Here is a 72089-nt window from a genome sequence, read left to right as displayed (position 1 = left end):
GGTTCAAATCCCAGCCATTGCATAGTTTCCTTCAGCATGAAATTTATCCACATTATGCTGCACTCAACACAGGTGAGGTGAATGGTTACCTGGCAGGAATTTACTCCTTGAAATGCACTGAGCGCTTGAAGGTTGCTTGAGCTACAGCCAGGGTAATAATATCTAAGTCCTTTGGAAGTGCTTAGAGACGTTATTCAGAATGTGCTATGCGCTATACAAAAACTGACTATTATTATTATTATTATAACTTACGAACAGCTTTCTGAAACACCCACAAGACCAGTGTTCTGAACAAAATGTGTATGCAACATTGATTTTGTTTGTACATGTAAGTTTAGTGATTGATTGCAATCCTTTTGTGTTAAGAAGCCCTTTTCTACCAATGAGCACTGCATCGTCAAATTGTCATTCTCAGTCTTCATTATGGTGAGCCAAGCCAGCCCTCTCTTGAATGTTGCACTTCAGACAGATTTCATATTCCCCTCCAGGGTATGCGATCCATATCATGATATTCTCTACATTATCGGAAATTGCCATGATTCTTCTTACAGATAGTATAACATGTTTTGGGCAGAGTAAGACATCCTTAGTAGGACTTTTAGCCAATGTTTAAGTCTCAAGTTTATTTTCCAGATCTAGATCACCTTGTTTTGATTGAAATACCGATATCTGTTAATATATTGTATATTTTATAAACAAATAAACATTTATTACAGATCAAAATAAAACAGAAAGTAAATCAATTCACACAGAGAGAGTTGGAGAGTGAGAGTGCTTGTTTTAGGATTTGATGGGATGTGATTGCAATGGAGATTTTCCTACATGTAGTTAACACAAACCAAATTGCCCAGATGAATGTAAAAAAAAGATGTTATGAATTTATTGATGCAGTGTATAATTATGAAGCCTTATATCATTCAACATTTTTTTTCTCAAAAATTGAGTAACAAAAACAACATTTGTTTTTACAGCATTTAAGATTACAAGGAAGAAGTGTATTTTTACCATGTTGACTTGAGATATGATAAGAGTTATCACTTGCAAGTTTTCAGTTATGAAGGATTGCTTGGCACTGTTCGCGTGATAGATAATAGTCAGTTCTTGTATAGCGCATAACACATTATGAATAACGTCTCTATACGCTTCCAAAGGACTTGGATATTGTTACCCTGGCTGTAGCTCAAGCAGCTTTTAACGCTCGGCATTTCAAGGAATAAATTCCTGCTAGGTACCCATTCACCTCACCTGGGTTGAGTGCAGCACAATGTGGATTAATTTCTTGCTGAAGGAAACTACGCCATGGCTGGGATTTGAACCCACGAACCTCTGTTTCAAAGTCCGGAGACTAATCCACTGGGCCACAACGCTAAGTCTGCTGCCTTGTGCCTTCAAACTAATCACGTTAAGGAAAGCTATTTTATAGAATTTATTTTAATTTTTAATAAATTTTTTTTTTTTAAATTCAATGGAAATGCGTTATATTGTAAAAGCATGCCGATTGATATTGCTCAAGAAAAAAAAAACCATGCTGCCAAAATCTACAAGGACTTAGATCTGGCCAAGGCCTGTAGTCAGCCTGTTGTTACTATTGCTCGTTCTCCATTTTTCACATGAACTGTAGATTCCATGTTCGCTTTGTGGTTGCGAAAACAGGCCATAATAACAAGTCGAAACTGACCATGTACATGTAGGAAGATGTATTCAAGAGGGTTGCCACACTGCACGCTTTTATGTTGATGAAATATCTTGGGCTTAGCATCGAATTACTATCATTATGAGCTTCGGGAAGATTTACATGCCACTGTAGATGTCTGGGCAGAAAGCGGTCAGACATTAAAGTGCATTGTCCCAGATCATGAATTCATAAGTTACACTACATTGGTGTCCGTACAAAGATGATTTCATCCGATATATCTTAAACATATGTTAGAGAGGTGTGTTGTGAACATCCTCTCAGAGAAATTAATTAGGCACCGGAAGACTAAATTAATGAGGTGTTTTTGCACACTGTGCCTCCCTCCACGGTGTAGAAGCTAATCAGCCATCTCCCAGGGGTAATAGCTGCACAGACTTGATGACTTGGACAATTCAACTAGTCTTATATCCAGGAGAATGTATTGGTTTCTCCCTTTCCTTCCAGTCAAGTAGTTACCTAGCCCGCTGTGCAAACCCTTCACCCAAGGCAAGTGGTCTGAATTTGTGCTGTGCTAGTCTTGTGTCTAGACCCACTTGTTCAAAGTTTCAATCAAGGTCTGCCTGCATACCTAGGGCCAGTAACACAAAGCAATATCAATCATCATAGAAGAATATCTTTACAGTTGATTGCATTGACCATAATTTATATTCAATAGTGAAAATCGTGTACAATAAGTTGCTAACCTTTGTGATATGGGACTCAGGAGTCATCATTACTCCTTGGTCAAGTCGAAGGTACAGTTTGACTGTCCTGCCTTTCAGGTGTTCGTGTGGAGATCTACAGTCGCACCAAAAAAAAAGATAAGATACACCGGCAAGATTTTAACGAAAGTTTTGCATTTGTGCACATTCTTACCAGAGGAGCATTCCATAAACTTTTGTTATCTGACAGGCTGTCACATTTAAAAATTTCCCTTGATTTTAATAGGCCGAGAAGCACAGTTACTGTGGTAACTGTCGCATACAGAACATCCGAACAGTTCTTTTATAAAATGCTCTGCTGGAGTCTTGAATGTAATATGTTTTATTATTATCTATACAGGGTGTGTTTTTAAGGGTAGTGGTTTTTATTATTTTGTATTCTCTCATTTTGTAGCGGGCATTATGATACCATATTCTGTCTCATTGGGGTTTTCCCCCATTGACTTTGTATGAAATTCGGCAGTGGGCAATATTTGTTGAATCTGGTTTGAATTGGTTTGAGAATTAGTGCTATACAATATTGTGTACCATGTCACATTGCACTCTGTGCGCCATGCATTTTGACATTTCATATTGATATAACATAAAACATTGCCTGAACTTTGGAATAACCAAGGCAGTCATCATTAATGTAGAGGGGTATACGTGTAGGAAAGTTGACTGAGTCTTCAAAATTTGAATTCAAATTTGGTTTTATATCCAGCAGAAAGTTTCAAATGAAATAATTACTTATAAAATATAACAGGACATATCAAAAAATATTTGAAAATGTATGCAATAAACATTAATTTCTTTCAATCAATCAGTAGTACATTTGATGCGAAAGTACATAAGATATAATAAAGCATTTTTGTGACTTTTTATGGGAGGGGGGTGTTGCAGTTTTCATTTGTTTAGTGTACAGACAAACAGGTCAGTTTAATAACAGCATTTTAAACCTGTCATCAGTTTCAATCATATTTATCATTTCTGTTTTCATCTGAATTGAGCCTGCAGTGTGGGAGGATGAAAATTGTAATGTAACATGATCTGCTTGAACCCCTGAAAAGGATAACCACACTTACCATAGAAATTGGTTTTGAGGAAAGAGAGATGGTTTGAAAAAGAAGAAGTAAGAAAGGAGAATGATTTGGTTTATTCAGTGCCCACTTCCTATCGGTCTATCATTCTTCCTCTGTTGCCGTGCCAACCAAGCTTCATCTTGTGAATAGGAAGGTCAAGTTTCGAGCATGGCGTTCTGGACTGTCAAGTGAACGAAGCAGTGTTTGGGAAGGGTATAGAGAGTGGACAGCACAGATTGACATTTAGTTTCTTGTCGCAAGGATGTGCCGCTTCATGCTGTACAGCAGATAATACACATTAATAGGTTGTGCTGTACTAAAAAAATACTCTTCTTTTTATGTATCTGTGATCATGGTTATCTTGTTTGAATATCTTTCATACCTTCCCTTCTGTGTCTCTCCCTTTCTCTCCATCTTACCCACTCTCACTCTCTCTCTCTTTTCCTCTGTTAAAGGGAACCAAAATACAAGGGGAAAATCTATCTTATCAGAAAGAATAAAATGAGGGGAGCAATCTAAAACTTGTTTTATCAAAATCGTTTATAGAATAAGCGAGTTATGGAACTTTGAAAACTCTTGATGTACTTTCTAAGGGGATCCTCAAATTGGCAAACGTGCTTCAAAATGGCTGATTTGGTGGACAACTCTCCATTTCTTTTGTACACAAATTTTCAGATTTTCCTCATCTTTCAAATTGCATCTTGCCTCCTTCTGAGCATAACATATGTCATGGGAAAATATAATTCACACCATATATGTCAAGGTCAGGAGGAGATAATGTAAAAAGTGTAAAATAAAGGGGGGAAATCTGAAAATTTGTGTACAAAACAAATGGAGAGTTAAAGCATGTTTGCCAATTTGAGGATCCCCAAAGAAAGTACAACAAGACTTTTTAAATGTCCATAACTTGCTTATTTCATAACCAATTTTGATGAAACTTGTTTTAAATTGTTCCTCTCATTTTACTCTTTCCAATAAGATTGATTTTCTTCTTAAGTTTTGGTTTCCTTTAAGAGTTTATTTAATATGTTATTAAAAGCCATAGCAAAAACAACAGAAGAATTTTACCTATGACTGTACATGCAGGAATAACTTATATCTCTGAATAGCAATCCAGCTACATTTATATTGAATAAAACCTGTTTGAATCTTTGGTTTATATAAGTGGCTCAAAGAATTAATAATATGAATCCTACTTGAGTCAAATATCAATGATGGCCTTTGTTCATTTTTTTAGCCATTTGTTCTTTAAGAGGTTTTATTCTTCAAATATCGGGTGCCGTCTCTTTGAAATGTATTTTTTTAGAGGCCTTTGTAGCACTTATAGCAATTGTATGTCAGATATTCTGAAATTTTCAACCCATTCCATGCTTGCCTTTAGACAAGGTGTCTAACATGACATGTATAATTATCAGAAACCAAAATGATGAGTAGTATTTAACAAAGACTTACGGTATTGCTTAAACCTTGGGTAAACTTGCCTTTTACGGAGCCGTTATGGACCTGACTTGGATATTCTTGTGTTATTTTTAACCATTGTTTCCAGCTTGAATTTTCTCCCTGAGAGGTTGAAGTTGATCTGGGCCCCATAACACAAAGGTTAGCCATTAATTGTTAATTTGAAAGACCAATTCTGTTTGGTTCCTCGTCAGACTACAGAGCAAAATGCACCTTCAATGATGATCATGATAGGCCATTTCATTTAAATAGTGATAAACAACTAAACGATGTGTTACAGGGCCCAGATGTCATTAAAAAAAAAAGATAGTGCTTCCCCCCAAAAAATCATATCATACTTCTTTATTGCTGAAAAATTGAAGTACTGGTTTTCCACACAAAATACGTTTTTTTCATCCCTCAAAACAAGTGCATTGTAATTCATGAGTTAGGTATCCTTGCGACACCCCTACCGTTTTCTCTTGATTGATTATTGGTACATGCCGTATCTAAGGTGAGCATGTGTTTTTTGTTTTTTGCAAATCTAAAATTCATCTTGTAATATTTGTGAAGTGCAAATATATCGAGTGAAACACATGCTTCTTAAATCTGATTGATGTCCTTGGCCACATAAATCAAAGCCTAGAATCGAGGATGTATGCCGGAATCACAAATGAAGCAGAGATAGTGTTTTATTGCCTTGCAAAGGGAAATTCCCTCTCAAACTGATAACCGAATTGCAAGTGTGCATGTGGCAAGATATTGATGTGTGATTTAGTAGAGTCCTTTGCACACCAAATTATTTCTGGGTGATTATAATGATTGTGTTTGTGATACCTAAATATCAATACAGTGTATTTCACCATTGATAATGATATTTAGATGTTACCCGAGAACTTTAGCCATTTATTAGCTTCTCCAATATAAGGTAAGGCAGATAAATAATTATTACGACTGTTGAATTGTTTTGCTCATTCTGTTTGCAGGTTAATGGTACAATATTGCCTATCTGTATAATTAAATTGAACAATCGTAATAATTATTTTTCTCTTTTACAGTTAACTTGACAAGTCTCTGTATGGATTTGTGAAGGATGATTGATCCTTAGATACTTATAGCCTTGTATTCTAAATAAAGACACAGGTAAAAAAAAAACAGAAAAAAACGTTATGTGGAGTGTATACAGTAATGTTCAATGTTTTCTGACAATGAGAATACTACGGAAACTAGTTTTTAATAGAGGATTATAACAGCAATACTTTTCACCAAGTACAAATATGATATGCTCTTGAAGAAGCTTGGATTGTTCAGAATGATAGAGAAAACTGTTTTTCTCCCATTTTTGTGTGGAGTACAACAAATGATAGGCTTTGGAATGGACATTTAAATGTGAAAGTGGTGATCTTCTCTGTGGCACATACCCACCTCCGGTATAGTAGTAGTGCCCCCCCCCCCCTGATTCAAGTGTTTGGCTGATAGTCCCATAAACTGAATCTTGTATTGCCATTTAATTTGGGTAAAATGGGGGAGGTTTGTTTGAAATCATTTATTCCATTTCTATGAACCATCTTAAATGTTGTTTACTTGGAGCGTAAAGATTGCCATCCATTTTAATACTGTATTTTGAAACATAGTATCAATAGTATACAAATAATGAATGTTTATGAGTGCATGGATAGAATACTTCATGAGGTGAAAGATGAAAAGATCCATTCAACAAGGCGTAGCCGAGTTGAATGGATCATTCATTTCATCTTTCACCGAATGAAGTATTCTGTCCATTGCACGAATGAAGGAACATTCATTATTTGGTTAATATGACACTTAAAAACTAGATTATTTTTCATAGGAAATTTATCAATTTCGATGCAAAATATCATCATGCAGTGCGAGCTTGGTCTGTTGATTGTCGGTATGTCGCGTACAATGTGCGCGTGCAATGGAAAAAATAGTATGGATCCAAAATTGCACGATGAATGGATCCTAAATTGCACGGTTGATGACGTCATTGTAAAATGGTCTGAATGATCGATATCAAACAACCAATCAAATGCCAAGGATTTATCTAGGTGTCATATAAATATTAATATTATGCAAATGGCTACCTGGGGTCCATACACAAAGCTTAGCAATGATCGTAGAACATTTTTCTACGATTGATTGCATTGACTACAATGTACAATCACTCATGAAAATCAAGCGTACGATTAATCGCAAACCTTTGTGTTACGGGACCCTGATTGGAGCTTTAGAAATCATGGAAAAGGGTCATTAATGATGTTTTATTATGATGATCCAATTGAAATAAATAGCGGGAATAGTCTTGTTCACCAGTATAAATATAAATCACCGTGACAGGTTATGTATGCCTGTGAGTATTATTAGAAAGTCACCGCATATCTTTTTCAAGGTATTACACCATCTAGAAATCTAAAACTGTATCTGAATAATTCATGATCAGCCCACTCGGCATCTCCTATCCCCCTCTCTTTCTCTCTCTCTCGCAGTCTTCTACTGCTTTTTCTCTCTACATCATTCCCTCTCTTTATCTCTCTCTCTTTCTCTCAATATATGTACGTATTCCTTTAATGCCTTTATTATTGTGCCTTCACTCAGGGGAAGACGCAACTTTAAATAGTAAAGGGCTTAAGTAGATGCACTGGATTATACACAGTAGCCTAGTCCGTGGGTGTTGAGTGGGAATGGTTACCACGCATTTCTTTTTTATTTATTTTGACTTTACAGGCTAATAAGCAAAGGGTGTGTTGTTACATTTTCAAAGAAAGAAAAGCGGGTCAATGCTTTTCGGGTGTGGGTTTTAATAAGGAATCATAAAGAGATAGGCAATCCCATGGTTTTGTTTGAAAAATGTCAGAGTCCATATTTCTGCTTCAGAAATGTCAAAGCTGTACATTTTCTTGTTGTGTTGAGGAAAGTTTGGTTGTTTAACCTTTTGTAGCATTATATTAATTTTGCAGGGTATTAGATGTATAGGTGCTATAATTCCCGGAGACAAGGCACTTTGATAGTTCCAACAAAACAAGTTTATGTAAGGAAATAATGCATTACAGTCAATTTTCCAGTTTGATCATCATTTGAACAGGTGACATATATACCCAATGACTTTAGTAGAAATAATTGCACATCGATAATTGAATTTAAAAATGTGCATAATGACGAAAGGCACTTGCTATCATAAAACGTCAGCAAAAAGTGAAGACATAAGGGCTTTCACTTCTGCCCCCCAAAAAATGTTATGTTGCCCTCATTCTACTGACCATTTCAGGCAAAAACAGTGATACTAATTTTTTTTGAACAGGTCCAAAATATACAAATGCAATTTTTTGTGAGGAAAGGTCAAATTTGGGTGAAGAATCTGCTAAAATTTGTATTTGTATATCTTAAAAAAGCAATTAAATATACATTTGAACTGCATAAATAAATCACCCCATGATTTTCTTTGTGCAGCGCAGCAGCAAAGGTATACCATAAATTATATGAAAAATATCGACCAACTGACCCAAATTTCTGATTTTGGGCTTATAAAAGTACAAATTAAATTAATTTAAGGAATTATAGTTGTAGACAAATATTCTTTCCTTTGATCTGGCAATGAATTCAAACTTAAAAAGGAACAATATTTAGATGACCAAAACTAAATAGAGACTGTATGATCAATAGATTCTTGTACCCACCAGCTATCAGCTTTGTTCTCAATAGGGCAGCACGCCATAGTCATCCAGAACTGAATATCAAATGATATTCATGCACAATTGTGAATTGAGAAATGGTCGATCATATGAATTTGCAGTATTTAAAGGAAAAGTCTACCCCAACAAAATGTTGATTTGAATAAACAGAGAAAAATCCAACAAGCATAACACTGAAAATTTCATCAAAATCGGATATAAAATAAGAAAGTTATGATAATTTAGAGTTTTGCTTAATTACACAAAATAGTTATATATCAACACATCCTGGTCTGTATGCAAATGAGGAGACTGATGACGCCATCCACTCGCTATTTCTTTTGTATTTTATTATATGAAATATTCCAATTTTCTCCCCGTTGTTCCTGTGAAACAAAGTTTTATTCCTCCCTGAACATGTGGTATTACCATTGTTATTACATTTTATGGTTCAGTCAAGTTGGTCCTTATTGTCTAATCTGTACAAAATTAAATATTGCGTAATTCGAACAATAAAAAACAAACAAAAAGTGAGTGATGGACATCATCGACTGTCTCGTTTGCATGTCGCCTAGTTATGCGTAACTGTTTCATAAAAAATAAGCAAAACTTTATCATAACTTCTTATCATACATCAGATTTTGATGAAATTTTCAGCGTTATGCTTGTTTGATTTTTCTCTATGGATTAAAATCATCTCTAATTTAGGGTGGACTTGACCTTTAAGGAGGTACCATCTATCTCAATCAGAGGTATGCTTTTCAGAGATATCACCAGTATTCTGATGATGTATCCACCCACACATAACAGCTCTTTTACAGCGCATATCACGTTATGATACATTGTTTCTATGCACTTTCAAAGGACTTAGATATCATTACCATGGCTTTTAATACCCTGGTGCCTTTTACAGCACACCTGCATTTCGAGGAATCAATTCCTGCCAGGCACCCATTTACCACACGCGGGTTGAGTGCAGCATATTATGGATCATTTTCTTGCTGTATGAAGTTACGCCATCATGGCTGGGATATGAACCCATGACCCTCTGTTTCAAAGTCTGGAGATAATCTACTAACTGTGCGACAAGGCTTCCGTAAAGACATGCAGATCAAATTGTTAGACTTGTGCACAGAACAAAGTGCAAGAATGAACAGAAGTTGATTAGATTTTATTTTATTTCATTTCCACATAAACTAACATATAGAAAATAATCATTTTCAACATTACATAACAATAAACATACATTTTCCATCTTGATTCACATAAATAACATTACTCTAATTCAAATTTGAATCATATTTGGAAAAAAAGCTTTTTTTAAAAACTGTTGGAGCATATATATCATGAGAAGTAGCGTGTATTGATTTAGACGTTGAAATATTAAACTCTCCTTTTGCTGTCTTAACTTTCACATATTAGTTTTAGTATGTTATTAGGTATCAAATTAAAGAAGAAAATCTGAATTTTATGATATTAATAAAATGAGATTAAGTGTTTGCTTTTGCTTGGAAAAGTTTGGCCAAAAATCCTTGTTTCTTCATTTTTTTAATAGAATGTACTGTGTGTGAAATTGTTTAATATCTTCAGTAGATCGATGAAATAAAAATGGAAGATTATTGCAACTTCTTTTAAAAACCATGTTTCAGGGCCCAATCTTACAAGCAGTTGTGATTGATTCAAGATTTTGGCATTCTTGGCTTTCCTTACTTTGTATTTTCTTTATCAATCACAACTATGAAAAGCCAAGGATGCCAAAATCTTGAATGTATATTTTCAGAGTGCTTTTTTCAATTACTGTTTAATCAACAATCAGACAATTTTCATATTTCTTGTATGAGTGATAAGGGATTTGATTGGATTGGATTTCCATACTTAATATTGATTCAATCAATACCAGGGCCCCATCATTCAAAGAGTTACGAATGATCAAATCAATCGTAACTCAATGGAAATCCATCAGTGTCACAATTTTTTCTTTAGGAAATATGCACAATGTCCTTTAAAAACAAAGAGAAGCATACTGAACTGTCAAGGAAACAGTTTATGTATGAATATACTCGATATTCATAAATAGAAAATATTTTGAAGAAACATGTATTTTACATGTTGACCTTGCTGGCTTTCCATAGTTGCGATTGATTGGATCAATTGTAAGTAACTCTTTGTAAGACGGGGCCCAGATCTTTGTCAGATGGGGCACAGAAGTGTGAAAATGATTAAACATAGATGATTATTATTAAAAATGGATTCAAGATTCAACTGGTAAAAGGAAATAAGAAATTAAATCTGTCAAAAGGTTTTTATTTCAAGTTGTTGTCTCCATGAACAAGCCTGCGATAGAAATATATTAGATCTAAATTTGATTCATGTGCATGTGTGTCAGGGTATGCTCTGTTTTTATTGTCACAACGGTTTATTCCACCTCTCTTGGCCTCGTGGGACAGGCCTGATTGAATCATGACATTTTATGAAATCATTTTAAATGGGCATGACTTTGATTTGATGCACTTGTCAGTGGCGATGTTCAATCGGTCTTTATGTTTTATTCTATCAGATGACACTGGCAGTAATTGAGTGACATAGTCTGTACGACTCCATGCATGTTTGGTTTAAAAGCACTGTCAGAAGACTGATTAGATTTGAGTGTGGTGTGTGAGTGTGTGTGCAAGCATGTAGAAGTGAAGGGTTTATTATGATGATGGTGGAGATAGGACTTGTTCCATGCATGCATTTTGGATGGAAGGAAATGATTGAAGGGCTATGGCTTGATCTCACCGTCTCGCTTGCATTCATTCTGCTTGCCAGGCCATTGTTTAAATTGAATGCTGTTTAATGAAGTCCTTGTCATTATACCGGCGACGTGTTCTCCATTCGTTCAACCGACCCGGTGGCACATGCCCTTCTGCGGTACAGAAATGTGTGGGAGTAACAAGCGACTTTATATCAGCGTGATTATTTGACATTTAGAAAAGCACCCCCTGACCTTTTATTCTCCCCCACTCTTAGCTTGATCATACTTTCTCTGCTATTTGTTGTTTCATTCTCCTTTCTTCGTTGCTAGAGAAACAGCATTCGGGGCGGCCACCTTCTCGCAGAGAGGACTTGCCTACACGGAGCTGTTCAGTAAGTCTAATGGTTTGGCTTGATTGGTTACATAGATTAATAGATAGGAAGGTGAAAAGAGGTTACGTTATTGGCTCACATAATACCGCCTGCATTGAGGCTGAGTTGCACCCGCTGATATCGCGTGTGAGTGAGCAGTGCATTGCCGAGGCATTGCTTTTCACAGCATGCAGGCCACCATACTGAAGGAGAGAAAGAAAGAGAATGGGAGAGGGGCAGAGAGATGGAGATATAGAACGAGTGAAAACCATCACTGCATGCATAGGTGCATGCAGCGCACACACATACACACACACATCTCCATTCCATGCTAGGTGGTTCACTTTAATATTGCCTGCCTTCTTTCCACTTGCATATTTTCTCTTGCAAAGTATAAATTGACTAGTATCGAGGAAGCCATTGATAGTCAGTACATGTGCTTCCTCAATCTTGCCATAATTTTAGCACTGTTTGGATCTTATTGCTACCTAGAGAATGGACGCTGCCGTATCGTAAGGTGGCAGAGCATTGATTGGCATCTTGCTTAGGTGAGACTTTCTGGAATGATTTCATCTGCATGTCGTTGCTATGTCAATAATACATTGTTTACCAGTCAACTGGCTTGTTGGCCGGTATAACCAGAAAGGTCTTTTTAGTGATGTCGGTTATGGTTCATTATATTATGCGCTGATTCAGATTTATATTCAGCTTTTATATTTCAATCAAACTTTTTGTTTTAATACCTATCATGTCTCTGATGAACTGAAAAAAATGTTATTGTATGCTCCTATCCAGTAGCAGATGTTTTTTATTGCAGAGGGCTTTCCAGAATATTGTGTTTTTTTATTGATTGGTTTCGATAATTTACATCCACGTCTTGAAACTAGCTTCACCATTCATAGTAAATCTACAATACCCGTTTCTTTAATTGTTTACTCTTATATGGTATAATTATATCTGTTGGATGATTGAGGGTAACAAGGGTAACACCTATTTTTAGTGAGGGGGACAAAAAATCCCAATTATCGGCTCCAGCTTTCAGTTTGTTTATATTGTCAAAATCTTGGAAAATGCAACATTAGCAATCATTCACAAGATTAGTTCTTAAATGCACCTTTGTCTTATTCAAATTAAAGATTGATGAGATATTGCAAGAGAGCTACATGTACATGTTTGTAATTTCGGCTAGAGTGGTATAGATTTTCCCTGTACAAAAACACTATGGGGGAATACAACCCTGCTGACTGTTTTCAGCACACATAATCGACCAAACTTGGGTATTGCTATTTGAATGTGCAAAGTCAAAGCAGGCCAATATTTCGCTGAAAGCAATAAAAAAAAATTAAATGCATGTGGTAATTTCATTGCTTTGCTTTGCTCCCGTACAAGTTTTCCTTGGAAAAAGTGCATTTTGTACAAGATATTTGTCCAGTGATAATATTATAGAATAGGACTTACAGTGTAATATTAGTCCAAACTATAGAAATTGATACCTTGACCCAAAACCAACTGATACAGCAGTTGGGATGAACATCGATGTGTCCTAACTCCAGTGCGTTGTTTTGGACCTAGAACATGCATTTGAAAAAAAAAATCAATTTTTTATCGTTAAAATAGAATCTTAAAATAGAAATACTCAAATTTATTTTTCCCAGTTGATCATGGGCCTAGTTGCCATTGTGCAGCTGTAGATTGACGTTGCTCTCTCCCTTACGTCGCTCAGCGTCAAACAGAGTAGCAGCAACTTCGATCTTTTTATGTCTTTTGGTCTGACGTGCTTGAACTCCCAACCCTCTGGTTGTGAGACGGATGCCCTATCAAATGAGTCAAAACACTGGTTATTATTATTTGACTCAGTAAGTCACACAATTTTGCTGAAATCACAAGATTTTGCTTTACAAATATATATATATATTATTTATGTGTGTGAACAGGGAAAAGAACTGACATTGTTTACAAGTAGTTTGTTACAAAATAAAGCTTGGAAGATTGCAACATACTGGAATCCCACATGGATCAACATTGGGGTCCTTTCTGTTTATTGTTTTGACCTCTGTTCGTTGCCAGACTGTGAAAATTTTAGATTATATCTACATGAGATATGAAATCATTGGACATTTTAAAACAAGCTTACGTTTGACTACACATGTCCTAAAGAATCCTATTAGCAGCTTGTTTAAAGGACAAGTCCACCCCAGCAAAAAGTTGATTTGAATAAGAAAAGAAAAATCCAACAAGCACAACACCGAAAATTTCATCAATATTGGATGTAAAATAAGAAAGTTATGACATTTTAAAGTTTCGCTTAATTTCACAAAACAGTTATATGCACATCCTGGTCGGTATGCAAATGAGGGGACTGATGACATCACTCACTCACTATTTCTTTTGTATTTTATTATATGAAATATGAATTATTCTAATTTTCTCTTCATTGTCCTGTGAGACAAAGTTTTATTCCTCCCTGAACATGTGGTATTACCATTGTTATAACATCTTATGGTTTAGTCAAGTTGGTCCTTAATGTCAAATTGGTAAAAATTGAAATATTGTATAATTCAAACAATAAAAAACAAAAGAAATAGTGAGTGATGGACATCACCGTCTCATTTGTTTGTCACTGAGTTGTGCAAATAACTGTTTTCTGAAAATAAGCGAAACTTTAAAATGTCATATTTTTCTTATTTTACATACTATTTCGATGATATTTTCAGCATTATGCTTGTTAGATTTTTCTCTATTGATTCAAATCAACATTTTTCTGGGGTGGACTTGACCTTTAAGGTTTGTAAAAGGAATGGCCATATCGTGTAATCTGAAGAATTTGTGCTGATTTTGTCTTGCCTGCATAGTAGAGTGAAACTGTAGGAACTGCTTTTTCGCCGGCATTGGCATCGTCAACATTGAAATCTTAACCAAGGTTAAGTATTAAATAAAAAGTATATCGGCCTATTTCATGAAACTTGGACATATGAGTAATCAAGTATCACTTAACATTTTGCTTGACTTTCAGGTGATATGACCAAGGTCAAAAGTCATGGGCCAATTAACTTAGGTCATGTTGAGGGAATCAACATCAGAATCTTAACCAAGGTTATGTTTTTGGAATGTCATCATAACCTTGTAGATCTGGTTCATGAAACTTAGACATATGAGTGATCAAGTATCACTAAATATCTTACACGAGCTTCAGGTCACATGACCAAATCAAAGGTCATTTAGGGTCAATGAACTTAGACCATGTTGGGGAATCAGCATCAAAATCTTAAAAGAGGTTATGTTTTGGAATGTCATTACTCTGAAAGTGTATCTAGTTCATGAAACTTAGACATAATAGTAATCAAGTATCACTGATCATCTTGCATGAGTTTCAGGTCACATTAAGGTCAAATGTCATTTAGGGTCAATGAACTTTGACTATGTTGAGGGTATTTGTTGAAATGCCTTCATAACTTAAAAAGTTTATGGATTTAGTTCATGAAACTTGGACATATGGGTAATCAAGAATCATTGATTGCCTTGCACGAGTCTTAGGTCACATGATGAAGGTCAAAGGTCTTTTTTGGTTTAATGAACTTATTTTATTATCGAGACGAATGGTGTTTTTTGTGAATAATTATTCATAGTTGTTTTCAAAATTCAGGACTTCTGTCATATTGAATCATGCAGGCGAGACTGTCAAAGGTGTTCCACTTGTTTTGATTTTGCAAGCCATTAAGAAATTTGAGAATTGGCATGATACGAGTTTAAAAACAAAATGTCCCACTGAGTAAGTTGATGTAGCCACATCACATATTTAACGTGTGACCTATATTTCATATAATTTTGTGACAGAGCAATGACTACATGGACTACTCTGTGACCGATATGGAATACTCCGGTACAATTTATTGAGCCCCTGAAAGAATTTTACCACCTTATATGACACATTGCGTAATCTTAATTTTATCAAAGATACCATAAAATGCATAATTTTGGATATGGAATTTCCTGCGTGTTACCTATCTTGAGAAATTCTAAAGATGATGACACCTATATACACATATGATGCACATGTGTGAGTGTATTTGTGGCTTTGTAGCACATCTTGTGAATTCCTGAGATACCTGCATTACCACATTTAAAAAAATAAAAACCTGTGTGTTATTTGTTTTATAAAGCATGTTTGCAGTCTGATCTGTAGTGTAAGTTTGTTCAAATCCTTCAAAATTTCCTTGGATCGTATAGACAAAAAGGCCACAACTACTTTCTATTGAGCACTTTTAGAAACGTACGTCGATATAGACGACTGATTCGAGATGACGTCATTTTTTGGCCTGCCATATGCCTCAGGCCCTCACACACGTCCACTGTCAGAATCGAGAACCACGCCACATCCATTTTGCGGTTCTCCTAAATCATAGTCGACGTGCACATGAGTGACTTCATTTCAACCGCTCAAGCTCAAGCATGAAGATCAACCTTTCCTTTTTAAAACACATTTTTCATTGACTTTTCAAAAAATTAATGTAAGTTGTACGATGCATTATGTTTGCATCATATTTGAAATTGCTTTCTGATCTCCAAAACATTCATCGATATATATCCTAACTCGTGTAAAAAGGAATCAAAGCAAGTGAAAGGGCAAGTGTGCACAAGTTGCACCTTCGCATCACCCGACCGGGTCGCCAGGCGATGGTGCGTCAGATCTTCCGGGTCGGGCAGCATGTCATGACCCGCTGGTTATTGCGCTGTTTCACGTGCACGTACGTGCACGTACAAGTCGAGTGAAATCTAAAGTATTCGCATCTGTAGTGAACAAGGGCAGATGACGTTGACTCGAACGATCAGACTGCTATGCCGTTCTCGTTCACTGCTCCTATTGTGACATCACAAATGTACAACTGTGCATGCCTGAGTAATGGCATCATAATCCTTGTCACAGCATTTTGTTTTGAGGGAAATGGAGCTTAGATTATGTCATAGTTTTGATATGATACATCCGAAATGCACCCCCAAAATACTTAACTGATAAGGTTGTGTAGAATTAAATAATGAACATGTGACTTGCTTTTTCACTATTGGCTACATCATTAAACCCGTTTTATGATATTCTACTCCAGAGCATGGAACATGTTTGAATTGTATAATGTACCATATTTCTAATGAAACATGCACTGGCAGTATGGATAGTCTTTGACCTCTTCAAGATAATTCCTTTTCCTCAACATTTCTGTGGCACCTGCTAATTGAAAAGGAAGTATTGAGATAGACATTAGCTGGAAGCAACAAAATATGTTTCTGTGAGTAGTACATGGAGGTAATGTCATTATCATCCTATATCAAAATATATCTTTATAAATTTTGTATCCAGAAAACTCTTGATAAATGATTTAAAGAAGGGTCTCTTCTTCGCCAAAAATAATGACTGGGAATGAATGCATGGCCCAGTTTCCATTAGCATGGTAATTCTATACGGCATCCCATTCATTTGCTAATTGCAAAGTTGAGGATCTCGTCAATAATTTCTAATGGCCATTCCGGATTCATATTGCTTCGGGGGGCATAATGCACATCTTTGTGGCGTGCAAAGCTGTATGTTGGCCATTCACATAGGGTCAAACTCATCAGTGTATGAGCACTACATAAGTGTATGTACCAGCTGATAAGTAATATAATACTGTTCCTTTTTACTTGCTCCTAAGGTGAAATTTCAGTAATGTAAACAATTTCTGGTGTGCGAATATCTCTTGTTGCTCAGTAGTCATCATATTTCATATCAAGTTCGAGGTGTATTAATATACATTACATATCAGTGTCACAGTATACCGGAGCTGAAATATTTGAAACGTTCAAATCAACATTGTGTAAAAACTGGTTTTAAAACTGACACAGTTTGGCCTCCATTGGAGGATCTCCTCCTGGTGGGTGTTTCTTAAAGCTGTTTGTAAGTTAAGACTAAGAGCGACTTTAAGAATGACTGGTGATCCTTTCTTACGTTCTAAATATTCACCAGTGAACATTTAATGGTAAATATCACAAGAAAGGATCACCAGTCATTCTTAAATTCGCTCTTAACTTACAAACAGCTTTGTGAAACGGGCCCCTGAGGTGTTAACATTACACCCTAGAGATTGAACATAAAACCAAAGAGTGTATATTCATAAGTAACAACCAAAAGTGTTGTATTAGCACCTGTAGGTGTTGAACTAACACCAAAATTCAATTGGGAGTTAAGTGACTGGATGGTGCTGTATGTACACCAATCAACACCGGTTTTTGCTATGAATATTTGGGAGGTTTTAAAAAGCACAGGATCTATATCTACATGTATAATATACAGTATACATGTATGCTTACTATCTATCGGTTATTCATGTTAAGACCATTTCTCCCCTTTGATGGTGCAGTATTATTGATTGACAAGTCAAAACACAGATATTTATTTCTGCCGTGCTGACATACATGTAGGTTTATATTAAAACCAAGGCAGCATGCAATTCAAGATATGTCAGGATATATGTATTTTTATGGAAACCTTGAAAGCTTGTTGGCGGAACCATTGCTGTTGTAACCACAATTTTCGCAATTAAACAGTCATTTGATGTTCCAGCCGAAGTGCACTATGAATTTCCAATAGCGGAGCCGTTGAAGGGCAATCAAATGTTCATTAAAATAAAGTTCAATTTGAACACATCTAAACTAAAATTTTGAATTGGTTAGCGTCATCTGGCAACATTGAACTACAAAAAACCAGGCTTGACTGAATGAAATAAAAATATGTTTATTTGATAATTCATCAATTTACTTAATAAAAGAATGAAGAATAATTCTAAAGTGATGTAAATAAACCTACTCACATTCCGCATATTACCATAGGACATTGTAGTATTTTTCACAATGTTATTCTTGGATGAAATTTATTTTTAAATCTTAATTATTTTTACATTTCTCTTATATTTATAAATTCAACATTATTTCAAGGTGAGGTAGAATTCCCCTGTAAGCAAATCTCAAATTAGACTATACTGTATATTTTGAATATGCAGTCCTGAAGAATGTTCAAAATTTTCTTTATGTGGAATTGGCTTATTTGATGATTTATTTTCTATAACATGAAAAGTGTTGAAAGAATGTGTATTTCATAAAATTGGTCATTCATGAGGACTTATCATAATTATATAAGCCTGTATTCAGAGAGAATATGCATGACCCATTGACCCATTAAAAACAAATGACAGTATTGGGTATTGATTTATGTTTGAGAGAGTAAAATGCACAATGTACAGTGCGTCCCATAAAAAAAGGAAACCGGGATTCCCATGTCTTTTCTTCAAAAGCAAATGAATTATGATATATCATTTATGTAATCATATAATTCAATCATTTCTCTTAAATTTGATACATAATATGAGACAAACAATTCACGCATTAATGAGCAAGACGAGTTTGAAATTTTAATGTCAAATCCAGATTGCGCAAAATAATTCGACAAGATTGGTTTGTGATTCGACGACCGTGCTTATTCGACTATTGCCTCATTAGCATCTCTTTTGTATTCTTTGTTAAGATTATCTCACTGATCCCTGAAATGAGAAGTGAATGCATTCAGATTCACACGTGAGTTTCTGCGCAAATCGTTTCTGATATGTGTCGATATTTATTGTTTGTAATCGGCCATGTGTGAACAATTTGCCAAGCTGTTGGTTTCAAATGAGAGATGAGATTCCACTCTTGCCATGAGTATCAACTTTATAGTAAGAACATTCATAATTGTGATATCTATCTCAAAACAGGTTTCTTTTCTTGTGGGATGCACTGCATAATGCTGTGAAATGTATGAATGTCACCCCTACTGTTGTTATCCTCTGCTTCACACTTCATCTAGTCTCATTTACAGTAATAATATTGATGATGGTGATGACGATGAAAATGATGACGATTATGATGGTGATGATGATTGATGATGATGATGATGATGATTGATGATTGATGATGATGGTGATGATGAGAATAGTACAAATAATAATGCTTGGCTCTTAAATAGCGCACTGCACATAGGAGCTTACATATCTGTTTGCACTTAAGATTTAAGAAAAGTATGAAGTAAGAATAAAATAACTGAAAAGCAAGAAGTTACATAAAAAAAAAAAAGTAAAAAATTGGACACTGATTTCAGTGGCATATACTCTAATTGCTGAATAAATATGTCTTGATTGAAATTTTGAACTTGATGTTGCAATATGAAACAAGAAATGTATTCTAAACCATATTTACCTTTAAATCTGTATGTCTTTGTACATCTTGCACATAATATGCACACATTAAAATGGATTATTCATGATGACCCTGACATTCAATTTCTAAAATCTCTGCGATTCATATGTGTAGATGTACCCGTACAACCAAGGAGCATCTAAAAGTATGAAAGAAATAAGAATGCAGCATAATATTTTGCTGTTGCACTTCTGTCAGACTGGTTTGCTGCTCTCTCTCTTTCTCTGAGTAATAAGCAAAACAAGCTTGGGATTCTGTTTGGTTGATTTGTCTTTCCTTATCAATAGCTGTATTGTATGTTCCCACGTATGCTTATCTGAGTTGGTGTTTTTCAGCGTACTCGGGGGTTTCAGCCTAGATTCCTTAATTTCACAGCAATTGGACTGTTTCTGTTGAACTAACTCAAGTAGGAACTTGGCAGTGCAGCTTTCTGTTGCATTAGCCCCAAGCTGATATAACCAATTACATACGAAAATGTTTATGTCTAGTTAAATGTAATAGGCAACAGAAATTACGCTCAGGCCTTCTTGGCTATAATGGAGATAATAATGGAGCAAGAATTTGAACTCAGGACCTCACAATCATGAGTCCATGTTCTAACCACTAGACCTCACATTGTCAGAGCTTGCTAGATCTTTATCTTTGCCCTTGCTTACAATATAATTTTGAAACTGTAACTCATTGCCATTACCTTAATAGTTGAATACCTTTAAATGACATACTTCATGAGGCAATGCTTATTGTATTGAAAATGAATATTGATTTTATCCTGCTTTTGAATATTTAATAAATCATCTGCTGTGCAAGTCCATGAAAAGTAATTTTCTATTAGTAGCAATTAGTAACATAGATAAGAGTTGTAATGAGCTATGTTATTTGGATTTTCACACAATACTGGTCAGGGTCATGTTAAATAGTGTAACCCCCCCCAAAAAAAAAAACAGTAAATACAATAAATTCTGGTAATGTTGACTGATTTTTTTTTATGGATGACCATTCTATTTTTGTTGGGCTTGTCATATTTTTGATGAGGCATATTTCCTCCATAGTCGACCAGTTTTATTTTCGAGGACAAATGTTGACAAAGTGCCCCCCCTTCATATAAACTTGCTAGTACTTAGTTTTGCATGAATTTGATTTGAATCTAGGGAGGGGTATAGTTATAGCATTGAAGCAAGGCAAAAAATATTCTTTCACCATCTCATTGGGCCCCCTCTCTCTCTCACTATCTCCCTCCTTTTCTCTCTCTCTCTCTCTGGAAATTACTTGGCTATTGTTGTTAAGAGCATACTAACCTACCTGCCCAACACACACAGTTTCATTTGTGGTATATGTAGACTTTGAATTCATAAATAGAATGGTGTGCAGTTGAAGCAATCTTTTGAGAACTCAAAGTGACACAGTTTTGCTATTTATTCCAGATGATTTAACATATCTAGACAATGATACGGTTTTTTAATACATTTAGTTATTATTTCTTATTATTTTTTTATTTTAATAGATTGTTTAATGGGAACACATATTGCCCAAGTTCAATTCTTGTAACAATTCAGATCAAATTGTTGAGCTGAAAATTATCTGTATTTTCTGAAAAATGTCAAACAAACAGTACACCGATTCCTTTGCATGAAAAGTTGTCCACACAACTCTTGTACGGATTAATATGGCTTATGCCAAGAAGAACCATCAAATCAGGAGAATTGACAGATTTTTTCCGCCTTTGGCAAGAAAAAAAAATATTTTAACTGGGGACAATTAAATGTAGGCTGTTAATAAATTCTGACCAAAAAAGTCTTAGTTGACAAAGATACATATTTTGATATGGTCCATGCTCCTTTTTTAATGGTGTCACTGTCACACCTTCAACTTGGTTTTCAAGCATAGTTTGGAGCCAAGAAGTGATATCTAGGGAAATATTATAAGAGTAATTAGATAAAAAAGCATTAATGTGGAAATGTTGTAAGATCTGTGTGCAATAAGTGTTTCATCATTTGCCGAGGGCAGTTAAGTCATACACAATAATGAATTTGTAACAGTTTTCATGCTACATTAAGTAGCTAACTTGCCTGAGTGTAAAGAGGTCCATAAAAGCCTTTGAGCTTCATGTCTACCATTAGAGAAAATGTTTTATCTTTGCAAAGAAAATAATTGTTACCTATTGTCTTACAGTACTTGAAGAATAAATATTCACATATATGGCTGCAAAACACTAGAAATAGCAGATATTTACAGATTTTAATAAGAGATGTGAAAGTATTCAAAGTTACCTTGTAGATTTCATATTAGCTCCAATTACTTGAACTGATAGTGATAATGGGAGAGTGATTTTCTTTTGTTTTCTGAGGTGATCACTTAATAAAATCATATCATATTTTCTATTTGATATATACATTTATGTTCTTATATGAAATAATTCAATTTTGTAAACTTTCTAAGAACTTCTTCATCATAAATAGCTCATATATTTTGATAACTAAATGTATTTTGAAAGTGATATATCTCAGCTGCTGCCCCCTTGCCCCCCAAAAAAGTTCATTGACCAGGAAAATATAAAGAATAAGAAAGAAAGGAGAGGGAAAATGATGAAATATTTTCATATGTTGAATATTGTATTAAAATAATGACCTAATGAGGTTTTTACTTTAAAAAAGGTCAAAGCTTTTGCTTACTTGTGATATGACTCTTTATACTAGTTAACATACCCATGTTATACCCCCCTCAGAATATTTGGCTTAGTTTTTACTCATTACGCCAAAGATCTAAACATGTCAATTCCTTTCATAGCAAAATCACTCCTTGCATTTTGTTGTTGTAAATTTTGCAGTTTCATGCTTTGTGTACTACTTTGATGAAAATGTGCTGTATCTACATGTATTCAGTATTTGTGTGTAGAGAGGCTTGGCCTACATGAAGAGAATCATATATTCTACAAACTTTTTTTAAAACTGGTTTGAATTTAATACTTGAGTCGAATTTTGGTAAGAATATGTCAAAAGAAAAAAAAGAGAAAGTAAAAGTTGTTGTTTTAGCTTATACGGTGCGTATCATTCAGTAGTGAATATTTGCGCCAGAAAAATCCGCTAATTTGCTCTTTTTCCATCCACATCTAAAGTAGATGTGGACGTAGATTAGCTACTTACGCATTAAGTGATTCCACAATGGTGTGTATGCATTGTATTCATATTATGGGTATGGAATGCTATTGAAAACATAGTTTCTTCATGTCTTAAGGGTGGATGTTTATGCCCGTACCTGATATGATTTTGCATGTGCGATACAATGCTTTATTTCTGTTCAGAAATTTAGAAGTTTGTGTCTGAGCTGTTTCTGATAGCGTATAAAACTATACAAAAAATTTTGTGAGGATACTCACTCAAACTTCCGAAAAGAGATGGGATTTATTCAACACAGCAAGTACACAAGTTTTGGTCATTGGCAGATAGTCATTTACAATTCCAATTTAAATCACACAGAATATATTTGATTATTATTTTGTAAGAAATCACGCTCGCCATCGGCAAGCAGCCCAATAAAACAATTGAAATCAATTTTACAGATTTGGTCACCACTTCAAAGGGTTAGTCATTATTAAATCCATCCATGTTATTGTCCAATGTATAAGGATTCAAATGTGTGTGTTTTTAAGTTTAGTTTTGTCATATTTCAGTTTCCGGACTTCAAATTGATTTTGACTTTCTGTATGGCTGTTTTTGTGCGATGTGCTCTTGTTTGTAAGATGGATGCACTCATGAGCTAAGTTATCCGCAGTAGATATCAAATTACCTTGTAAATCACGAGCCCGTAGCGCAAAGCCTAGCAATTATCATAGAAGAATACCTTTACAATCGATTGCATTGACCACAATGTACAATCGCTTGTGAAAATCAAACATACTATCAATCTCTAACCGTTGTGTTACAGGACTCAGATCCACTACCCCTTGCTCCATCTATCTCTCTCTCTCCATCCCGACCACCTTCTGTCTCTCCACTCTCTCTTTCTCTTTGATTGTCTCTTTCTTACAGTCTCTTCCATCTCAAAATTGCACTGAATAAAAATGTACTAAAAATTTCCCTTCATCTTGCATTGCTGCTATCTCGATCAGATTAGAATGAACAGAAGCGAAAATCAAACAATCCAAAATAAAAGCTGAAATGAAAAAAAGATATAAAAAACCAGCGCAAAAGACTGTGGTTTGATTGGTTTTTGAGATATTAAACCTTTATTATTCCTTTCAGAGCAAAATCACTCCTTTCATTTTTGGTGTGTAGATTTGGCAGTTTCATGCTATGTGTACCGCTTTAAAACTAGGCTGAGTATAGTCTCCAGGTACAGACCTCGATTGAAACTTTGATTGACAAGAGGGTCTTGACACAAGACTAGCACAAATACACCTTGGCTGTTTCAATATGGGATATTAAAAATGATGATGAGGGCACGAATACGGAATCAATGCATTATTTAATCTTGTCAATAGGGTGTGTACAAACTACATCTTTCCTCACAACCACCCACATGCTTTGTGTTTGTTTGCTCCCTTAAAGGTCAAATTATCACAAGAAGGTCATTTGAAAGTACAGTTTAGGCTGGAAATTTACACATGTGCATGCGTGAGGGAGCCCCTAAAGAAATGCAGGAAATATCAGCAACTCCCCTGTTGGCGTGCGTAGGTGGATCTCCTCTCGTTGCCCCAGTCTAGATAGCACCGTATCCCGATGGATTATTTATGTACAAAGAGTGTACTTTGAAGAGTGTATTACGGAGTGAGAATTGTTGAGGAGAGGAAAACGGCCTTGTTAATGCTTGTAGCAAGTTCCATTTATCAGATTACACTGTTAAGAAGGGAGTGTCAGTATATGCAGTCAGTGGCGTACCGTGGGTCACGGCATTGGGGGGGCACCAGCAAACAAAATTTTGAGTCATTTACTGGGCGCGCGAAGCGCGCTCAATTGCCAGGTATACTGACCTAATAGAAGCATTTTAAGGACTGTGTCATTAAACAGATATGTATCTCACTGATTAAATAATGCAAGCGCGAAGCGCAAGCTGAAAATTTATGACATTCAGACCTAAAAAAGGGAGATAAGCAATTTGTTGTAATCATGATACGTACCTGTCTCACAAAACAAACAATGCAAGCGTGAAGCGCGAGCTGAAATTTTTGTATATATTATCCCCAAACTGGGACAAAAGACAAAATGACTCACCAGTCATCGAATGCGTGTGTCAAGCGCTTGCTGATTTTGTAAGAATTACACCTAAACACATGAAGCACTTTTTGTACTCATTGTAATCATGAACATGATATGTATCTCACTAATCAAATACTGCGAGCGCGAAGCGCGAGCTGAAACTTTTGAATTTCAGACCTGAAGAGGGGCATTCTCAGGCTTGTTTGTAAAAATTCACTAAGACCATACGTATTTCACTTACTTCGCGCTGAAAATTTCTGATAGAGTATTCAGACCAGTAAAGGGAAAATATTAAGGACTGTTTTCAGGAATTCATGAAGAGCAAACATATCTCACCAATCCACTAATGCGAACGTAAGCACTAACTGGGAATATTTTATATGCAGACTTTAAAAGGGGACAATCACTTTAAGTAGTCATGAAAGAGAAGCATGTCACTACATAAAACAATAACTCGAAGTGCGAGGAAATACATGTATTTGGTGTATATTGACTTGAAAACGGGATGTTTTAGTACAACAGGATTATATATTTCATTAAATAGAAATTGCGAGCACCAGGAATGATGAACACAATGTCATAGGCCCTCAGCAAAATTTGTTTCATAAAGTTATGAAAAAATATGTATGTAAAATAATATATTATAAAATAATATAGTATGTATAACTTAATATAATAGAATATACACTAGTTCCTTTTTCCTCTACTACGCCTCCTTTTTTCTGCTTTTCCCCCGTCTTTCCCCCCGTCTCCCGTCGTCCCCAGCCGATGGGGGGGGGGGCACGTGCCCCCCCCCCCCCCCCCCCCGTAGTTACGCCACTGTATGCAGTTACTATTTGACATGAATGATATGCATTTACAAGATGAGTTAGATGATGGTCTGTGGTAATCGTTAGATCAAGCTGATAGTATAGGCTTTTATAATATCTTTATGAAATAATTCATATTTGAACAATACCATTTCCCTTTTTATAGTTTATAACTGAACATCCTAAAGTGGATGTCCATGCGTACGCCAAGTTGTAATTTTTGTCTCGCCCACCAGAGGTGAAGGCGAGACTTAGGGATCCAAATGTCGTCTGTCGTCCGTCCTTGTCCGTCCATCACAAACCTAATGACATATAACTCCACATCCGTAAGTCGCTTTTCAACCAAACTTGGATGGTAGATGGACTTGGGGGACCTGCATGTTATGCTTCAGTCGGAGGTCACATGGTAAGGTCAAAGGTCATTTTCAGGTCAACGTTAAAGTTTACATGCAGGTCAACGTTATGTTTACATGCAAGACTCTCTTATGACATCTAACTCCGCAACCGTAAGTCACTTTTCAACAAAACTTGGATGGAAGATATACTTAGGCAACCTGCATTTTATGCTGCAGTCGGAGGTCACATGGTAAGGTCAAAGGTCATATTCAGGTCAACATTAAAGTTTACGTGCAAGGCTCTTATGACAAGTGTTATTCCATCCCAGTCATTTCACAATGAAGTTTAATACAATTCTGTTGCGTGCCCTCGCAAATCACGATATTTCTGGTTATTTTCATAAGTGGGCGAGACACAAAATCGCTTTTGCCTTGTTTAAAAAGCAGAACATTGAGGGAAACATCAATTAAGATCTGACAAGGGATAGCAAAGTTATGAAGCTATGAGGGTGAACTTTCCCTTTAAAAGTGATAGGTATATTGTGTGTTTGCATATTGACTTAGGCCAAATGTGTATGAAACTTTGTTGAAATGTTGGTTGAGGTTGCGACTTTAATTCAAGATTATGGAATATTAAAAACTCTTGTGAGTAAGCAATCTATGAAGGTTTTGCGGAAGGCTTTGTAAATCAACTCAACATTCAAAAGATATTAAGCTGTTACCATGCGGTATCAGTAGGAAATGTCCTTCATTCTTGCAGCTATTACATCCCTACTTTTCTTTATATTGATCAATTTTCTGCACTGGCATATCTCGGTTTCCGAGAAATACGTGACATGGCCTGTCTCGTTGAGGAGCCGCGATCCCTGATCATGGACGCATAATGTACACAATACACTGGCTGCTCCAATTCACCTGCTATTCATACATTAATGAGAATTTTCTTGTTGCCATGCAACAGACTGCAATGTCCACAAATATGATAGAGGGTTCGATTTGGCGAGATTGACGATAAGTGACTTGGCAAAGTATAATTAGGAACCTGTCTAGAATATTTTTCTATGTGGTTCTTTATCTTCTGCCCTGCTTAGAGAAGTCATGCCTTGCATAGATCTGCAGGCTTTGTTGAGAAGGGATCCCCCATCACATTAATAAGGCATGCATGTTTTCCATCAAGATTCTACAACGTGACTTAGCATTTTGAATCAGTTATTCCAGTACATTTTTTTGAGAGATTGAACATGAATGTGGAAGACATGATAAATTCTAGGCAGAGGAGGGGGGAGGAGGAAGAGGAGCTGAGGAAGAGGGGGGGGGGGGGGAGGAAGAGGGGAAGGGTTAAGAGGAGGGAGGGATTGAAGAGGGAGGAGGAGGAGGATAAGAGAGAGGAGAAAGAGGAAGAGGATAAGGAGTGGTGGTAAGAGGAGGCAGAGGGAGGGAGAGAGGGATTGAGGACGAGGAGAAAACAGAAGGGGAGGGAGAAGAGGACAAGGCAGAGGAGAAAAAAAGAGGAAGAGGGGAAGGGGGAGGGAGGCGGAGGCGGCAGGAGGAGGAAGAGCAAAAGTTATGTCATTAGACTTTCATTGGCAAGATTAATCTCAGCACAAATTTGATATGTCTCAGGTAATATTTGAAGCAGTCATAACAGTCTGAGTTAAATTTTTTTTTATCCTGATGGCGAAGTGATTTTTGCCTAGTGATAAATACCAGCATTTGCCGGTGAATAATTGAATGATAATCATGAAACAAATGTATTTATTATTTATAGAAAGTGAAGTAGAGTATGATATATTAATACATCATTCTATCACACAAATCCTACTTCATATTACACGGCTACTAACAAATATCCTTGAATATCATGTGAGATTACCAAATGGTTAAGAATGAACAGTGAATTTGCAGTAACCTTTTGAGATAAATCCAGCTAAAATATCTTGCTTGTGCACTCTATGCGCTGCTCTGCTTCTCAATAATACTGTTCAGGATGCGAGAGCTTATGAAAGAAAAAGTTAAACACCAGTGATGTAGCTATTTATAAGACATACATCATTCAGGCCTTCTCCCCATAGGTAGGCTCCCTCTAAATTACGAGCAAGCGTTGACGCAATCGCTGGCAATTAATGGCCGATCAGGCAGTGGCGGATCTGGTGGCAATAGGACGCACAGAAAGCGGTCCGCAGCTAAAGGTCAAACGGAATCAAGGCATGAGCTCTAATGGGTTTTCAAATGCTAACTGAATTAAATGCCTGGCACAGTAGAAACTTGGTTCCTTCGCTGCTGTGATCTGGGTCTGCGTGTTGTGAAATATTGCCTAGCCCAGGTAAGATAAGAATGGCTACATAGAGGCTGTCACATCTATACATTTAAGTCAGTGTATCAAAATTATGTTTGGTATATTTATTACACATTTACCATTAATTGACCTTATTTGCTGATATCCAGAATTGACATTTGTGTACAATGAAAATCATTTCAGGGTATCAAAAAACTAAATTTTGATATTATTTACATTCAATCAATTACAAAAAATGGGACCAATTTGGCCATACATAATTTGGCATACGTACACTTGATAAAATTTCTAGGTGTTGTGGTCCATTTTATACATTAATTTAAAGATTATTGAAAAAAGTGGGGTTAAAGTCCCCCCCCCCCCTTCCCCCCAATGCCCAGTTGCCAAGGTTGTTTTTACTGCTGAATGTCGGATCTACTGCACATGGTAACACATAGGATCCTGGTGTAGAAATAACTTTTTGAACTTCTTTTAATAGATTTTATTTGACTGTAATATTTTACATTATTTTATCTACTAATATGGAATCTCATCCATCAAGAATAAATAACAATAAATTCTGGGAGATAATTTTGACAATTGTTTTTATTGCATTTTCTTGGAAACTTTATTTCTGTTTTGCAGCAGAGATACTGATAATTATATAAATGTTACCCAAGAAATATTAGATAGTGATGATTATTCTATAATTGTTACCCAAGAATTATAAACTTTTTTTTAGCTCCCATATTCGAAGGTTAGGGAGAAAAATTAATTATTGCGATTGTTGAATTTGATTGTACAAATGTGCAAAATTGCAGCATTCATGTGCCAAGGGTTTAGTAGATGCAATGATTCCGCATACTTGCAAGTATTGGGAGTTGGATTTCGGAAATGTGTGAATCTTTTCACCCATCTCTGCTTTTTTCCCTATCCACTTTCCCCCTTCACTCTTCCTGTCTCAATCTTTTTCTCGTTCTATTCTATCTATTTCATTGTCATGTGTCCTCCATCCACATCCTCTTGTAAAGTAGGTTGGCATGTCTGTAGGTCACCGAAAATGTCACAGAGATACTGGTTGCATGATTAGATGACAGCATGCATGGGCTACCTGTCAGTCTGCTTCCAGTCACCACCGAGCTCAAAATTTGATTCTTAATGCTTAACTTTAAATAAGATCATAGGTGCATGTTTATGTCCGATCACCAGCATATTGTTATGATAGTGATGTTTTATATTTATATGTCATGGACCTACAAAGAGATGGATGGACATTCATCAAGGAATTACTGTATTCACCAACATGTTACTATCATTGTCATCTGAATGACACTCTATGATTCTATGATGGTCACCATCCAATACGCCATGGCTTGAAAGAAGCAGTCAGTGAAATTTAATTTCTTGCATATTTAAAATAAGGTCTGTTTGATATATGAGTTTAAGGACTATGGAGCACTTTCTGCAGAAGGATGTTTAAGATGTAGCTGATTTCATAACAACAAGATTGTGGCCTTTTTACCTAAAGAAGGCATGTTACAGCCTGAAAGTTTTTGTTAATGAATTTTTTTTTCTCACATATTACATGTGTGTATATATAGGTCCCATATGTTTTCCCATTGTAAACATCACAGCTGTTTGATAATTGGTCTAATGATATTTCGAAATGAAAAGTGTATTTTCCCATAGTTGATTAGTTGGTCAACTCCGAAGGAAATCACTATTTCACCCCTCCTCCTGCCCCTCTGTGCACCTTCCAGTCTCTAATGAAAGAATTGGGATGTATAATAACCTTTTCCATGTGGATAGGTCTAATCATTCAGGCAGGATGGCTTGCCTCAAGCCAGGGTACTATACGCTCTGTAGACCCCTTTTCACAAACCTTAAATTTGTCAGTCTTCAAGGATGTTACAAGGATCTCGTGTGCAATCGGTTGTGAGCACCAATTGCAATTGTAATTGATATCAATCGATTATAATGAAAGCAAGTCAATTCATACTCTCTGTTGTGAGAGGCAGACCTGTAATAAAGAGATATTGTTAGATTATTACTCCTATATATCTTCTAAATAATTTTGAAAACGATATTTGTTTTAGGAATATCTAATTCTATAGTAGGGCACAGAACCTCTGCAAGGAGTACAAGCTAATAAAGTTAGTAGTACTGAGAATCTGTGTTGACATTGTTTTTTCCCATATTCAATTCAACAATATAAAAGCATGATAAATACAAACAATAGTTGATGAAAAAATGATAAAAATCAGCGTATAAAAATCAGCAATATGAAAATCTATTAAAACTAAACAAAACAAGGAAGAACAACCAATGAATTGGAGTAAATCTGATTATGGGGGGATTTATGATAACCCTATGTGAAAGTGTGGGTGTATGTGTGTGTGTTTGTAGAATAGCATGTTTGGGAGGTGGAAACCTGTTTTATAATTTCCAGTTCATAGACGGAAGCTTTTATAGTTAAAACATTAGATTTTCCTATTAAAAGCCAAGCAAGGTCTAAAAATATACTTTGTTACTTGCAGAGTTTTCTTCACTCAATATGCAATCACAATGTATTAAATGGTGTCACCTTCTGACATTAGGACAACTTTTCTTTGGATGCTATTTTTTATTTTTACTCTGTAGTTAACTTGTTTATATACTCTATCACTTTATCAGGATGTACCATTTCCATATATATCTCTTTTCATCAAACAAAGCACATGTCCTTTTGAGCCAAGATATATCACGTCATTTACTGTGATTTTACGTCAAATGGATGTTTTGGGGTTTCATAGCCACTGTGAAGGAAACCGTTCAGGAAAACTGTTTTTTTTTGTGTGAGCGTGAGGTGTGCTGAAGCCGTCGCTATTCATGCTGACCTTCTGAGCTGCTGACTTCCCCATGCGTACTTTGTCGTCACATTCTGAAAAGGCATGATGTAAATAGACTCAGCTTACCAGCGGAGTGTTTTGATTCCTTGGATTTGAGCTCGGAGATTGGACGGGAGAGAGCAGAATATAGTCACGCTGGTTTCGTCACAGTAGGAGACTGATTGCTGCTGCCTTTATATAGGCCAATGTTTTCTTAACTTCTCATGACATTTAGATTTAAAGCACAAAGTGCATAATTAAATGTCAACTGAATATCACATGTCATTCAATCTATCTTAACTAGAAATATAGGCTACCGAAATGTCTGTTAGATGTAAATGTTAACGTCCTCTATTTCCTTTTTTTTGTTTTTGTTTAATAGTTCAGCTCGAAATCATTGCAATCATTTCAAAATTTGGTTAGAAAGTTATAAGTGGGATTGGTGCAAGTTTTCATTAATTGAAATATGTGGTTGAAACACAAACTTCCAGAATGTAATTAAACCATATTTATACATGTATCTCTTTTGCATATTTAAGCTAAATCTTCGAAGCAATGGTCAAAAGTCAGAGATAAAAACATTGGTTTTGGATTTAAAAAATATTTTATTTGTGTCTGTGTATGAGGTCTCTTAAAAAGTTTGAAATTTCTCCACTTACTCTAAGACTCTCCTTTTATTACCAAACTCACCCCTTCCCCACCCCTTTTGATTTCTTCAATGCGATTGAAGCAATACTTGACATCATGATGATCCTCCTGAATCGCAAAGAAAAATGTACGCAGGACGTTGATCATCTGTGTTAATGATTCAAGTAGCATTGCATTGGATTTCTGTGTTTACACAACATATTTTCCTGGAGAGAGCGATCGATAGAACGTGGCTAGAGCATCTTAGAACGATGGCAGCGGGATATTGAGAGGGTGTGTCTTGATGCGGAGTATGGTTGAATTGTGAACATGTCATATACTTCCCATCATAGGAGGGAGAACTTGAACAGTACATCTGTCACCAAGAGAGTGTAAATCCTTATATTGATTTTCCACCAACCCTAATTCAATTGGTGATATTAAAATGTGTGCTAGGAGCCATCATTATCAGTTTCGCCCTTATTCTTCAAAAGGTGATGGTACGAAAGTGCATTTCAGCCAGCCCAGCATTGTCATTTTCTTCTTCTTCATTATGAAGTGTGATTATCAACAAAAGCCGTGTCTTGTTGTTGATCATTAGAGTATGTTTTTTTTTTTGGGGGGGGGGAATTCTCACCATTATGTGCAAGAAAATTGAAGAATGACCACACCCGAAAGCCAGATATTAATTTTTTTTAAATTGAATCCAATTAAGGATTTTATATCCAGTGAGACTACTTAGCTCTTATCATAATTGTCATTGTTTGCATTGTCTGAACTTTGTGCATTGGTCATATGAGATCGAAGATAGAAGATTATGATGATGATGATAAATGATTTCCACAATGATGATGATCATCATCATTATGAGGATGGTAATGGTGATGGTGTTGATGATAACGATTGTTTGATTGATGTTGATGATGATAAAGATAATGGTAATGTTGATGGCAATTTCAATGGTGCTAGTGACGGTGATGATGTTGGTGGCGGTGATGCTGATGATAATGAGGAGGACGACAATTATGATGATGAGCAAAAGGATGTTGATGTTGATGACAATGTTGATTATGATGATGATGACGATTGTTTGATGTTGATGATAAAGATAATGGTAATGTCGATAGTGCTGACGATGATGATGATGACAGCGATTTATGATTGCGGTGTTAATTATGATGATAATGATAATTATGGTGATAATGATTATCATTTCAATGATAAGCTACACAGCAAAAACTGTGGTGTTAACCGGTGTACATAGAGGACCACACCAGTTATTTTACACCGGTGTTGAATTGGTGGTGTTAGTTTTACACCTATAGGTGTCATTACAACACCTTTGGTTGTTACATTTACACACTTAGGTGTTATTTTTAATCTCTAGGGTGTAATTTTAACACCTCGGGGTGTGCTCCCCTATTAACACCAACTGGTGTCAGTTTTAACACCGCAGTTTTTACAGTGTAGTAATAATGATAACAACAGCTTAGCATTACATATCTTGTCTTCCAGCTTAGCATTGCAGCTGGGCTCTGCATACCACAATGCATTATTATTATGGGCTCAAATTTAGATATGATATATACCTTCACCATCATGTTCATTGTCTTGTGTCCTCCAACTGCACTGTCCTTTAGTCTTGACCCCTGCCTCAACTTGGTCATCTTGCTTGTAGGCCATCCTAATCAATCTCGCTTCATGCTTCATATCATCCTAGCAGCCTTGAACAAGGCTAATCCTCTAGGGTGGTATAATTCAGACCTGATTTCTTCCACTCCGCTACCTTTTCCATCTGCAAGTCAGACTTGAGATTCTGTATGGCTGATATATCTAGCACAATCACGCACAAAATAATTAGCTAGATGCTGACATTTCTGGAGAGATTTTAACCAGTATAGTGGCCGTTATTGGTAAATTATAGGGCCTCTATTTAACTTTGAATTTCCTTATTTTGCTAAACAGTTTCAAGTTATGTCTAAATATGACTGTTCTTCTTTTATACTGTAATTAAAAACAAAACACAAATTATGAATATAACGTCTTTTTTTTATATGAATATAATGTCGTATTAAAACCACAACAATCTCGGATACTGAAATGCTGACCCATGTCGCATTTATATTGGTTTTGAAAATTGCCATGAAACTGGTGCTAAAGGGGGGGGGGGCACTTTTTCTAAAAATGAGATTATGCAAATGTGCTTATATCATAAATTGGATGATGGATTCTTTTTTATATCTATATATTTCCATAGCAATACATTAATTCTGACTATATGTCTTTTTTTGCTCCTCTTTCAGGTAGAACTATTCATATAATCAGAATGACACTGTCATCATCACATTAAAGAAAATATGTGCAAGAAAACGATACAACATAACCTACCAAATCTGAGAAGACATCCAGTGGAATGGTAAGTTGTGCCATCAAATACCAAAATACCTGTAATATATATAATAAGAATTGTTCTGGCCTCAAAGTGCCTGATGATTATTTGTAGTGTCCACCCAAACCAGACCCTTGAGTCATTATAACGTTATAACCATGCGTGCCGTATGGTCAGATTGCAGATGAGATGCTCAATTGAAAATAGTGCTAACTGAGCAGCTCTTGGCTCCTCCAACAACTTTCTTGATTGAAAAAATCTTGTGATTTGCTTTCACACACCTTCGATCTTGGAAAATTCCCTGTGAAGTTCTTGTAATTTTGACCTGTACCTACTATTTAGCAGGTGTTTTCTTTCAGAATATTGCAAATAATTGGCTTTCACACTGGCAAAATATATCTGGTATTTTCCGATATGGGTAGATCATGTAAATTTCTTGATCAGAGAATACCTGACATTCTCTAAGTTGAAATTAATCTGAAAGCATCTAAACCCTCGGCGGTCATCCGAACCGTTGTATCACACATACGACCGTGCAAACCCATTTTAGAGGAAATCAGCTTCAAAGTTTACCGTAATTTCCACACTTTGTTCACCAGCCTTTACAACATTTCATTGCTAGAAAATTACATGGTTGGAAAGATAAATATAATTGCTTGGCATTGGTATCTTTATTTTAACATAAAACTAAGAATCAGAGAAAAAAATTTCAGGAGAGCTATATGCTTGTAATTTCCGTCTGAGCAGTTCAGATTTTCCCTGTACAAAAATGCCATAGGGGCTACAACAACCCTGACCACCCGCGATTTCAATGCATGCGATCAAGTAAAACGTTCTAAAACCGTCTTTCATGTGCAAAGTCATGTAGTGCAGATACGACGGTTTGGTTGATCCCACATTTGCATATTAAGTGCGTGCAGCTGTTGTTTGCTTTGCCACAGTACACAGATTTGCGCATTTTAGCAACAATTTGTATGGCATTGCCATGAAAATCGCCAGATATCTCAGAAACTAAAATAGATTACTGCCTAGAAATCTAGTTATGTATAGAATAGGACTTGTAGTAATTTTCAGCAAAAATGTAAAAATCAGGTTTTTTTAAAACCAAAATTGACTGATAAAAAGATTCGGATGAATGCCAACCAATTTTATTATCTGTAGTCTAGGGTTGCAAAAGTGAAACATAGGGATACAGGTGCAGTATAATGTCTTTAGAAAAATCCAGAGTTTTTGCTTGAATGCTTGAATTTCTTGAATTTCTCCTTTGTTCTTATCTTTGTTATTGCATTGGACCTGGCCTTTAATGTGTAAAACTGTACTGCTTGAAACATTCATGGACCTTCCAATTTACCTTGGATCCTATCAGTCTCTGAAAGTTAATACTCCTTCCCCACTTGATTGTAAACTGACCTTTAAAATTCTCTCTACTACCTTCATGAACAGTCTAACAAACGGGACAGAATCTATAAAAAGACAAGTTTAAAAAAAAAGGACCAGGGGGCCATTTCATAAAGCTTTTGTTATTAAGTTAAGATAACTTTACACTTGACTGGGGCCCCTTTTTTGTGCTAAAGGACCCCATAGCATATCTTCATTGACTTATCGTGGGGCTAATTTTACAATCGATCATACACAATAATCAATGCAATCAATCGTAGAAATCAACCCCACGATCAATCGCTAGTATATATGTTACAGGGCCCTGTGAAGAATCAGTTACACATGAAGAGACTATTAAGTTGAAGAGTTGAAGTAATGATGCTGGAAGGGTGTGATTGTGGGGGTGTAGTATACTTGGAGAGATTTAAAATGGCAATGCGGGCATGAAGACAGGCGGAACTGATTGTCACTATCGCTATCTGATACCCCTTTGATGAATTTGAGGATGCAGACTGGATCGAGTATTATTTTTATTCATGTTTGAGAAAAAGAATGATTGAATAATTGATAAATACATTGGGGTTTAGAACAACTAATTGAAGCCCACTGATTACCCCCCAAAATATGTAAAATTAAAAATGATTATGAATAAATAGAAATGAATCAATTAGTGACTGAGGATGTAAGTCATTGAGTAATTGAAAAAAATAAGTAAATAAATTAATGATTGAATAATGAATAAATATAAACTCCTCAAAAAAAGTTAGGAAATCTGACTTTGATCGACAATCCCTCCTCGGTTTTAGTGAATATTAATGTGTTATTGATACCAATGAATAGATCATTTAATTCTCTTTAAAATGATACCCTCCATGATATGATTATGGTTCAAATGGAGGTGCAGTGCCTTGAAATGTGGGGCAAGGTCAAAATTCAAAAGTTGCAAAATGACACAACATTGAAAGTCACTGTTCTTTTTATCCGTGGTGATGAGTGAATTTCTCAGCGGTTTTTTAACATGGAATCAAACATACCTCTGCACAAGCAAACACATAACAAACATGCATTGGTATTTCAAACCACAACTCAAACCATGTCATCTCACAGAACCATCACTACATAAACCGCAAAAAAACATCAAAAATGAAGAAGCTGGGGCTTGATTTGAATGGATTTTCATGTCTTTTGACTCAGACAAAAGAATCATGTTCTTCCCTTCATGACTATTTCTGCTCGTTTTGCAGCTTTTCAATTCAGAACTCATCCAACACTTTTGAATCCTGCTCTTTTCGTGATGGCATGATCATAATAAGCATGGTACCATTTTAAAGAGAATTAAATGATTTTTTGAATGATATCAAATATGCATTGTGTAAAATTGGGAGCTGGGAGAAATTAATGGCCAAACTCAGATTTCCAAACTTTTTTTGAGGGGTTTATATATGAGTGAGTGAGTGAGCGAGTGAGTGAATGAATGAATGAATGAATGAATAAGAAAATAGATGAAAAAATAAATTAATAGAAAAATAGACTTAAGTGAATGAGTGAGTGAATTAATGAATGAATGGATAGAAAAAAAAGATTTTTAAGAATGATTAATATTTAAAGTAAAATATTTGTTTTATTATTTTAACCTCATAACTGAAGTAAATTCCTTAGGATGGAGCTAAATTAAATGATCATAGTGCTGAGTCAGATAAGTCAAAACTAGCAAAGTTTAGTCACTGGTAACACATAAGAAAACAATCATTTGTATGATTAACCGTAACTGTATTCTGTGGCAAACAATGTACAAAAAAATTACAATCGGTCATAAATATCAAGCGTAATGTAATGCCCCCCCCCCCTCCCTCCCTCCCCACCTCCAGAAGTACATGTACTTGATGAGCTATTGAAATCTGCTGTCAAGTTAAGATTTTTCCCCTAGCAAATAAGAATTGCAGTAGAGGTTCATAGGTTTTTGTAATCGAGTTGACATTATAAGAAAAGTATTTCTTGCCATAATCTTACAAAATTTACTAATTTAGTTATGCTCTCACCTTCTTATGCTCCAAGGCCAATTTGGCCTTACCAAATCTTAATGAAAGGTACATTTTTTTTATGAGTGTGACTCAAGAATTTTTTCACATAATTAGAGAATGATTTGTAGAATTATTCTGATTAAAGGAGCAACACTTTTGACACTTCATTGTAAATCTTTTTTTGTTGAATTCATAGATGCCTGTCAGCAATCATCACGTACAAGAGGTAGAGCTAGAAGACTAGATCCTGAATTTCTGCGGCTAACCCAAGACCACCATGGATCCAAAGATTTCGATAGGAGAGAAGAATGGCAAGGACAAGGTAGCAGATGTGCCCGACATAGCAGAAATACGGATTGACGTACCAGACACGACAACCTACAGTAAGACAGAATCCAGTAAACAGGAATCTAAGCCCCAAAGTGCCACCAAAAACAATGACCTAAAGAAACAGGAAAGCAAACGCAATGCCATGCTTACCAAGAAGAACTCCTTTGATCGCTCCTTTGACAGCGACAAAGGGAAGGATGGGAATGGGAGGGGACGGTTGCGCAAAGAGCGCTCGTTTGAATCGATGAAAAAGGACTCGCCGGGAGGGCGGAATTCCGAGGGCCAGAACAAGAAACATGACTGTTCGGGAAAGTCGGGCGGGGGACGCAACCCCAAGTTGGGAAGGCGTATGGGTTCGGAAGAAGGGGCCAAGTCAGAAGGGGAGGGGAATTCCAGGTTGAGGAGACAAACGTCGCAAGAGGAGGCAGATTCATCGTCAAGACGGAGAGCCAATGCAAAGAAGTTTCTGTTAAGAAGCCAGCCTGTTTCAGATGATATGTCGCCACCATCTACTCCTGAACTCAACTTTGGTGAGGTGAGTCCATACGTAAAGACGAAAACAAGTGATATGTTTTCAGATTCATTTTGTTGTTGTAACACAATGATATAGCTTCACTAAATTATGTGTAGGTTGTTTCTAAGGGAACTTACACCATCACGTAGGCTGCCAATGTAATTTGTTTTGTTATTAGCAATTAATTGCACAAATACAGATAAAATTACAACAAAGAGACTTTTCAGTGTCCACCTACGCTGTGGAGGCATTACTTTTAGCTGGCCTGGGAAATTGCTAATTTGAAGCTCTGTAGGTGTATTGTTGACACATTCTATCTCATGTACAGTGATTAAACAAACGTAACAATATGTCAAAGAGCCAGGTGATATTGATTGATGATACCAGTCGCAAATAACATTATTTTTTGTTTTGACAAACCATTGCGTTTAAAGGGGGTACCAAATGGGTGAAATTATTTGTATTAATTCCTAAGAATAAGAATATTGAAGTTTGATAGAATTTCAATAGAACATTTGGTGTCATTGATCTACCATGAAATATCATGTACATGTATAATACAGTAAACAAAATCACAATTTATTGGTTTTTATTTTTTCTGCCATGTGGTAGTACTTAGCCCATGTGCCAAATTGATTACGGGAATTGACTTGAAATTTATTTATTATATCATGATTAGATAAAACTAAAGGATTTTAACTTTTAAATGTCAGTCAGCTTTTTTGTAAGAGTTTAGTATCTTGGCTGACACACTTCATCCACATCAGTAGTTTGAATGGCTAGAATTGCAATGTTTCCATGGATCATAAATCAAACCTACTCCCTGTGAGGAAACCCTTATCTACATGTAGGTTCATTCACATCTACCCAATCAGAAAAATACCTGTAAATGATGGAAATGTATTCTGTGCTCAAATACCAGATAATTAAATGTCATTCACCTCTACCTGTACGACATGGAGGTAAAGTTCTTATAGTTATCCTGCAACAAGATCCTTGTATTTGTATAGCGAAAGATGCTCATTCATCTTGCCTTGCATCAAAGGTTCATGTAAATTGCGTTCACACTGCAAAAATCCTGGCAGCCTTAGAGAAATCCCTATAAAAGTTCTTATACAATATGTTTTCGAATAGCACCTACTGGTTTGCGGGCATTTTCTGTCAGGAGTATTACTAAATTTTAGAAATACTTCCACACTGACCACAAAAATTATATTTTCTGATTTGGAAAGAATTTCTCGTTAAAAAATATCTGGGTCCAGAAACACAAAGCTCAGTGATTGATCCTATGGATACAGAACCCAAGGGAGTGTTTCATAAAACATAAAGTAATTTTCACTGTCAAATTTGCTTTGAGCCAATCAGATGCAAGGATTCGGGTAGTTTATAACAATAGTCAGTGAAAATCACTATTTGTTTGTCATGAAACAGAGTCTAAAGGAGTGTTTCATGAAACAAAAAAATCTTTGATTTTTGTAGACAAATTTGCTCTTAGCCAATCAGATGCAAGGAATAGACAGTGAAAATCACTGATTATTTGTTTTATGAGATGATCCCTGTATTTGTATCACGTGTTAGGTGACTTCTGTGCTTCCTCTCCATCCATTCATATGGAAGAGTGCATTGAGCTTGTAAAACGCACTTGTAGCTTGTTGACACAGAGCCCAATTAAAGCGTGATGTCTTGTCTCAACAGGATGATAAGAGGATACGAAGGCTTCCTCACCAGCTGAGTGGTGAGACACCGTCAAACCGAGTCCACAAGCAGGCCAGTCTAGAGGCTCGCAGTGAGCCAGCTCTCTCAAGAGGTAATAAAATCAATCAGTCCAGACGACATTGCTCAGTAAGATTCTGGGAATGGGATTGAATTTCAAGCGATCTGTTTCAAATGATTTGAATCTTCTGATATGAAACAAATCGATTGGTTTTATGGGTCAGAATGGTATTCATATTTACTCTAATGCATGGTATATCAATTCAATCATATTCTTCAATTCAATTCAATATTTTTTTCTCTATGTATGGGCTGATTAGCCCTCATCAGCCCATTACTGTTTTTCTGAGCGGTACAGAATTTAATTGCCCATAGTGGAAATTTGTTTTGTTTACTTCTTCATTCAGAAATAGATTGCAAAAAACAAATTAAAGAGTATAGAGGTTATGTATACAAGCATTCATGATGATACTACAATTTAGTGACTATATTCAATTCAAATTTAATAATACACATTGTATCAGTGAACATCAAAGAAGAAAAACTCTGTAAATGCTTTTTTCACTTCCTTGTCTTTCAAGATTCAAATTATATTATAATCTATCTAAGATTGTGTAGGTTTAGAGATAGGGCATTTAGTTTGCAATTTTAGTTTGATTGGAATCTGTAGCTACCTTTACACGTACAAGATAGGACCCTTTGCTTCTATTGATAAAAGTATAAACTTATTTTGCTACCAAATAGGCATTTACATGCATATTGCACTATCTAGATCTAGAAATATTCTATTTCAACTAGGCACATAAGAAAAATGAAGGGTTAGATGAGTAGTAATTGATCTATATATTGCAACATTGAATTGAATGTTTACTATCAATTCGAAACGAGTTTCTTTCAACAAACCTTAGGTATTATCGTTTACATTATATTTCAAACTGTTGCACAAAGATCAATAGGAAATTGTGTAAACTCAGAGATAGTATAACACCCAAAGGGAGTGTGAATCTATACATCCCTTGAGGAGAGAGATTTTTAGCGGTATACAATCACACTTTAGATCCTCATTGTTTCTCTGTATAATGTCTGTTCCATACCAAAGCTCCTGTATTGTTGTGATGAATTATCTCAAATTTACAATCTATCTTTAAAAGTTAAGTATCTTAATATGGCAATCTCCTACTTCAGTGTAACCACTCTGACGTCAATCCTTCCCACTCATGTCATACTTGAAACTGTAGTCAATCACTAGAATTATATTTTTATAACAATCCCCAACGGACATTACTTTTAGCATTTTACAGTTGTTGTTGTTGCATATTATTGGATAGATGGATCCCTTTGCACCTGTTTGCCCTTGTTGTGTTTTTGTTTTATATCATTTTGCACCATTTAGTATAAAAACCTATTGTTTGAAACCTTTAATAGTTATGGCTCAAAATGTCAGATAACGTCTCTTGTAGATTTGTAATTGATGACAAGTTTATTATTTTTTTGCTATTCAGAGTAACAATAGACAGTTTGTATTTTTTCCATCAATGTTTTCAAACCTCCCTCAAAAAGAAAGCGCCTGAAGCACTGCCCTTTATTGAAATAATAATTATTTTTGACCATTTTTCTGAGAAACTTTAAGATTTTTTTTTATATTAATGACTGCCTTCAAGAAAGTATACTTTTTAAAAGTCATTTCATTACTTTTATTGTAGGGGTATGAGAGGTGGGCTTGAACAATTTCCTTGGATCCTGTACAAAGTTTTCCTAACTGAAAGTTTGACCCACGGATAGATTTTAAGCGAAAAGAAAAACAGCAATAAAGTAAGGGAACAATAGTCAAATTGACTAATTATAGTAATAGTAAAAGTGGTAGTCATTATGATTATGGTTATTATTATGATTATCATTATGATTATTGTCATATAATAATAATTATTTTCTGCCTATATTCAAAGCTACCAGAGGAAAATCAACATTAAGGAGAACTCTTGGTTTATTCTGTAAAAAAAAAAAAAATAGGGTAGGTGATGTCATAGGGAATCAAATCTACATTAGGGGGACTTTGGAGAGAACAAAATAATTCCTACCGACATTTGATGTAAGGTAAATTTATTCTTATCACTATTTAATTAATATTACCGTCATCTTGCTACAGAACCTAGTCAAGAGAGAGAAATCTACACAGATTCCAGTGGAGTTGACCTGCACCAGTTCATCGTTGATACTCTACAAAAGGCCAATGACCGAACCATGCTACTCAAACTTGAGAATGAGCTCACCAGATTCATACAGTCTGAGTAAGTTGATTATTATTCATATAATATAATCTTCTCAAAGTAAACAGATATTAAAGAGATTGTGTTTGTAATCAGATTGAAGCATTGAAATATGACACTTTCTTGGGTGTGGCATATTCGAGTCATTCACCTGACAGAATTCAAGTTTATATTATTGTGTAGGGTTTTTATTTATGTATTTAGTTTTTATATATATTTTTCATTTATTTATTTCCAAATATATATATATCTATTTGGCTAACCCTTGCTTATTCTTCTCATTGTATATATGTTATAATTTTCAATCTCACCATATGAATTATTTTTTAAACAACTTTTTCTTTCTTTTTAACCCTTCCACAGGGTTTCTTTATTGAAATCACTATAATACACATTTTTCGACAATACATAACTGAATAATTAACACAGTCTATGACACAAAATTTAAATATGTACAATACAATATTCCATGAAATTGTGATAACATTTGTATAAAAAAGAAAAATCAAAGTGCAAAGGAAAGAAAAAATCCATATGAGAAATATATATATATATTTTTTTTACAGAGAATGATATCTGAGAGACTTAATGTAATAAAGTAAAAGATGACCACCTTTTTAAACAACTTTATCAATCCTGTTTTTGCACATGTTTTATTATTATATTATTTTGTATAAGGATTTTATTTTTATTAGAAATATTAAGTCTTGAATATTAGTAGAGGGGGGGGGGGGGGGTGTTTCACCAAGATTTTAATCTGACTAAACTTGCACTTAAATCCCTAGTTACACTTGTATAATGCACCATCAATGAGATTACATGTTAAATATTATGTGTGCATTGGCACTTAAGCATAACTTTTAGCCTTTGTGTATCACCTCCCAGACATTATAATGCTTTGATTTTTATTCAGTTTTTCATTTATTGAGAAATTTTAAAGGGGTTATTTTGAGGATGGTTCTGTATTCATTCCCCCTCTTACATACATTTGATTATATAATTGTCATGTAATATTTAGGTTTTAAACATTTCTAGACTGGCTTTCATGTATTTTGTAAATTATGATTTGATATTAAAAAAAGAAGGTCACTATGAAGACAGTAGAGCATACTGACTCTCATGTAATTTTTTTTTTCTCTCCATTTCTTTTGGCAGTGAGCACATGCTCAAGTTCCCACCAATGACGTCCTATCATCGGATGATTGTCCACAGAGTGGCCGCCTACTTTGGACTAGATCACAATGTGGATCAATCAGGGAAAGCTGTGGTCGTCAACAAGACACCAAACACAAGAATGTAAGTTTCAAATGGTCATTGACGTAAAATCATGTGAAAGCAAATACTGTAGGGGTGGATAGGAAAAAATCAGTTTCAAATGGTATTACATCCCCTTCTGATAAAAGTTAAGTTATTGATCAAACGTTGATCAATCGGGAAAGGCTGTGGTTGTCAACAAGACACCAAACACAAGAATGTAAGTTTCAAATGGTCATTGACGTAAAATCATGTGAAAGCAAATACTGTAGGGGTGGATAGGCAAAAATCAGTTTCAAATGGTATTACATCCCCTTCTGATAAAAGTTAAGTTATTGATCAAACGTTGATCAATCGGGAAAGGCTGTGGTTGTCAACAAGACGTCAAACACAAGAATGTAAGTTTCAAATGGTCATTGACGTAAAATCATGTAAAAGCAAATACTGTAATGGGGGATAGGAAAAGGTCAGTGTCAACTGGTAGTACATCCCCTTCTGATAAAAGTTAAGTTATTGGTCAAAATGTTGATCAATCGGGAAAGGTTGTGGTCGTCAACAAGACGTCAAACATAAGACTGTTAGGTTTAAAAGGTAAATAAACATGAATTACAGAAGACTCAATAATGTATATTGGGAAAGGAAAAGTTTGGTTTCAAAAGGTAACACGTCTCCTTGTGATGAAAATTGAGTTAATGATCATAATGCTGGCAAATCAGGAAAGACTGTGGTTGTCAAACAGACATCAAACACAAACAGGAATGTAAGGTTCAAATGTCTTTTGATATTAATTTATGTAAGAGCCACTACTGTACTTGGATAAAGAAAAGCTCATATTAAAATAGTTGTTGATGTAAATTCAATTAAAAGTCAATACTTGGGTGAGAGAAACAAAAAAAAAACCTTGATTTTAAAAGATTATACATTCCCTTCTGATGAAAATTGAGTTGGCATTCGTGGTATGGACCAGTGGGTAAAGGTTGAGGTTGTCAACAAAACACCAAACAAAAGAATGTTAGTTTCAAAAAGTTTTGTTTAAACATAAAATTACATAAATGCAAATACATTATGGAAAATCCTGGTTTCAAAAGGTAATACACTCCTTATAATATTCAGAAAAGACTGTTGTTATCAAAAAGACACCTGAAACAAACAGGAATTCATGTCTGTCAATATGACTTTAGGGAAAGGCCAATACTGTACTACCCTTTTTACACAGGATTTTCTTAGCCCCGGACTATCGCTAACCCCGTACTATCCTTAACCCCGTACTATTTTTTCCCTTTCACACATGCCAAATTGTTATTGCTAACCCCGGATAAGGAATGCTTGCTTTTCACACACGAAACTCACTAACCCCGCACTAGTGGTAGCTCATGAATATTCACGAGCGCACTGAGGGGTCATATCCAAAATTGCGCTCGCTTTAAATACATTTGTCGATCATTCGTATTACAAGTTCTTCAATGGGATATTGTTTACCGGCTATATGATAGACCTAATTACGTTATTTGCTTGATTCTCATCGCCGTGTTCGCTGTTCATGAATATTCATTATGCTTACCTCTGATTGGACAACAGGGCCGGCTCTGTTGCGGGGCATGAATGGGAGCGCTTAGCCCACTTTCGTTTTACACTAGCGATCTTAACCCCATACTATCGCTCTTTGCACCGCAATTGCAGGGATAACCCTGCTTTTTTGGAGGGCCAAATAATCCCGTACTAAAGGTGGGGTTAGCCCACTTTGCAAAAATGCTGTGTAAAAAGAAAGTGGGCTAAGCTTAACCCCGTACTATAGGTGGGGCTAAATGGCAATTTAGCCCCACCTATAGTACGGGGTTAAGGAAATTTTAGCGTGTGTAAAAAGGGTATACATGGATAAGGAAAAGCTAGTATTAAAAATAGTTGTTGATGTAAATTCATTTCAATTCATTTTATTCAATCATTTAAAAAATCAATATACAAACCAAAATATATACAAATCATACATGAATGTAACAGTATAGCCAATACTTGATGAGAGAAGAAAGAAAGTTGATTTCAAAAGGTTATACATTGTATATCCCCTTCTGATGAAACTTGTGTTATGGACATGGACCAATAAAAAAAAGGCAAAAGTTGTCAAGACACACAAAATTTACACAAATAAAAAAACTGTACGTGGCAAAAGCAAAAAGCTTGCTTTCGAGAAGTAGTACTACATCCCCTTCTCGTTAAAACCTAGTTATTACAATCAGTCTATTATTGATAAATTTGTAAGTTTCAGAAGGCTGTTGATATAAATCTACATAAAAACAAATACTGTATAATCTGGAAAAAGCTCGTTTTCAAAACATAATGCATCCCGTTCTGATGTTGCTGTCATCAAGGAATGTGATTATTTGAAGAGCAGATGCATGAATTGGATGCTCATTCAAAGCAAGATATCTCATGCATTGAAAGAATCCAGGGGGAATTCATCAATGTCTACAGTGAAATGCTGATATTTCTTCATCGAACAGTTGATGTGGTTTTTATTGAGAAAATGCATTGTCAGTAGACATATTTTGAAGTAGTTTTCAATGATTAAAACCTGTCATCTTCAGGAAATGAGTCTTAAGCTCATTTATGCTTCTAATTTTCAGGCCCAAAATCAGATTTTTATGCAATTTAGTTTAAAATATGTTTGTGTACTCTCATTTTCATTTAAACACCAACCGTAAATTTAAGCACCAGTCTTCATTGCAGATTGTAAACTTACAAAAAAGGTATGTTACTTTATGAAAAGCGTTTCTACAGAACAAAGGTTTCTTGAGCAGCATAAATGCAACATTGGTTCTAAACATGTATAAATGACATCATTACAAAAGACACATTTCAGGTTTAATCGGGAGGGCAACATGATATGGTGCTCTTTTATGAAAATTGCACTTGCCAATTTGACCTCTCCTGGGTCAACAGTGCATTTACCTAAGAAAAAAAAACAGAACATGAACAGTTCTCTGTAGAAGTGCATTTTCAATGAACGTTTCAAAACGCTCATTCTGTCCTTGCCAAGTAAGCAGTAACGCACCCTTATTTTTATCTGTCATAGTGACATGTGTTAATGAGGTGTGAATGTTCATGTATATTAATGCTATATAGTGTGCTGATTCTAATATTGTGTGGTTGTTTCACCAGACCTGAGCAGAAGTTCCGGGAACACATCAAAGAAGAGCCTTTAGAAAGCACAGCAAAGAAGATCCTTAAGAGAGATACCACTAGCTTTGATGACAAGGATGATGAGGTAAGGGAGCGAGTGATAGAGAGTAAGGAGAGGACACAAGAAAACAGTGTGGGAGAAAGTGATTAGGAGACTGGAGAGTCAAAAAGAGAGGAAGAACAAAGAAGATGATGGATGAGGAGGAGGAGGAAGTGGAGAAGAGGAAGAAGAACACTTAGTATAGAAAACTTTATATAATACTGTATAAAACACTACAAAAAGTCACAATACACTGGAGCCAGATAAACACACGTCTTTCTACAAAGGAAGAGGAAGAAGAAGGGGGAGGAGAGAAAGAAATGGGACAAGAGGAAGAAGATGGGAAAAAAGGAGGAGGGCAGGAGACAAGGAGAAGGCATTTAAACATAGGAAGCAGGATGAGAAGAAGAAGAAGAAAAATGAAAGAGAAGAAGGAAGAGGGGAGATGGAGAGGTGGAAGATGAGGGGAACAAAAGTTTAGACAGGGTCATATGAAATAATGTCAGTAGTGTAATGGAAACTAAAAGAGAAATATAAAATTCAATAACAAAAAGTGTCTATGGCAAGATCAGTGAAGATGGGGGAGGTTACATCTTATCTGTCACATCTCCAAAACACATTCAATGGACCACCCAAAGACCAGTACAAGTCCGAGTACTAGCACTTGGGAGCGTTTCATCAACAGTTTTGTCTTGACAAGTTGTCAGATCTAACAACTTTCTTGATTTTGATTGGCTGCGAAGCACTGTTATATATAACAATTTTTGTTTTGTTCATAGAGAAGTGAGTAAAGTTCAATTCATCCAGGGATTCATTATATGATTTGTAGTTATAGTTTTTGAGTCGTTTGGAGAATTCATCAAAAAGAATTATTCAGAAGAAATATATTATGCAGTCATATTTGATGCATAAGATTTGTTTGTCTCGCCCACCAGAGGTGAAGGCGAGACTAAGGGAGTCAAATGTTGTCCGTCCGTCACAAACATTATGACACATAACTTTGCAACAATAAGTCACTTTTCAACCAAACTTGGATTGTAGATGTACTTCGGGAACCTGCATGTTATGGTGCAGTCTTAGGTCACATAGTAAGGTCAAAGGTCATTTTGAGGTCAATGTTAGATGTACTTAGGAGACCTGCATGTTATGGTGCAGTCAGAGGTCACATGGTACGGTCAAAGGTCATTTTCAGGTCAACAATAAAGTTTACATGCAAGACTTTCTTTTGACACATAACTCCGCAACCATAAGTAACTTTTAAGCCAAACTTGGTAGAAGGACTTAGGAGACCTGCATGTTATGATGCATATGGAGTTCACATGGTAAGGTCAAAGGTTATATTGAGGTCAATATTAAATTTTACTCACAAGACTTCTTATGACAAATATAACTAATGTTTTTCCATCCCAGTTATTTCACATTGAACTTTTGATACAATTCTGTTGCATGCCGTCACAAATCACAATATTTCTTGTTATTTCCACAACTGGGCGAGACAACATTGCTTATGCCTTGTGTTGTTATGGTGCTATCTAAAGGCTTGTTATAAAGGGGTGATAGTGTGGGGAAGCTACCGAGTGAGCAGAGCAGAAATATCAGAGTGTTTTACAAAGATTTAATTCTAAGAAGACTATAAAGGGAGCTCATCCTGAAGGTATCAACCTATTCCAGGCTTGACAAGTTGGGTTGTATCAAAAATAAAAATACACATTTAATTTGATTTTGGTTGGGATTTTGACCAAAATAGATACACTAACAACTTTTTATTCATTTCATTCAACTCCGTTTAAGTATAAGTATATGTACATTCATTTTCATATATTGCATTAATGAACCGGAACAGTGACATATTTTTGTATTATTTACCAAAGCATAAGAGAGGCTTTAGACTCATGAATTGATATATGAAGCTTTCATCCAATGTAGAATTTAAATTCTAGTGTTGAGTTCATTCATCTATCTGTCACTTCATTGCAAGAGTAATGGCCGTGTACAATTCACTTATCAGTATTCACATAGAGGAGATTTGTGCATGGAAACCGTAGCATGGTAACTGTGGTGTGCATGTGTAGATAATTTGCAGCTTCTTTTTCATAATATATGTGACAAAAGAAAATTTGTAGCCTATGGACTATGTCATTAAGGAGATTAAAAATTGATTTAAATAATCAAGATTTCATTTTGAGAATATTGGAATAAAAGATTTCATGTGTTGCAAGTACTCTAATCAGTCTGTTGCTTCATCATGGTCGAAGAAACAAAATGACTTACATGTAAAACAATAAATCAGCAATATGATGTGATTGGCTATCCAGATAATGTGTATTATGGTTGATGTTGCACTTAACAAATTCTGTGCATACTCAGAATGTATATTTGGATGCTTGGATTGCAAATCAAGGTACGTACATTGATGACAGAGGCCTTCTCAATGGCAGTTGTTATTTATCAGTTATGGGTCTGGTACAGTCTGAGATGAGAGAGAGAGTCAGAGAGCCAGAAACAGATACCGAGACCAAAGACAATGATGTCCAAGACTGAATCCGAGGCAAAGATAGAAACTGAGAAAGGGACCAGACACCAAAGACAATTACGCACAAGACTGTTCCCGAGACCAAAGACAATGATGCCAGAGTCCAAGACAGAACCAGAGTACCAGAGACAGAGAGTAAGGGACAGAGACTGAGACCAAAGATAATGATACCCAAGACTGAGTACAAGACGGAGACTAAGGCCGTGACAGAGAGAGGGACACCCAATACAGAGACTGGCAATGAGACAGAAATGCTTTTTTCCAGAATCAGCCAAGATGGCGAGATGTCATATGAAACCCAGTACTGTCCCTCAGCAACAACAAACACCTTTTTGAGGGGAGGGGATATTAAGGAGATTTTTTTCTGCTAATAGAAATATTGTCTTAAAAAAAAGGAACATTAGTAAAAACCCTTTTATAAGAATTTGATTTTATTATGGAATTCAGTCGATCATAGCAAATTAGAATTCTGAAGAGCACAGGTTGTCAAATCATAGATGTAACCACTATCTCGTTGTGATGCTTTGGTTTTCTGTCTTATGTGAGAGAAAATTGTTGTTTTCTGTCCTTTTCTTGCAAAATTGCACATTTGCATGATTTCCAAACACAGTTGTCTTATTCATATTTTCATTTAAATTCAGAGGTGTGTGTATTATTATTTTCTTCATTTCGATTTTTTTTCCATTTTTCGTTCATTTTTTTTCTGAATGTGTTTTTATAGGGCCGAGATAAGGGCGAATTAAAAGACGATAAAAGGAGCAAGTCTTTTGAAGAGAGGCATGAGGAATATGAGAAAGCAAGAGCCAGAATTTTTAACCAAGAAGTGACTACGGTATGTGCCTTTATAGATCAGTATAGACCTCTAGGAATATCTTGCAAAAAATTTCAACTTTACCAGTAATTAAAAACAAATACTCTATAGAAAAAATGATAACATTATTCCAGTCTATACCTGTGGTTTCTGGATAAAGCAAAACATTAATTAATGTTCTGCCATTTGCGTAATTAATATGGTATATATAGTGTAGGCAGCACATATTTTTGGGTGTAAAAATTTGTTGAATTAGAAACTCTAGTTAACATAAGATTATAACATTATTTATTTGCATTGCTTTGTGTCGAGAGTTGCATGTTGGTATCAAGATTCACTGATTCTAAATTTGTGTGCATTTACATGTTATTTGCATCTTTTATTTCTGCAGTTGTTATTGTTGCTATTGCATGCTTTGACATCTCCTCAGACAAGCTAATTTCTGCATGCACTCTGAAATAGTCAATCATTGATTCATGAAAAATCACATCCAGTATTTTTGTTATCTGATCATGTTCTCAACAGTGGGCACGAGCAGTTGATACTAGGTATGTTAGATAGCTGTTACTTATCACCTCCTCGTTAAACAAACAACGTATCCAAGCTTACAGTTCAATAGACACAAGAGTATCAACCCCTATCATTCAACAAAACAGCCATGGTTGCCATGGTTCTTTGACAAATGATAAGGTTTTCTTTTTTCTATTGATTCAAAATTGTCTGTGGCTTTCAACAGTGCCAGAAGCATTGGACTGTGGGAGCAATGTTAGGAAACACAGAATCCCTTTCTCATTATAAACGATAGACTGCAAGTGAATTTCACATTGTGTTTTTCTTTGACCGTAGCCGGAAGGTTTAACAGTAGAGCCACCCATCAATCGACCAAAGAGCATCCTGCAGGCCACCAGCAGGCAGAACAGTGGCACTTCTGATGATTCCTCATCGTCCCATTGGCAGAAGGATCGTCCTTGGAGTAGCGTGGACTCCAGCGGCTCGGAACGGCCTTCCATCCCTGCCGTCACCAAGGCAAGCAGCTTCGCTGGAAGTCTCTCCCAGAAGGTTCTCCTGAGGACGGACAGCAGCGCCAGTAGTCGATCCAGCAGCAGTTTGGGCAGCAGAGGCAGTCTTGGGAAGCTCCATCCAATGGGTAGGTCTAGACTGGGTAGAAATGGTAGTAAGGATTTTTTTTACCTGATTGCTAAGAAAGCATGAATGATTGTAAGCAAGCAACCAGAAGACCAAAGTCCCATTTTGTCATGTCATGTTGTTTGATAGATTTCATGTGCCGAGTCACCAGAATATTTTCTATAGCATCAGAATCAGTAGGCTTAAACAGGTAACCTATGAAAGCTTGAAAGCTTATTTCTAGTGGGGTCCTTGAATATTGCTTTGGATAAAGTAACTATGCCTACTAATATTTTGTAAGATGTATGTTATTTTGTATCAATAATTTCATTTTTAATGAGGCAAGTGTTTTTTTTTCTATCCTCTCATCAACTAGAAAATCATCCATTTATATATGCTTTGATTTGAGAAAATGTAACGAGTTGAGACTGTAGTTGTTACCGTCTTGTATTTATTTTACCAGATTCTGTTGATCGTGGAGCAAGTAGCCCACATGGTCAGGTCCGTGGGTTCCCTACGGGCTTCCCTTACCAGCCCACCCTCGGTCCCATCAGCCAGGCACCACCAGTCCCCTCTCAGCTACCCCAGCAGCCTACATCACCTTACTCCTCCCAACCCTCCCTCCAGCAAGGCCCTCAGGTCACCTGGACAAGTTCATTCCCCATGTCTGCCGGGGGTCATGCCTTACAGTCACAGCCTCAGCTACACCCTCTGGCAGCTCAACAGCAGCAGCAGCAACAGCAACAGCAGCAGCAACATCAAGGGCAGGCCGGTCAACCCCACACCCATACCGGAGTGCCGCTCATTGTACAGCAAGGAGCCATACCGCAGCATGCCGGGCCAGGGATCGGACAGCCGGTGCTCTTTGCAACTTCCAATATTGAAAATGTACCCCCTGGGAGCTTCATCATCAATCCACAAACTGGTAGGTGATGTTTGATGCTTGATTCTGTTTTAAAAGTGAGCTAACTGACCATCATTGTACGTGAGATCTCATTGACCGAGTGTTTTAACTAGCTAATCTTAAAATGTACCTTACGATATAGTTAATAATGGAATAGAAAATAAATTAGCCTACAATTTTATTGTCTCACCTGCATAGCAGAGTGAGACTGTACATGTAGGCACCGCTTTCCCGATGGCGGCGGCGGCGTCAACACCAAATCTTAACCGAAGGTTAAGTTTTTGAAATGACATAACTTAGATTGTATATAGACCTAGTTCATGAAACTTAGACATAAGATTAATCAAGTATTACTGAACATCCTGCCGGAGTTTCAAGTCACATGACCAAGGTCAAAGGTCATTTAGGGTCAATGAACTTTGGCCAAGTTGGGGCATCTGTTGAATTACCATCATAACTTTGAAAGTTTATTGGTCTAGTTCATGAAACTTGGACATAAGAGTAATCAAGTATAACTGAACATCCTGTGCGAATATCAGGTCACATGACCAAGGTCAAAGGTCAATGGACTGGCCATGTTGGGGGTATATGTTGAATAACCATCATAACTCTGAAAATGTATGGATCGAGTTTATAAAACTTGGACATAAGAGTAATGAAGTATCACTGAACATCCTGCCGGAGTTTCAAGTCACATGACCAAGGTCAAAGGTCATTTAGGGTCAATGAACTTTGGCCAAGTTGGGGTATCTGTTGAATTACCATCATAACTTTGAAAGTTTATGGATTTGATTCATGAAACTTGGACATAAGAGTAATCAAGTATCACTGAACATCCTGTGCGAGTTTCAGGTCACATGACCAAGGTCAAAGGTCAATGGACTTTGGCCATGTTTGGGGTATTTGTTGAATAACCATCATAACTTTGAAAGTTTATGGATTTGATTCATGAAACTTGGACATAAGAGTAATCAAGTATCACTGAACATCTCAGGCGAGTTTCAGGTCACATGACCAAAGTCAAAGGTCAATTAAGGTCAATGAACTTTGGCCATTTTGGAGGTAATTATTAGATTGCTGTCATAACTTTTAAAGATTATAGATACAGTTTATAAAATGTGGATATAGGGGTAATCAAATATCACTAACAAGTCTTAGGTCGCATGATCAATGTCAAATGTCATTTATTGTCAATGAACGTAGTATTGTATCATTATATAAATGGTGTTTTTTGTGAAAAATTATTTTATAGTAGTTTTCAAAGTCAGCACTGCTGCTATATTGAATCGCTTGATGCAGGTGAGACTGCCAGAGGTGCTCCACTTGTTTGTATAAAGAAACCAAGATGCTTTGAGAGGAAAAGTATTTACCTTGCTACTTGGTAACATAAGTATTGCAGTATGAATGTATTAAGTAGTGAATTGGTGTGTGATCCTGTTGTGGGCCTGTATAACAAGACCACATTGCTCAGAATATTGCATTATAGGTTATAAGCATGGTCACATTTGAGAAGTTGAGCACTTGAGGTGATGTTAAACAAGGCTACTTGTTCATATTCACTTTTAAACTTTCATTTATCTGATTCTGTTATTTCTTTTTTTTCGATCAGTGATCCACTTGGGTTTAACTTTTTAACTTTTTTCCTTGATGACACAGGTTCTCCATTCCTGAATCAAGATGGCACGCCCATGGTAGTCCAAGCCCCCGCCCACGCTCACGCTCAACCCCCATCGTCTAATCAGCTGCAGGCTAATGCATCAGGCCACTCCCTTCCTACCCAGACTGGCCCGCAGCTAGCAGCCAGCCAGGGAAGCTTAGTTCAACATAGCCAGCCTATGGTAAGTTCTATTATTAAACCATTGATGATTGTTATTCATTCAGCCACTGAAAAGACAAAAAATTGACTGTTATGAATATTAAATATGTATTTTTTCCTAGTTTTATTGAAACAGGTTAGCTTGCCTCTTTGGTAAAAAAAAAATCTATCACTGAGGGCCCTGTACAATAGAAACAAAATATGTTGGTTAACAGGCAAGAAATATGCAAATATAACCTTGATCTTAGGTAGTATAAAATAGACAAAAAGCAAATGTCTTGCGACTGATTTTTAAAATGAAAAGATAACCATAACAGATCAGTTTAAAAATAAAATTTTTAAAAAAGGGATAAGAGAGAATGAATTTAAAAAAAATGATCCCCCTGAACCTGCCTGCTATAGCGAAATTTTTCTTTCTCTCACAGAGGCTTGTAAGCTCTTATAACCATTTCAGAAAATATTGCATAACCTTATTGCAGAAACAATTATAACATAACTTCATGGTTTTCATGAGTCTTAAACTGAAGCCCACACATCATTCTGACAATGACCTTTTAATAAACAAAAGTATTTTATAGGAAATCCAGAGAACTGGAATTTTTATGATTTCAGTTGATGGTAAAATGTCTAACAGAATTCTAGTGTATGGTAGTCCCTGATATAAGTAAAGGAAATCACTATTCTTGTCTTTTTTATTTGATATTTCATTGATTGTGTACATGAAATGTTGCTGAGCTTTTTGTTACACCGTGTCTGAATGGGATCCCTAGAAGAGTATTTTTATACATGCTCCTTTTTGTTATTCAATCATATGCTTTCATAACACATCACTATTTTTTTTTTTCATTAATAGTGTCACAGCCATGATAAAGATAGATGAAATATTTACTTTTCAAATTGTGTGATGTTATTTAAAATGATGGAAGTTTCATTTGTAATATTTATGATTTTTAATTTGTCATTCTATTTTTGAAGCCACATCTTTATAATTAAATCAAGAGCATTTGCAAATTTGTTAGCTGTAAAGTGATCTTGTTGTGTGAGCATATTTATCAACTGGTTTCATATAATTGTTGGATATAGCAATATTAGATCAACTTATATACTACTTATCTTTCACTTAATTAATGGCATGCATAAAGTCATGTGCCAGGGGATTCACACTCAGTCATTACTTAATAACCACACCATGAATTGCACTCGATGGGCTCGTTGATAACAGGTCGTAACTCCTTCACCTATTATACCAGGTTTCCTCCTCCACCCATCCCGCCCTACTGGGCTATGGCCACTCTGTAGTCGGAGCCGGCGGGGTGGGGGGTTTCGGACACACCCCCAGCCAGGGGGGTATTCACCCATCCTCCTACCAGGCACATCAGCACCATACCCAGCAGCAGACCGCAGCAATGGTCCCACACCAGCACTCTGGGGTAGGGGCATGTTGCTTTGGATGGTCATGTGTATAGTTATACTTGCTACCAACGTCATGGTCGGCTTTTCGTGTTGTGTTTGTTTAGTGCAGCTGTTAAAGGGAAAGTTCCCATCAAGTTGGTTTTAATGAAAATCAGAGAAATCAAATAAGAGAAAGCTATTAATGAAGGTTTGATGATAATCCATCAAGAATTAAACAAATTTTCAAATTCAGTGTCACATGCAAGTGCCCCCCCCCTTTCATCCCCCATATTTCTTTGAATATGAATCCTATAAATTGCTCTTAATTATTGAATGACCAAATAAAATCAGATTTAAGGCTTAATCAGATTGAATTTTTTGAGAAAATGATCTACTCACATGTGATGTCACAAAAATAAAAAAATCCATAATTGGCTTATTCTCTTGAGCGTTTTTCGTCAAGTCTTTTTTGACATACTACTTTATTCTGTCTTTGATTTTACTGAAATCAGCTTGATATCAGAATGAATTTCCCCTTTAAGTGGGCGGTGCTAGTCCCTTCCGATATTAACTTTAAAGAGATTTTGTTTTTTTAATATGAAATCGAAATGCATCTTACTATTGAAAGCCAGTGATATATCCCTGCAATATATGCAGAGGCCCACAAATTACATTTAGCATTTTGGAATCAGTAAGTCCTCATGTAAAACTCCATTTTGTGTATTGATTGTAAAAATTGGCAAATATAAAGATCAAAGCAAAAGAGTATATTGTGTACAATGTGGAGATTATTTGTACACAGTGTATTTGCATGATTATCAGAAGGAATTTATGCACTGCTCATTATAAATGTTGCATGGCAGTAGGTTTGTTTGTATCTTGTATTGTAGAATCAATTCCTACATGGTAGCACTGTTTTGTCTACATTGTTTGATTCCTGTAGTTTTCTAATATCTGAATTAAGCCTGAATCGTAATTTTGCTCATTGTAAGCCTGAATCTCTCCTTTTTGTCGTGAGCTTGCGTTCAGCTGTTGATTACCCTAACGCAGACAAACACGGTTAAACACAACATGCAGCACAATAAATATACGAGGTCAATATGCAGACTTACGCAGTTGCCTTGTGTTCTAGCTTGGTACTTTGAATTTTTCAAACATTCGCAACAGACTGCAACCAAAATCCATACGGGCAAAACAAATTCCAGCAGCATCAGTTAGGCATCAATGGTACTACCATTTTGACTCGGGCCTTTGAATATTTTAGTCTTAAAAAATAGAAACGTGTATGAATAATTAATATGGCAGTATGATTAGTAGTAGTAGTAGTAGTAGCAGCAGCAGCAGCAGAAGAAGCAGCAGTAGTAGTAGTAGTAGTAGTAGTAGTAGTACTTTAGTAGTAGTAGTAGTACGGTAGTAGTAGTAGTCGTAGTAGTAGAAGTAGTAGATGTAGTAGCGAGAGCAGCAGAAGCAGCTGCCGCCAACGTTGTCATAGTAGTAGTAGCAGTAGTAATTTGCATGCAGAAATTACATAGAATGTGTGTGATGTACAGTGTGATATGTTTTGCAATGACCATTTTCAGAGTTTTAAAGGAGACATGAGGGAAGTTTTGAAAACTTGACAGAAGGCAAAGAAACAGAGTTATTAAAGCCAGGTCATACATATCATTTTGTTTTTTAAGAGCTTTGAATTTTAATGATTATAAAACTTCACATCCATCTTAGAAAGGAAAGAATGCCTGTAGAGTCAAAGTTCATTGTGACAGAGTTTATTCATGATATCAGCAGAAGTAATATGAAAACAATTTGCAGCAGATTTTATGAAAATGCATCAAAGATATTAAAGATTTATGAATTTATAAATATTTAATATTTTTAAAGTCATATTTGATATAATATAAATTCCGTAAATTACCTCTTTGTCTCACCTGGATTGCAGAAGCAATACATACATATAGACACTGCTTTTCCAACTGCATTGACGGCATCGTCGTCAACATCATGCTATTAGTTTTTTTCGCAAGTCTTTCCAAGATGTAAAAAAAAAATTCTTTGTAATTGATATTGACTTCTCTGGACACTGTCCAATATCTGATCATCACATGTTTTATTCCTACATAAAATAAAATTCATTGAATTCTCTTATCAAAATTGAGTTTTCTAGTCCTGGAATGACTTGTTGCACACTGGAACTGTATGGTCCATTTACAAATACCATTCGAGTTAACAGTATCAACTTGGGGGTATTACATGTATTCTTTATGTTTTTTTCATGAGTGTCAACAGAATTTATCCCTGTATGAATGTCATACATTTCTAGTGTACATTAGATGTTAAACTGTGATGCATGGGCCCCAACTGAAAACCCAATTGGTTATTATTCAATTTGTTTTCCTGCATGCTTTTTTCATTACAGATGAGCTTGTAGCAGCTTTGTTAGAATTAAAGCTAAAGATGTGAAAGCTTTCATTTGTAAAGATCATGGATTTATTATTAAAAAGAAATGATTGAATATTTTTAAGTACTTATTATTCAATTGTTATAAGTTATAATCACTTTTATTTACAGTCATCATAAGTTTTATGAAGAATTTGAACCATGTCATTATCATTCAATTGCTTTTTATTAACAAGAATTTAATGAATGTGAAGTGAATGGAAAATGATTAACACATATTTAAAAGTGAGAATAGCAACCTGCATTGTTTGTTCTGTATGAGGTACTGAAACAAAATGGCTAAAAGCAATTATTGCTATGGAACTATTCAGTACATTTGATTTCAATTGTTTCCAATGTTTCGGCATAATACATGTATAATTGGGTCCTGTGCCATATTTTCCATGACAGGAGTTTGCTGACATGAGCAGTCAGATGCAGGGTCTTACCCTATCAAGGCAGATATCGGGAGGCGATTCAGAACCGGTACCAAGTGGAAGCCAGCATGTACCTCTAGCAATCCAACAGCAACAGCCGGGTGCAATACCACAGTCCTCTCAGCAACATCCTGGACCACACCCACAACATCAGCAGCAACAACAGCAGCAACCCCAACCGCCCATCCTCCAGATACAGCCCCAACAAGGTTTGAACCAACCGTTTATGATCAGGCAGGTTGGAGGACCAGGAGGGGGAGGAGGAGGTGGTGGTGTTGGTGGTGGAGGGGCAGGGGGAGGAGGAGCAGGGGGTATTCCTACATCACCACAAGGCATTCATCCACATTCTTCATCATCTCAACAACCCCCTTCGCACCACCAAGGGCCGCAGCCTCAAGGCATCGGACAACAACAAGGCATTCCGCAATCACACCAACAGGTGCGTCCAACTTGTCCTCAAGTCTGTCTGTATGTCTGTCTGTCTTTCTGTCCTATTATCTGATAGACTGTAGGGGCATTGCATGACCTGGCAACCAATTTTTGCCATCATGTTCATTCTTCAGTCTCCCTCACAATGTAACTTAGCCTAAAGCCTGTCCACTCCCGGATATGGTCTTTCTATCACTTTTTCTGTTTGCTTTTCCTTCTCAGCTCAGTGCCCTGTAAGAATGTTTTTGCGAGCCCTGATTTTGAGATGTGTCCTTGATCTTGTTTTTTTATTGATTAATAGTTAAGTATTGAATATATATAGACACTGAAATATTATAATAATCATTTGATGAAGATGGATATATAAGCACTGAGATATACATGCAATTTAGATTCGACCATAGACTTCATTTGTAATCTGTGTAGTTATACAGTTATTTGTCAGATCTCTATGTCCTTTCTTGTGCATTGATTTTCAATACAAACCCATCAACTTATATTTGTACTTACTGTGTATATTTTGTAGTTTTATTTTCTGTACTTGTTCTTTTACTTGTAGGTTTTATATAGTGGTCAGCCCCAACAAGCTGCAGCATACAGAGCCTCCTCAGCTTCCCAGCTTTACAACCCCCAAGCCGTCCAAGGTATGCCCCCGTCCCAAGCCCATGGTCAGCATCCAGTTTCTAGCAGCCAACCACCCCAGCTTGTCCAGCCCACGGGGGGTATCATGTACCCCTCCAACCAGCAAGGCGGTGCTACTACACCCCAGGGGTTCTACACAGCGCAAGGCTACCCTGGCATGGGGATGATGTCCCCTCAACAACCGCCCGGCCAGCAGCCAGGACAGCCCCAAATCGTTTACCAGTCACCTATGGACCAGCCCTCTAGCTCTTCCCACCAGGGTGTACCAGTACTCTATCAGTCTCAGATGCACCAGGGTGGGGGTGCCCCTCCTCATTATGGCCCCACCCTGCCTAGCCCAGGGGATGTGCCAAGGTCTACCTCACCGAGCTCCCAGCAAATCCATCATGGCTTGCCCATGACGGTTGTTGTTGGCCAGCAGCAGCAGCAACAACAACAGCAACAAATGTTGGGTCAAGGGCCTGGTATGCTAGGTAACCAACGTCCCCAATCCCCACAGATCATTGGCCCTGGTGTGTCATATCCCCAGTCTGTGCCTTCTACTGGTCCAGGAAACACAGGTGCTGGTGGTCCAGGCCTTCTATCGCAGATGGGATACAACCCATTACAGCAGAGGAGAGGACTTAGTCTAGAACAGCACGGTGTCAGGTCAAGGGATTTATATGCACCAGGTATTGGTGTTGGTATGCTACCTCAAGGAATACATAGCCCTGGAACATCACCGTCACAGAGTCCTGGACCTCCTCTACCAAGACCTGGCATTCAAGACAAAGGTACTTTCTTCCATTTCTCAAAGTATTTAGATTTTCTCATCAAGTATTTATTTCTTCTTTGCATTTCAAATTCGAATCCCTATTTACCCCCCTGACATTTCTTCCAACTGACAATCTGCTCATCAATCCAGACCTAAGACTTAGCTATATAAACCTATCTCTTATCAAAATGCTTACATTGTGTGAACAAGAACCCTGATAATGCTGAATAATGCCTTTCTTCTTACTCGTGAATTTATTTTTTGTTTATTTTATGATCATCGTGCAGGTATCAGGCCTTCAAAATCATCCAAGCAATCCAAAGCTCCCAGGAGACAACGTAAAGTGCAACAAGGAGATAGTTTAATGGTCTCAGAGAGTCTAGAATCACATGGTGAGGCACTCCTAGATTATCATTCTTGGGTTCAAATTACAAACTTTAGTCAGGCCTTTAATATCCTTACTATTTATAGCTTTCAGCAGATACGTTTGCAAAATTTAAAAAAGGACTGTATGTCCATACTTTAACAGTAATAACAAATATAGTAAGTGATTTTATGATGTCTCAAGGTGCTGATTCTACATGTATGGAAATTTAAATTTAGACAATTTAAAGATAAATCAGTGATAAGAAGAGCAATACATTATTCAGTCCAGTTTGATATCACAGTCTTATTTTTCTCTTTTGAAACCTAGGTCCATCTGAGATATTAGAAGTATGTACATTGTCAGGTGATACCACATGCGGAGCCCTATTGGCCAGCCTAGATGACCTTTTACGAGTAGGAGCAGACCTCCGCTGGCTGCCCAACAATACTCCAGCCTCCCAGGCTCTGCAGTCTCACCAAGTAGACTCTGCCGACAGATGCTCAAACTACGTGGTACTAGCTATATTCCCAGTCCCCGAAGCCGCGCAGAGCGCCCTCAGTCGACCTCTCCACCCCATTTACGTTCTTCGGCCGCCTGAACGAGACCACTCGATGCGGTTATCGCTTGCCTCTTCACCGTCATCGTCGTCGTCATCGCTGCCACCTATATCATAACCTCACTGTACCCTGCATGCCTAGGACATTTGTATACACACTTAGAAGTCTTTGTCAGTGAATTTCTTGTCTTAAATCATCTGTTTTCATTGTTCGTTATGTCCCTTTTTCATGTGTAATCACTCATTGTGCAAGTTGTATGAGCAACATAGCTTCCTTACGATGGCAAAACTTGATTGATTTTCTTTAATAAATTTCTTTGCTGCAAATAAATTGCATTCAAACAAATCATTATTTCAATTGAAGTAACTAACCATACAAAGTTGATTCTAAACTTATTGATACAACAAATAGTTATAGGCTGTTCTGCATAAAAATGTCCCTTGAAATATGAATTAATATGCTGTTCTCCATCAGTCCTAGTTAGCTAAATCCAGAGATTATTATATTCAGATTATTTATCTTCAGGATTTATGTATTTTTACATTTAAAAAAAAATATTTTCATCTATTAAATTAGATTAATAAATGTTTGTTTAGGTATTTTTTTTCATTTGTTTAATTCTTTTCATTTTTTTTTATTTTTTATTCATTATATTAAAGGGGTGTCATTTTTACTGATGGTCTTAGCAGTATTGTAAGTTCATACTGAAATGATATGTATCTGTTCTGATCATTTAATCCAAGCCCTTTACCAAAGTATATTATGGAGAACCAAAGACAAATAGGTGTAAAACCCAGTGTAAGGGTACTTTCTGTCGGGGATCTATATAGCACAAATATATCTATGCTTTTACTCCAAAAATTAATCATAGAATTTGAACAGTGCTACATGTTTTTGATAATCAAGTGTAATGAATACTCGCTGATAAAATAATGAAACGATTGAATAATCACCCTGTAATACCATTAACCAATGTAGGTCCTCTCATGTTTATATCTTTTGTATATCCAGTTGCGATGTGTGATTTTAGCCTACCTCTTTGTAATAATTTATGCATCAAATCTAACTTACACATGATAAATATCGGCCAGCTATACAGAAGTTTGGCTTGGTGGTATTGAAAGAGGCAATTTTGGCTGACGTTTATTTTATACTTTTGTATGCAAAGGGAAAAGATTAATTTGCATCTTGCATTTACCGTGTTATCCAATAATTTGTGTGAATTGGAGAAGAAAAGGGATGATATGCAATGCAATTGTAGTTAAGAGAAAGAGTTAGGAGTACTTTAGGCCAATATTATTGCTCTAAATAAGTCTTTACTCAATTTAGGGATAATGAATTTTATAAGGTCTTGAAGACAACAAGAAGACACTTGTCGAAATTGGGTGTCAGGACCAACACTTGCCCAAGAAAGATACATGGTGTACCATGACACCTCCTACACTAAGGTCCTACATGTAATGTAAAATGGGTACTGAATACTAGAATTCCCTTAGAAAAATGTAATCTCGAGTGATGAATTAGTTTACAGAAGAATCGAAAGCTTTCTTCTTTGGGATCTGGAAATGATTTGGGTTCCTATTCATGGTTTGAAATGTGATCTATTTCCTCCACTCTTCCTTTCGATTTAGTCCATCTTAGTAAGATCAGGTGGGTTTTTCTAAAGCTCTTCATAAATTATGAGTGACTGTAAGAATGACTGGTGATCTTTTCTTCAGAACTGAATAACACCAATGGAAGTTTGGTGTGTATCATTCATCACAAGAAAGGATCAACAGTTGTTTGTTAATTTGCTTGTAACTTACAAACAGCTTTATGAAACACCCATGTGGACTAAGACAAACAAAAAGACACAAGAAAAATTCCCGGAATGTGTGTGAGAGAAGTAAATCTATTGCTGGTATGTCTTACCAGTCATATTGGTCGTACAGTATCCAACAGAAGCGAGTACATGTACCCCTCATGGATAGGTTGACTAGTATCCAAGTCATTTGGAAGCGTATTGAGATGTTGTATCATTATGCACTATACAAAAACTGTATATCATTATTGCTGCTATATGCATAGCTTTGTATGCAGCCTGATTCGGAACAAATGCTTCATGGTCGTGATAAATGAGGTATCATGTCATGTTGTCTCAATTCATGAAACCGTAAATCAAATGAGAGATTTAAATATAATTCAATACTTAAAGTTTCATTATGATTCTACGAAGTATAGCCTAATCTGAGGAATCTTGTTGCGCCCACCTTTTCCTTTCCGTATGTAGAAGGTATTTTTCCCCTCGTAAGCGATTAGGACGAGCCTTTTTGTCACTTGGAAAACTGATGAATGAGCATGCTTGTTGTGCTTATGTACACAGTGGTGCTCATTTGCATTTGAATGGCAAGCTTTTGTTGCTTTGAATTTGTGGCATTTTGATCGGTAGCAGGTGTGCGACCCATACATGATTCCAAACAATTAGGCTTACAAAGTAGAATTGTTACTTGAGTTAAAGAAAGTATTTTGGTGGAGAGCTACACTATTTAGTCTCGCGTTTTTATAGGTGGTGGTTTCACTTCTGTTGGATAATGTATGTAGGATCAGAGCGAATGCTAGATGGATACAGACTCCTTTGATGAAAGCGTGCAAGGATAACCTTGTCTAGAGTAGGGCTGCACATTATTGCATATATCAGTACCTGAATACCTGACATCTGTAATATGTTGATATAGTGATTGAAAGGCAAGGGCGTAGGTGGGGGGTGCACTGTGTGCATGTGCATCCTCCCGCTGAGGCAGAGGAGTTACAACAATGACAAGCAAAATGAAATTTGTACCCTTTCTTCTGCTTTCAACTGCTGATTTTCCAGTGCACCCCCATACCACTTTAGTTTCCCCAGGATGTGCACCTCCCTATGCTCAAACCAGCCTACACCCTTGAAAGGCCCCCTTGAATAATTGTCAGACATCCTCAAACAATGTTCACATGCCACTTTTTCTTCAACACAACAGGTGTGTAGATTAGGAGAAGATATTGTTGAAGATCAACATGTTCATGGCCATTTCCCTCGGAGTTATGATTTGATTTATTACCGTTTGATGAACAGTTACCTATCGTTGAGCCCTCCACATGCAGGATGACATCACTCGGAACGCTCTTGAAAACGCAAGTTGTATTTCTGTTAATTTTTTTCTCAAGACCCACATGTCGATCAAAGTTTTAATCAGGGTCTGTGGCTGCAGACTAATGTACAGTGGACCCAATATCATTTATTCAAAATCAAGTATTTTGATATTGTCATATTGTGCAGCCCTTGTGTAGACTTCCAGTATAAGTCATGTGCTTGTTTAATATTAAAGGTGAACTTTCACAAACAATCAAATCGACTTTGCCCTTCAATCCGAACATGGTAAATATAACTGACCAATTAATTTTTTTAACATGAAAATATCTGATGGAAGTTATCTTATTCTTTCTGTACCTGCAAAAAAAAATTATCACTGAATTTATGTTCAGTATGAATAAATTTGTATATCAATATTCATTGAAGAATATTTTTTAGCATTCTTTATAAAAATATTTCTATGATTAATTGAGAACTCCGTGATTGGTGAAATTTCAGAATTTTTTGTAAGGTTTGTAAGGTATTTATAGCATTTTTACTAGACTGATGAACTTTAATACAAGGAATGTAAAATATTTTGTATCTATAATTGCCTGTCTCCAATGCCCAGTTTGAAATAGTCTACATGATATCCTTCGTTTATATTTCTCCTTGCCCTCATTCTATAAAACAAAAGCAATATCACAGTTTGCCTGCTTGATCACAGAACTTTGAATATTTGATAATAAGATTTGAAGCTGGAATTCAAATTTTGATTGTTTAAAGATTTGTCGAGTGCGTGTTCGTTCCAGCTGTTCATCGATTCGAGCAAATTTAGGATGGAAAATAGAAAACATCCCTTCCCCTTATTCCCTTAATAAACATCTGTGCCTCTAATCCCTGATTTCTGTTCATTCTACTTTTTCATATTCATTCATATGCATATTGTATTAATCTGGGAGGGGGGTGTTTCACAAAGATTTAAGTGTAGCTTAGATTCATGCTTAAATTTGTCGACATGCAAGTGATATGTAGCGCGCAATCTTATTGATTAATGCACGGTAGAGCTTCCTCACAGTGCGGCGATGCATTATATACTGTGCATAAATGGAATTTACTGAAATCTTTGTGAAACTCTCCTGTTCTCCATGTGTCTCTCACTGCCTAATGTGTACATGTGAAATACCTAGGGTAAAGAAATGCTGTAGGATATCAAATGTTCAATAAAACTAAGGCTTGTTCATGCACTCTTTAGGAAAATAAAGACTGGATGGGCGAATTGGGTGTCGATTGTTATTAAAACAACTCATTAAGCTAAGTGACAATCTGTGTTTTTGTAGGGTAATGCCTTTGGATTAAATTGTTCTTTTTGCTATTCCTTAATGAATACTTTGAATGAATGGAAAGGAACCAGTGATATTACAAATCACTTTTGCTGATAGAGAAATTTGCTTGGTTCCATTTTCATGTAATACTAGAACACTTGGATTCTGTTGCTATTTAAGGTGGAAGGGTGCATGCCTCACCCTTTCCTCTGGCATTGGAAAAGTCAAGATAGTTCCTTCAACAGTCTTTATTCAATTACATGTAGAATTATACTGAAGCAATGACATCACAAAAAAACTATTTTACTTTTCAGTGGGTGTCTGTACCATATTCACGATAAAAAAACAAATCCACAACCCACATTTGATGTGAATCGGTCCATTGGGGACAAAGATGCATATTATGGCCTTCTGAAAAACTTTTTTTCCCCATTAAAATCAGTACATATTGGGCATGGTTCCAGAACAGTTATGAACCAGCTCAATTTACACTGATTTCAAAATCCCTAGCTACGGTATTCATTTTGCCATCCTTTGGGCCACCATGAACCAATTTATGTCAGATTTCGTGTGTGGAACTTTTTTCATAATGCTCTACTAAAATATGAATATGCTGAAATCCATTAAGAACACATTGATAATGTTGCACTTTGGTTCTCTGTAACAAACTCATGTCATCTCTTGGCCTAAGCAACAGGATAGAAACAAAGTATTAAGAATGCAATGATGCAACTTGTAAGGTTGATGTTTCAGTAACAAGAAAATGAGAATCTGGATACAGAGAATACATGTAGTCGACCAAACTTATGACAATAAGTACTACTTAAATAATGTGGCCTTGAAAATGTTTACATTATGTCATGGGTGATCTGAGTGCACAAAGTAATGCTCTTATTTTGACGGATGCAGCAAAAAATCAACTGGGAAAAAACAATCAAGATCTGCTAATAGGATATCTATTTTTGTGTTTGAAGGAACTCAAAAGATGAAATCCTCACTAGTTGAAGTCTACTATAAACGGTAATACATTTCGAGATTTTCCACAAGCTTCTATATTCAGATAGAGAAATATATTTCATAGGCTTTGTTGTTGGGGAGGATCAGAAACTAAGAATGGACTAAATATATAGTGTACTATTTAAAAGAGTTATATGTAAAATGTACAAAAGTTTGATTAAGTCTATACTAAAGCAGAGAAGTGATTTTAGGATAATGGTGATAAGATATGAAATATGGTTTTAAAAAAAGAATCTAAAAATTCTCTATTTTAAGAAACATAAAATTCGATATTGTACTAGAATTAGAAAACAAAACTTCAGAAGTGCAGATGTGTAAATGTGTTTTGTGTTTAGACTTTTGAATGTTGACATAGATGACAACAATATTAATTGTTCTTATATATATATATCATCAAGTGCCAATAACTACAGACTATTAAAGAAACATGCTTGCTTTAAATTGATATTGAGTTCAAAGTTAGGTAATATATTGAGTAATATTGGTGAAATTCGTTCTAGATTGTCACAGTTTGGGTGTTTTTCGGTGTTGCTATTACAGTAATTAAAAAAAAAATGACTGCATTTTGTGATCAAAGCTGCAAGTTTAAAACCACGTTACATACACCATGTAAGGAAAATACAACACACCAACTCCAACTTGAATTTCCATGTGTAAATACAACTGATTTTTGATGTAAACTTTTTTTGATGTATTTTTTTTAAAGAGTAGCCCACCTTACGGCAGCTGTCTCCTTTTGAACTAGTAGGGGGAGAAAAAGTAAATTGTGAGTCACCGAACGTGTGTATCCATTGTCTTATCAATGTGTTTCCCTGTTTCCATACGTTACATTAGTCTGGCCTAGCTTTTGTTTTAAAGACACTACTTAGTAGTCATTTTACGGATTGTTTAGATGTCGTTATTAAAGTGCCTCATTGGGTTGGGTTTTTGTTTCATTATTCTTATTTCCAGTTCTGAGCACAAAATAGCATTACTATTTAGATAGCCTGTGTATTTATTTTAACATGATAAACATATTGTGTAAAGGGATACTCGCGAATGAATTAATTTTGGTCTGATTGATGGTTTCCATCCATAGATGCTTCCAACGATGACTCCCGGTGCTGAATCATTAAATTGAGAATTACACATGTTTGATGATTGAGCGTATGTAGCTTGAGATGCATAACCCTTCTTTCTCCCAGAATATGAATCATTAAATGTGCAACTTTTTGTCTCCTAAAATATTTGAATATATAAAATAGAATGTAAATTCTGTTTGAGGAAAAGAGATATATCCACAGTATGACGAAATACTTTCGCCTTTACATACAATTTTTTAAGATGTCTTGATGTTTTAGCCAACTGTTTATGTAAATTACTTAACATAAACTGGACTCGTGAATTCAAATTATGGTGGGTTTATAAGTGCAGTAAGCTATCCTTGTCTTATCAAGGTATACAAAAATGAAATCCAGAAAAAAAACTCCCAACCAATTACTTTTCATAGCCACAAAACGAAAGCTAAATTAAAATTTGATTGAATTGATCTTTTGATTCTGTCCCGTAAACCCTTTTGGATCGTTTTTGAAAAAGTTGACAATAAATTTGCTATATTTGATTACCATAGAATGAAGATTTTATGTCTCGAAGGAAAACGAGTTATATGATAATGAGGTTGAGACATCAAAATAGGTTGAGTTCTGTATTTAGAGTGACTTAAATAAGAAGTAAATATGGTGACAAGTACATTTTCCTTGCATTATATTTAATGTGAAAGTGTAAGCACTGTGACTTTTTTCCTTTAGTGAATGTATAAAAGCCATGAATTCTATTATGATACATAATGCTGCAAGCAATTTGTACTTACAATTGGCACTTTTGCTGGATCTTCTTCTCTCCCTCCAAAAAAAAAAAAGGGCTGCTGTTAGTGAACTACTGTATGTCAAACCTTGTAGACACTTATATCATATGGGGTTTCTGATTAGGTTTTTTCTATTTAAGTATAAGGCTGTATTGCACAACTTTAAAGAATATTCAGGATTATTTTTTTAACCAATACATGGAAGAGGAGTAGCATATTCACATACAAGTCATTTCAGTGTGCACTGTATAACAAACATCATAAGATTCTTTAGTTTATTCCATATTGCACTGAAGGGCATTTTCACGGTAACTGATGTTACACGTTACAATTTTACACACCTTTCATTGTGTGTATGATTATCTCTAAAACAACAAATGATGGGAGTGTGCTTTAAGCAAACTCCCATCATTTGTTGTTTTAGAGATAATCATACACACAATGAAAGGTGTGTAAAATTATAACGTGTAACGTCAGTTACCGTGAAAATGCCCTGAAGAGTAAAGACTATGCACAGAGCTAATTAAAATGTAATTCAATTTGAAGTGGCCTATATTTCTTTAGTTTTTATATTCCTAATTTTTTCTTGCAATACGGTGGAATGAAATAAAGAAATTATTTTGTGACAGGAACAGCACTGCCATGAACTAGTAGTGAGTTCGATTGTAGCCAATCATTTAACAAAACCCAATAATGTGATGAACTCAACTTGGCAAAATAAAATAACCAGTAGAGTAGATGGAATTCTTTCACTAAATTTACTCAATGTATTTATCCTTTGCAACTAATCATTTGGCAGGGTATATTTAACCAGTCCGGTTCATTAGTTAGTTATCTTTTCCATCATTTTGGTGCTTTGGTAGGAATTATGTGTCTTTTTATAGAAAAAAATAAAAACAAAATATGTATTGCTGTAATGATAACACCTGATAAAAAATTTGAGTATTTGCAAATTCAATGTTATATGTAAGCAAGCTAAGAAGGGAAATTCTAATGTATTCTATGGCAAAAGTACTGTAGCTGAACAAATAGATGAAACGTAGGTTAAATATCAAGTGTTTTTTTCCTTCTTGTTTTGTACGTGTAGAACACAGCATCACTTTATGATTTCTATTTCCCATATTTTCTTTTGTGCTGTGTAAATTTGTTATGGACTGTGTTCCTATATATCGTGAGATTTTTATGTACATCCTATTTCTTGTCAGTGTGCAATGTGTACATGGAGAAAAAAGTAAATTATTATGAACAGAATAATGTCCAGTGTGATGTTTTTTTAGTCTTGTACTGTGTTGGTCATGCATAGATTTAAGAGGGAATAACTTTTGCTTGCTGCATAAAAGAACAAAAATAGAGTTGGGTCTTCATAAGTCTACCTTCCATAAGTGAAAAATGCCAAACTAATGGCAATATTTCAGACTTAAACACATTATTTGCATCTTCCAAGACAAACTTCTTTCACCCTGACAGAAAGTTGGTTTTATAAGAAAACAGAAAAACAAAAGAAGCATTGGTTAAGATTTGGCAACAATCCATCAAATATCAACAGTTGTGGATGAATTTATATTACATGTCTATTGGGTAAGCTGCTTGTGAATACAAACTCAAACCTCAAAAAGAAAATAATCACTTTCGTATTTGGATTTTGTCAAACTTTCAATATTTATCTATTTTTTTCTCCCTTTTATTAAAACTTCATTATTGTCAGGGTTACATTCCCCCTTTAAGTCGAACAGATTTCTGTGATCCACTTTCAGTGGATTAGACTTATGCAGAGTCATCTGTATTATATGTTTATATTGACCAAGATACCAAGCAGTTGATCTACTTCTCAGACAGTCTAATACCACATGGGCTAACTTCATTTGCTGCACTATCAGTTTGGTCTAGTTACCATTTGGTCTATTACCCACTATTGTTGCAAGAAAATATTTCCAATCAATTGCAAATCTACAATAGAACACTTGTCAAAGCTAACTATTTTATATTTGTTGATGCAGGAACCGGGGGGGGGGGGGGGGGCACTTCCATTGACGAGTGGATACCATGCATGACCATGGGATGGGGTTTCAAAAAGCACCCTAAACAAGTATTTTTTATGTTCCGAAAATGCACCTCTTAACAAGTATTGGCGTGTGAAACCCTACCCTTAACAAGTATTGGATACAAACGATGACCCTTGACAAGTATTCCCTGAATTGACCCCCTACACAAGTACAACGATATCTTAATTGTTATGTCAGGGACGTGATCGCGGACGTCAGCTTTACCTGTGCTTTCATTTGGGTTTAGTACCACCCCACACACCTCGCTCAAATAGGACCATAAACATGTAGTGCATCCTCTATAGTACATGTACATCCTTTATTAAGTATTTTTGTATTTTTGTACCCTCGCAAATTGGACCGTAAGTACATAGTTTTTCTAGCGAAATATATACCCTTTTTTCATTATTTTAGTGTTTTGACACCCTTATTACGTTACAAAACGTTCCCTATCTTAAAAAAACAGATCCCTTTAACATGATTTTTTGGTCATGCATGGTATCCACTCATCAATGGAAGTGCCCCCCCCCCCTCCCGGATGTAAAATAAGAAAGTTATGACATTTCAAAGTTTCGCTTAATTTCACAAAACAGTTATATGCACATCCTGGCTGGTATGCAAATGAGGAGACTTTGAGGTCATCCACTCACTATTTGTTTTGTATTTTATTATATGAAATATTCTAATTTTCTCCTCATTGTCAAGTGATACAACGATTAATTCCTCCCTGAACATTTGGCATTAGCATTTTTTAATACTATATGGTTCAGTCAAGTTGGTCCTTATTGTCAAATCTATAAAAAAATGAAATATTGTATAATTCAAACAATAAAAAACAAAAGAAATAGTGAGTGATGGACATCATCGACTGAGTCACCTAGTTGTGCATATCACTGTTTTGTGAAAAATAAGCGAAACTTTAAAATGTCATAACTTTCTTATTTTACATTCGATTTTGATGAAATTTTCAGCACTATGCTAGTTTGATTTTTCTCTATTTATTAAAGTCAGCATTTTCCTGGGGTGGACTTGACCTTTAACAAGAATTTTCCATGTTCTGAAAATGCACCCCTTAACAAGTATTGGAGTGTGAAATCCTACCCTTAACAAGTGGTATTAGAAACAAAACGGTACCCTTCAGTAACAAGTATTCCCTTACTATGGACATTATTATGCACATTTGAGTTGCAATACCAGAGAACACAGACAAAGCGGTTAACATACATCAGCGTTAAAGTTATAAGGCCGCTGAGTATGTACCACCCCATCTCAACACAGGACCCTAAACACGTAGTGTTGGTGCAAAAAAGTTCGTCCTTTCAAAGTATTATAATCTGTTATACCCTCACAAATTGGACTGTAAACACATAGCTTTCCTAGCAAAATAGATACCCTTTTTTCATTATTTTTGACACCTTTATTACGTATGTATCGTGCCCTCT

At 35.9% G+C, this 72089-nt stretch overlaps 1 protein-coding gene across 2 annotated transcripts; it reads left to right on the top strand.

Annotated features, from left to right (window-relative positions):
- Positions 1-34351: 34351 nt before the first annotated feature.
- LOC129257426 (R3H domain-containing protein 2-like) lies at positions 34352-65545 on the top strand. Of its 2 annotated transcripts, XM_054895744.2 has the most exons (15): positions 34352-34466; positions 38037-38705; positions 40380-40491; positions 42544-42685; positions 43820-43960; positions 47075-47180; positions 50390-50500; positions 51326-51626; positions 52068-52529; positions 54165-54346; positions 55575-55754; positions 58561-59025; positions 59575-60430; positions 60699-60803; positions 61106-65545. In XM_054895744.2, the coding sequence occupies exons 2-15, from the start codon at positions 38118-38120 to the stop codon at positions 61450-61452; spliced, it is 4098 nt and encodes a 1365-aa protein (XP_054751719.2). In that variant the 5' UTR covers positions 34352-34466; positions 38037-38117; the 3' UTR covers positions 61453-65545. The 2 variants fall into 2 exon arrangements, with proteins under 2 accessions (XP_054751719.2, XP_063952913.1); XM_064096843.1 differs by lacking the exon at positions 55575-55754.
- Positions 65546-72089: the final 6544 nt, after the last annotated feature.

Source organism: Lytechinus pictus, chromosome 3, assembly GCF_037042905.1.
Source record: "Lytechinus pictus isolate F3 Inbred chromosome 3, Lp3.0, whole genome shotgun sequence".
In the NCBI taxonomy this organism is placed as follows: Eukaryota; Metazoa; Echinodermata; class Echinoidea; order Temnopleuroida; family Toxopneustidae; genus Lytechinus; species Lytechinus pictus.
This window is presented reverse-complemented; position numbering and strand designations above follow the sequence as displayed.

What these genes read in the sequence shown, in the direction of transcription:
- LOC129257426 (XM_054895744.2), top strand. Translation starts at nt 38,118, where the DNA reads ATGGATCCAAAGATTTCGATAGGAGAGAAGAATGGCAAGGACAAGGTA. An exon ending in ACCAGATTCATACAGTCTGA is followed by an intron (nt 42,686 to 43,819) that starts GTAAGTTGATTA and finishes TTCTTTTGGCAG; the next exon opens with TGAGCACATGCTCAAGTTCC. An exon ending in TTCCGCAATCACACCAACAG is followed by an intron (nt 59,026 to 59,574) that starts GTGCGTCCAACT and finishes TTTTACTTGTAG; the next exon opens with GTTTTATATAGTGGTCAGCC.